The sequence below is a fragment of the Glycine max genome, chromosome 13 (genome assembly GCF_000004515.6).
Source record: "Glycine max cultivar Williams 82 chromosome 13, Glycine_max_v4.0, whole genome shotgun sequence".
In the NCBI taxonomy this organism is placed as follows: domain Eukaryota; kingdom Viridiplantae; phylum Streptophyta; class Magnoliopsida; order Fabales; family Fabaceae; genus Glycine; species Glycine max.
The window spans coordinates 32159754-32230703 of NC_038249.2; the positions used below are offsets into that span (position 1 = coordinate 32159754).

Here is a 70950-nt window from a genome sequence, read left to right on the forward strand (position 1 = left end):
CTCCTTTCCGCAGGCGTTTCACTTCTTTGCAGCGCATTACTGACTCTTTAATTAGGGGCAGATCCACATCAGGTGTTCAAGAAAAATTTTGTTGCCTGGCTATAACAATTGCAGTCTATTGCATCTGGTTGTCTAGGAACAAGCTGATTTTTTAAGATTATCAATTTTCTGTAATAGAAGTTATTAACAAGATTAAATTTCTTATTTAAAGACAAGCGCACTTGTTACATTTGTTTTAGCATCTTGATCTAGGTCTTCTTGTATTAGAGAGGCTTTTGTTTTTCTCTAACTGTGGGGTATGCCCCCGTTTATTGTTGTATCATTTTTGGTTTAATATAATTTACATTTTTCCAAAAAAAAGAAAGACATGAATGATTTTCTGAAGAAATGTTTTTTATTTTATGTTTTTTGTGGTTAAATCTCCAACTAAACTTCATAAATACACATTTCCATATGAACACGTCAAATTAGTCCATTGTCGGTAAAAGTACAATCGCACAAGCCGCAAGGCATCAATTTATACTAACTGGGAGCAAAGTATAAATGCGAGTAGATCTTTTATGTATTTACCTCCTTTACCAATTTCACACTAGAAAAAGTAAAAACAACGTATCTTTGATAAAATACAATGTTAAAAATGGCAAAAAAAAAAAAGGAACAAATTTAAAAATATAGGTAAATTGGGATCCAAGTCTCCTCCATCGACATGAAAATGCTTATCGTACATTGAAAGAAAAGACAATTTTTGGGAGAAATAAAAAAAAGAAGACGAGAATATATAGTATGCATGCTAATATTGGACGACTTATATATATATATATATATATATATATATATATATATATATATATATATATATATATATATATGTCTCCTGTGACATTTCAATTTAACGGTTACATAAAACTTATCTGCTTCATTACATTACTCTTAGAAAGCTTACTTGTAACATAACATATTGTTTATTGTAAATGGCTGAGATTGACGTTGAAAGTTTGTTTAACTATGCGGTGAAGGGGCAGTGGAGAGAGGCATTAGATGCCTACAACAAAAACCCGGAAACATTGGAAGCTAAGATCACAAAAGTGGAAGACACAGTGCTACACGTTGCTGTGCATGTAGGCCAAACTTGCTTTGTGAAGAGTGTGTTAGATAACATCGACAAAGAGGTGTCTCTCAACATCTTATGCATGCAAAACTCAAAGGGTAACACTCCCTTGCACCTTTCAGCACAGCTTGGGAACGTGGAATTGTGCCACAACATGGCCAAAAGGGACCCCAAACTCGTTTGTTTTCGCAACGTTGAAGGTGAGACCCCTCTTTTCTTGGCAGCTGTTCATGGCAAGAGAGAGGCTTTCTTTTGTCTCCATGAAAACCAACAAAGAAGACGTGATGATGAGGAGGATGGCTCGTTGTTGGTTAGGAAAAGCAACGGGGATACCATTCTTCATTCTACCGTCGTTAGTGAATACTTTGGTTAGTACTGTCATTGACTACTCTAAAATACACTTATGGTGTTTAGTTTTGGTTTGATTCTTCTAAGATTAAAATTTCATTTTGATTTAAGTGTTACACTAAATAGTTCTTTCTAATAATTTCCTGCATTAACATATAATGTTAATTTTGGCTTATATGACAAATAGACATGCGTGTAATATGTCATATCATGATTTGTCACGTGTTACTCATTGGCAAGTTATTGATATAATTAAATTTAAGAAATTCCTACCGTCTAAATCACTATTTGTCTATATATGTATCTATGGTCTCCATTAACCTTTACTCTTCCAGTTTCAAAATTACTAATGTTTAAATATTAAAAAAAAATCATATTACTGATGTGATAGTTTTCAATGTGATATTAAAAAATTTATTCTAATTTTGCGCCTAATAAACTACATCAATCCAATGATTGAGTATTGTGTCTATCAATTATTCAACTATATATCTCCATTAATCATCCAATAGTTATAAGCAATGCATTTATGAAATGTAAGAATAATTTAGTAAAATTATTTCAACAAGTAACTTATTTATGGTAAATATTTATAATGGAGATGTATATAACGAATTTTGATAGGTTTGGCGCTTCAAATAATAGAGTTGTACCCAAACCTTGTGAATTCTGTAAACCAGGACGGGTTATCACCTCTGCAGATTCTTGCAGCGAAGCCTAATTGTTTCAAAAGCAGCACGCGGATGGAGTTACTTCAGAGTATTATTTACAAGTGTAAGAATATTTAACTTTCTTTCCAACAAATTGTTTTTCTTCATGTTTTATAATTATTCGCTTATTAAAGTCACATGACAAAATATAATCTAATGGTCTAAATATATACTACATCAATACTTATTATTTCTCACATTAACAACTATATGTAGTGCTCACTTGATACACGGTTTATATATATATATATATATATATATATATATATATATATATATATATATATATATATATTATAGTACTGATAATCGGTGTTTCAATTTGTCAGGTTCGATTGTTGATGAGATTGAGGAAACATATGATATACGTTGTAATGAAGCAGACACAACTCATCACTACCCTATGAACTATGAAACATGCGCCACCTTCTTATCATTGTTGAAGAGTACTTGTGCGTGGTTAATCTTGTTTCATTTACTCCTTAATTTTCATTTTCTATACCTATCTACTCTTTGTGATGATGTGTGGATAGTGGATACTTTCATATATCATACACTGTGAACATATATTATTATTTTTATTATATCATATTGCTTATTATACCTATCTTCTTCAACCAATTTTTTTCCAGAAAAGCTTAATGCATCTATATCTTTTACGCTGTGTTACAGCAATTCGAAAAGATGACAACGCTGCAAGCAATGATGAAGAGAATAATGTCTCCCGAAAATCTGGTAATCTTCCCTCTTTTTGTAAATTCCATTTCATCTTTTATATTACTATATATGTTTGGCTAAGGAAACAGAAAAAGAAAAGAAAAGTAAAAATACAGACTTGTGTTTGGTTGAAAAGAAAAACTGTCTTTTAAGAAAGAAAGAAAAAAATCAAAATCTTCTATACTCTGTTTTTTTTCTTCAATTTAAATTTAATTTTTTTTCTGCCCTTTGTTTTCTCTCCATGAAAACAGAGAGAGAATTACTCACCAAATTATACAGAGTTTTATTTCTATATTTTCACCTAAATATATATATATATATATATATATATATATATATATATATTGTGGCATGCATGATATATTAACATTAGCTGCTGGTGGAAGTACTTACTCATGGTCAACTTTAAGAAGGTATTAGTTAATGCCCTAATTAATGTGTATATTATTAATGTAGAGGAAGAACAAGCAAAGAAATTGGAAAAGAAACGCTACCTGTTCCCTCCCAATTGGGGAGCAACGATCCAATTCCTAACCCATATGATGAAGATCTTGCTAATCATTTGCGGTTTTGGTAAGCACATGGCCATCTATAATTGTCTTCTCATTCTTAGTAAGAAAATGTCTGTGCAACATCAATTTTTACTTATGAAAGCTACGTACGCGCACCGCGTTTATAAGTGGATTATCACTTTCTTTCATTTTTACATTTTTTAAAAAAAACTTAAAAAAATATACACCGACAATATAAAATTTTTTTAACCTATTATTGCATAATATTAAGCTCGTAAAAAGAATTTTTTTCTTGCAAAATATCATTGTTTAATGTAAAATTAATTGAGAGAAAGAAACTCTTGACAAAGTAGAAAATGGTGAATATTGATTACTTTTTCTTTTAGCTTAGTGGCTTTGATCTCGGATGCAGGAGCATCTTGGATAGGGAAAATCCAACGAAAGAAGGTGAAACACATTCTAGCCAAGCAAGTGATGAATGAACTAATTCAGCGAACTTGTTCTTCTTCCCTGTACAAGCATGACCACACTGGAACAAGTAACATAAATAGTAGTCCTAGTAGTAATAATCAAAGTAAGGAGAAAGGATGTTATCAGAAAATAAGAAGAACAGATTCACCTATTTTGATTGCAGCAAAGATGGGAGTGGCAGAGATGGTTGAGAAGATTCTTGAGACAGACCCAGTGGCAATCCATGACGTGGACGCTGATAACAAGAATGTTGTTCTTCTGGCCATAGAGAACAGGCAACCTCATGTTTACAGCCTGTTGAATGAGAGGAGCATGATTAAAGAGACTGCATTTCGTCAAGTGGATAACCAAGGGAACAGTGCTTTGCATCTTGCTGCCACCTATAGGAGTTATAAGCCATGGCGTATCCCTGGTGCTGCAATGCAAATGCAGTGGGAATACAAGTGGTATAAGGTCAACATTCTCTCCTCCCAACAATTTTATAAAAGAGTGGTGATACATGAACACCTTTCCATTTTAAACACTCCACCAACATCTCTTTTTTTTTTTATCTCTCTTCATATCACGTCATAAATTCTATAATAATTATATTTTTCAGCTAGTTAAGAACTCCATGCCACCAAATTTCTATGAACGTTACAACGAGAACGGGCAAACAGCGAAGCAGGTATTCATAAGTACACACGAGAGACTCGCAAAAGAAGGTGGTAAATGGCTGTCCAAAACCTCAGAATCATGCTCGTTGGTAGCAGCACTTGTTGCAACCGTTGCATTCACAACCTCAACAGCTGTACCAGGCGGTCCGAATCAAAACACAGGTTATCCATTGTTTCAAGGAAGACTGGCTTTCAACATCTTCGCCGTAGCATCACTTGTTGCACTTTGTTCCTCTGTCACTGCCCTTGTTTTGTTCCTCTCAATACTCACATCTCGGTTCCAAGAAAAGGATTTCGCTATGGACTTGCCGAGAAAGCTTCTTCTGGGATTGACCACACTCTTCACATCTATAGCATCTGTCTTGGTCTCATTCTGTGCAGGACATTTCTTCATAGTTGAAGACGAGCTGAAGTTTGCAGTTTATCCCATATATGCTGCTACGTGTTTGCCTGTGTCACTTTTTGCATTTGTTCAACTTCCTCTCTACTTTGATCTCTCCTTGGCTATGATAAGGAAGGTTCCTCAGCGCAGCTATAAAGTGCTCTCTCACGAATCACATCATCATTAGCTCAAGTTGTTGTCCAATAAAATTACACTTTTGCCCTACTCATTTCCTTGTTTAAGAACTTTTTTGTTGAGCTCATTTCCTTGTTAATAAGCAATTATCATAGGCACCTTTGTAGGGAACTATACAATTTGTACATTTCATTTCACACCATTTATCTGTCTATTTATTTATAATATATTAACTTAAAATGTGAGTTGTTAATCACTTTTCTGCCAGTTCCCAAGTTTTTATGGTACAGCTGTTCTAGGGTAGTCTGAGAGAGGTCTTTGTTTTTTCGGTATCACTTGGGTGATAGGTGGAACTTAATAAAACATTCTTGTAAAACCGAGTTGGCAATTGCTATTTGCCAATGATGTGGTCACTGGTCAGTAAATGGGGTGGCCTGATGGATGGGAACAATCCGGAAGAAATTGTATTACTATTATTGAGTTATATAACATTTTTCACAATAGAAATTTATCACATATTTCACAATATTTTTTTTATATATTTTTCAATCACATTACCACTTTATCACATATTTCATTCCTTTCGAAATTTCTCTCCTGTTTTGCAGCATGCTACTACCAGCAGCATACTACTAAGAGAACTTGTGAACACTAAGTCGAATATCGAGCTCTTTGGCATAAAATAAATAAATGCATTAGAACACTATAAAAGATAAAGAACATACACGAGATACCACCAATGCAACATACTACGTTATTTCATCAGACAAACACAAGCCATGTCCACGGCTACCACAGATTTATACCCTCGGGTCTTACGAGCATCACTCACAAATCACAATTGTCACAACATTATCGCAGAAGGGTGCAAACTGAAAGAAAAGAGCAAAAACACCTTTCAAAGATTTCTACATAATAAATATATTACGGAGAGGGGGACTTAGAAAATGTGTTGGAAAATATCTACATGACCTAAACTACAAATGATCAAGAGGAAAAGTAAAAATGGAGCCACTCTAATTACATTTAGTCACAGGAATAAATGTTCTGTCATCTCTTTTCAACCATAAGGTGGAACGAGTTTTCTTCACAATGTCTGCAAAAAGTCGATGCCTGCAACCGAAATGTGCACATCAGGAATGAACTACCATAGATACTAGACACATACATGAAACCCATCATTAGAAGATGCAATTTTCTAGCACTACATTAAACAAAATTTTGGGAGAGCAGAAATTTCAGCTAAGGAATTGGCTATACATGATAATGGCAAACCCTCCCACCCACTACCCTAAGGAACAAGATCTGTGTATAATAAAAGCTTATATTCTTCAAACTCATTAGTAATACGAGCAATGGAACAAAAAATGACCTCTGATACTCCAGCTTCTGAGTAACGATGCCATTCAGCAACAGTTCTGAACTGTACACCATTGCCCCTGCAGATGCAAAACATAGTATTCTTAATTTTGAGCAGATAGCAAGTTTTCAAAGCTGAATGAAACAGTTTCTGACCCTTTTCAAGAAAAGGCACACAAGAGGCATAATCTTCTTCACAAGATAAGATCAGTAGATCATCGGAAATTGTATCTCCCTTGAAAACAGATCTTCCTACTTTCTCCACTACCTAGAAAAATCAGTTACAGGCAAAAAGAATATTGAGATAGATCCAGTGTAATGTTGGAAAGTTGTGCCAAAAGAAAGAGTTGCTCAATTGCATGTAGTGATGTAAATAAGGGTCTGTTTAAATCAATAGTGAACCGTACGATTGATAAATAATAAAATAGAAAAATTACAGTGATTTTTTATCAATAATATTTGCTTATTCTATGTGGATTTGTTCATAGAAAATCATGAAAAGGAGAAACTATCCCAATTCTAAAGATATGCTTTTCTTCAACCATATAGGAGTGCAACTGATGAATTTACATGGAGAAAGATGCATACCTGGCCCTGAACAGCTCTCGTTAAATTTGAAACAATCTCTTTACTGGGTTTAGTATTTGTGGTGACCAATACTCTTCGACCCTGCAGAAAATTATGATCATTTATGAAGAGCAACATGCAGAAAATGCAAGTTTGTATTTAAAATAGGTTTAATTAAACTTCAATCCCTGAGGGCGAGCCCTGGTGCAGCGGTAAAGTTGTGCCTTGATGACTTATTGGTCATGGGTTCGAATCCGGAAACAGCCTCTTTGCATATGCAAGGGTAAGGCTGCGTACAATATCCCTCCCCCATACCTTCGCATAGCGAAGAGCCTCTGGGCAATGGGGTACGAAGTTTTTTAATTAAACTTCAATCCCTCCTAATCTTAAAAAAAAAATGGTTCAGTTAGTTTGGATGTAGAATTCTATCCCCCTTCCCCAGGTAACCTGCACTTTATCACTGAATTTTTATGACACAAACTTCTTGTTAACTGACTAGTGACTATACTTATGGAGATGAAGCAGCCCAATTTCACATCAACAATAAACTAACCAGGGGACTTAATTGCATCTGATTGACAACAATGGGGACAACACTGTTACAATTAAAACCAGATGGAACATGATAAAATTGGTAATCTAAGAGATTAAAAGTATAAGATGTTTATAAAGAACAGTAATTAAGCCTTATCTCACTGGGTAGGGTTGGCAAGCCACATACACAATGGGATGTATTAGGTGAGAACAGTTTATAGATGAGAGACATGTTGAATGGATCTTTTCATAGATGATCAGAATTAGAAATTCCTAAAAAATTGCAAGATGACTTTAGAAAAACAAATGACTTTTTTACAATCGCAACTGGTGAAACACATCCATTATCCAAAGATTATGATTTACTCCTTTCACTATGTATGTTCCATATATATTACCTTTAAAAGAGGATGCTGGATTGCATGTGCTAGTGAAACTGGCATGCTGAAACCTAACTCCTTTTCCTTTTTCACATCCCTCAATATGTAATTTCTCTCATCAATAAAACAGCTAGCTTGACCACAGCTTTCAATCCATAAGTGTGTGACCACCGGTTTACCAAAAGCAATAGCTTCTAACATATTCCTTGTACGCACAAATTGATTAGCTATGAAATGGGTTGCATCTGCAATGGAGGAAGCCACAGAAACTCCAAGCCGTGCTAAAATCTGCAATAAGAACAAGAAACAAGATATGTCTGGAAACCACATGTCTGTACTTACTGATAGAAGTTTACAAAAAAAATCAAATGATACCTTCTTCTGATGCTTAACAATATCTTCATCCAAGTGGTGGCTGTAAAGAATTCGAACATCAGTCATGTCCCTCCTCTTTCTTGAATCTTTAGACGGAGTAAGTAATTCAGATCTGATGTCCCTCAAGCTTTGAAGTTCTCTATGGAGCTCCTTACATGATCTTGAAAGATTTCTATTGCATGATTGTTTGTAATATTCATCACCCATACAAACAGGTGATGCATCATTCGCGGGTGTCTTACACTTTGCCGGAGTTGCAGATGCCAAGTCAGATGACTTATACCTCTCTCTTGGTGATTCATCTAAAGTGGTGACTTCAGAATTATTGATATTGTCCCCTGGGTTTGCTTTATCTGAATTTAGCTCTGATATTTTACCTTGTTTTCGATCAACAGAAGATATCGCTGAACCATCATACAAAGATAAAGATGACCGAGCTTGGCAATTCACATGTGATTTGACAACAGAATCCGTTCTCATTTTTCTCTTCCCAGCAGTATGTTTCCCAATATCTTCAGGTTGTGCAGATGGTTTAGATGAACCAACTAATGTCTCGGATCGTTTGTCATCATTAGACAGCTTCCTAATCCTAAGAGATCTCCTTCCTTTAGGACAATCTAATGTATCCATTTCAGCATCATCACTGACATTAATCAATGGGTTTACTGCTAAGGACCGTCTAGTTCTGCGGGCAATTGGTGTAAAAAGCAAAACATCATCCTGCAAATGCCTTTTGCCGACTGAACTCCCTCTACCTTCTCCATTATTGCCACCAGGATTATTCAACTCATCAAGCTGATGTCTTTTCAAAGCTCCAGCTGACTTTCTTTGTGCAATTAGTGGAGACAAGGATACTCTACCATTTTCATTAGCACTGGAGGTTTGGTTGCCTTCTGCATTTAACTTGCTCCTCTTTGATCTTGTCATCATATTGTCCTTTGTCCACTGCCTGACTTCTTTAGTACTTTTCTTTGATAAACCTGAAGTTTGTAACTTAGATTTAACATCAACTTTCCTTTTCTTGTCATATTGTCCCAAACGTTCCTTTGACGAACCCGACCCCACTTTTCCAGTAGAAGAGTTATTAACTTTATACATTAAACCACTTCTAGTAACATGAGTGGCATCATTAGCAACATGATCAACAATATCCCCGACATTGCATAAAGCTTCCATAGCCTCAGCAGCCATTTGAGTATCTAAACCTACATCCAACATCTCTGGTGCGCATGCATTAGCATTGGGCTCCATCTCTCCTCTAGAGCAATCAGTGTTAAATTGTTCATCCAATTCATTAGCAAGATTCCGTTTTAACATTGTTGCTTCTGGTATAATATTGTCCCTTGCTTTGAGAATATGCATCCCTAGTTTTGAATCAGAGTGAACTGCAGTCTTTCTTCTATTAGGAATACTTAATTGTTTCTTGTCTTCCTTATCATCATTTAGTCTGCATACTTTGCTCTTCTGGAATCCTGGCAACGACCTTGGCCTATGCATTTCACCCTTAAAAAAATCTTCTTTTCTCCTTAGGAATATATCTCCCCCACCTTCATCCTCACGGTTATCATCCCAGTCATAAATCCCAGTTCTTCCAGATTTGCCTCTATCATTTACTGTCTTGGCCAAACTGTGCTGTCTTTTTGTACTGGGAATGGATTTTGACTTTTCCTCAATTTTCTTAACAGAATTAGTTTCTTGATCAAACTCCAATGTATTATCTTTGAGAAACCTATCAACAAAATCGAGAGCATTGTCCTGTGACAAAACTCCAGGTTCTTGAGATTCCACGTAACTTAACCCTGTCAATTCATCATGGTAAATAGGCAACTTGTCCAAGTCATCTCCTTCATTAAAATCATTGCTTCTAAGAGAAGGTTGGTTTGTTTCAACAGGTAAAACATCATTGAAAAGTTTTCTCACTGTCGAGTTAGCAACCTTGCACATACTTTTGCTCTTAAACCCCCCAACTTCCACACTGTATTTCCTGTGCTTGTTTTCCTGATCAACTCCATCATCCTTCTCAGAACATCTAAGAAAGGACCCCCCATTATCCTTTACAGCCTGTGGTACCTGACAAAACTGACTCGTACCCTCAACAGAATTGGTCACATCCTGGGTTTCTTTCAAATCCATGTTGCAGGCTAGAGCAGCTTGCCGCAAGGATTCTGCACGGAGAACAGTAAACCGTGGTGGCATAGAACCTGCGAAAAATATAAACTTCAATAGCAGAATCGAAAGAAATGGAATAATTCACATGACAGGTTTCAAACAAGAAAAGGAATAACAATTCACAAAATAATCAACCTGGCAATGTATTTAGTCCAACAGGAAAAGTTAAGACAGTCAAGTAAGATACAAAATACTGTAGGAAAACAGAGAAGCAAGGATACGACTTCTCACAAAAATAAATGACAAAGATAAAAGAATATGGAGAACTCATCAAAATAGACAAAAGACATCATAAACACTAACGAATTAATAAGCCACTAATAAAATGGACCTTATTAAATAAAACCACATCATTAGCACACTTCTTTTTTTTTTTCTTTTTTTGCTTTCAAAATCACCACTTTTCACTTCACCGTTTCCTTATCATCAATCCAACTAATGGCATCCCTAAATTCACAGACACGAAACAAAAGCCACGACAGCTCAAACAGTGTCATGTACCTACCAGCCTACTAGCAGCTCTCAATCAATGAATGCACCAAAGAAAAAAGAAAGAGTACAAAAAAAAAAAAGTTACTCACTCACTCACCAGAACTGTTTTGTTGTGACGATTCACCCTTCTTGCTATCCACGGCTTCACCATTGACATTGCCGACAGATACCTCATCAACGTCGTCATCATCCACATTCTCCAAAACTTGCGTTCTATCCGAATCCGACTCTTCCTCCAGCAACTGCGTGTCACCGTCATCCAACGCCTGAGTTTCCCCGGCAAGGTTTAGCGCTTCGGTCTCCAAAACGCCGTCGTCGTCGTCGAAAGCATCACCATCATCCAATGCCTGAGTTTCACCGGCAAGGTTCACCGCTTCGGTCTCCAAAACACCGTCGTCGCCGAAAGGCACCGTGTCCTCGAAGAATCCGCAAACATCGTCCTCCTCACCTGACATTTCGCCAAATCGAACAAAAAACTGTTTAATTTGATGCAAAATAGGGGTTTCTGTTGGAAAATAGTGAAATGAGAACCAGAGAAGGAAATTGAATTGAAGATGTGGAGCACTGACCATCGGCGTCGAATGGTTGAGTGTCGACGAAGTCGAAATCTTGGTGGATTTTGCGATCACCGTTACCCGTAGAATCAATCGGACTCATGGCTGACAAACCCTACACGAAATTAGGGCATCCACGGAGAGAAAGTGAGGATTAAAGAATGGCAATATTTTTGGAGGGAAAATGTCGCGGTTTTTTTGGTTTGGTGGCTTAGTTAGTGGGACCGGTTGAAACAACAGTGTACCAGGTCGCTACTCCTCTCGCTACTTGCAAATACTAATACCACTAACGCTAATGGTAAATACTTTTGTTATTTTTACATTTTAGAGTTCTAACTTAGGTTTTTTATTTTCTTCCCTAGTGTGTGTAAGTAAAAGTTTTCATAAACTGATTAAATCTAATTAAAATTTAAAAAAATGATCCAACAAATTAAAGTGAATAAACTGAAAATCAGACAGCAAAAATCAATTTTTTATTGAATTAGATCATATTTTTTATTTGATTTTGAAAACAGATTTAATCCTATCCAAACCCAAATTAAGTGCAAGTATGATTTTATTCATTGTCATCCTTAGTAAAGAATTACATACTTGAATCTATAAGAAAAGGAAGTGTATATTTTCACATGAGAGGAGAATGAAGCATAATACTCTTATCTCTCACAAGAGAATAGTGTAATTTATTCAACTGTAAATATTTTATTTTCATTGGTGATTGTTAAATATTGTTATTTATAAGAGAAAAAGCATGCTTTGAAATAAAGTTAAAATTTAAATTTTTTTAAACATGATTTAATTTTTTTTTTTATAATCTTAAAATTGGTAATAGGATGTACCATACTTAATCTGTTAAAAATATATAATTTTTAAATGAAAATAAATAACATAATTTAACTATTAAAGAAGAAAAAATAAAACCAAATGATAGTATGTGTAATATTCTTTTCAATAACGTAAAATGGGCATTTGGTCTAGTGGCATGATTCTCGCTTAGGGTGCGAGAGGTCCCGAGTTCAATTCTCGGAATGCCCCGATTTTTATTGTTTTCGTAATCTTTTCAATCCGTCGAATCCAATGTGTTTTGTCAAAGTCCAAACGTTATTTTATTAAGGTGGCGGATTCCTTACTTTTATTTATGAGTATGTTTAATGATATAAAATTATTTTCTAATATCAGTAAGATTCAAGGAGTTGGCATCAGTGCTTTTTCCCCAATTTTTTGGCAGATATATCTAAAATCTTTTAACCTTTATTTGTAAAATAAATTACACTTGTATTTTGAGAATTCGTCTAACTTGCCAGAAGTAATATAGGATTATTTTACAAACATCTTTTACGGGTTGTTCAACTTTATTTTTACTTGGTTTCAAAAGTATGTTTGTCTGCAGTAAAAAAATGTAGGTTTGTCAAGTATTTTTAGTTAGTCTTTAACTTTCTTGAGTATATGAAAAATTTGTTTTGCAAAATAAGTTTTTTTAATACTTATGACATTTTTTGAGATATTACTTCGTATTTTAGTTTCTAGTTTCTTATATATTTATTTTAACCCTTAAAAAGAAATACTTTTTTGTGGATGAAAATTTTTTGCAGGAAGCAAGATTGGGGCATTCCGAGAATCGAACTCGGGACCTCTCGCACCCAAAGCGAGAATCATACCACTAGACCAAATGCCCACCCTCGGTAATATCTTATATTTAATAGTTCATAATCCTATCAGTATTCCATATAAACAAACGTTTCTAAAAACTAAGTAACTTAAACTCTTGAAAAAAAACATGATTTAGGTATAGTTGAAAGATACAAAAATTGTGTATAACGATATATTAGATTTTGAATGTGCGTGTTTATTTGTTATATATATATATTAAAATGTGTGAATAGTAATGATTTAGCTTTTTTAATCAAATGATTTGGTTGTTTTAAAACATGCTTTATTAAAAACAATAATTAAAACATTTTTAAATATATATTTAAATTTAAAATTAACTCACTAATTTATATAAAATAAGAATTAAAAATGCAAAGTATCTTTATACATAGGCATATCTTTATCAAGTGAAAAATCATAGTTAGTATTAAAAAAAAAGTAATTTGGATCATATAAGCATATGGGGTCCTAGTCGTATTTTGTCTATGGGTTATAGATATTTCGTTATTTTCATTGATGAATTTTTTCGATGTACTTATTACTTCTGTTTGACTCTTTCTTATCGTAGCCGTCATCCGTCATTGACCACTGTATCAGTTGGATATTAAAAATGCATTCCTAAATGGAGAATTAGAATAGGAGATTTATATGGAGCAACCATCGGGATTTGTTGCTAAGGGAGAGTCTAGCTTGGTTTGCAAACTTCGGAGGTCTCTTTATGGACTCAAACAATCCCCACACGTTTGGTTTGGAAAATTCAACTCAGTTGTTCAGGCTTTTGGGATGAACGAAGTGAAGCAGACCATTCAGTTTTTTATTGTCATACCTCATCGAGTATATGTGTTTACTTGGTGGTCTATGTAGATGATATAGTCGTCACAGGAAATGACCAAGAAAAAATTGCTCAACTGAAGGAACATTTATTTGGTCATTTTCATACTAAGGATTTGGGAAAACTTAAATATTTTTCTTGGAATTGAAGTTGCTCAGTCAAAAGATGGGATTATCATCTCACAAAGGAAGTATGCGTTAGACATACTTAAAGAAACTGGTATGTCAGATTGTAGACCAATTGATAGTCCCAAGGATTCAAGTCAAAAATTGCTACCCAAATAGGAAGAGCCTTATTCTAATCCTGAAAGATATTGGAGATTGGTTGGAAAGCTTATCTACCTCACTATTACAAGGCCAAATATTTCCTTTTCAGTTGGAGTGATGAGTCAATTCATGCAGTCTCCTTATAATGATCATTGGGATGAAGTAATTCGAATTTTGAGATACATTAAAAGGACCCTAGGATAAGGACTACTCTATGAAGACAAAGGAAACACTCAAATAGTTGGATTTTGCGATGCAGATTGGGCAGGATCACCCATTGTTAGGCGTTCCACTTCAAGATATTGAGTGTCTGTTTGAGGAAATCTTGTCTCATGGAAGAGTAAGAAGCAAAATATTGTTGCAAGGTCTAGTGTTAGAGGCTGAATATAGAGCTATGGTTGTAGCCACATGTGAACTCATTCGGATTAAACAACTTCTTCAAGAATTGAAGTTTGGAAATGCTCAACAAATGAAGCTATGTTGTGACAATCAGGCAGCCCTACATATAGCTTCTAATCCAGTATTCCATGAGAGAACTAAATATATTGAGATTAATTGTCATTTTGTTTGGGAGAAAGTCTTTTATAAGGAAGTTATTACTGATTTGTTAGTTATAATGATCAACTAGCAGACATCTTTACAAAATCTCTAAAGGGACCAAGAATTCAAAACAATTGTTCCAAGCTTGGAGCATTTGACTTATATGCTCCAGCTCGAGGGGGAGTGTTGGAATTACACACATTGTATGGGTAGTTGTTTCACACATCGTATGGGTACTTGTTCCAAGTGTTGGAATTACACACGGGTAGTTATTCCACACATTTTATGGATATTTGTTCCAATAAAGAATAGTTATTAATGTACATAGTTAATCACATATTCATGTATCTAGAAATTCACATGCATGTACATAGGTACTAGAACTTCATTAATATTCTTGTAAATTTCACATTATATTTATTCCTTAAGTCTATATAAATATAGATCAGCTGAGTGGGTTAGACACTCAAGCATTTCACAACTTCTAGTCTCTTCAATAGTGGTCACTTGACCACCTAAAAATGTTATGTATATTTAATAAAAAAATTGACTATTCAAATATGATATCATGGTTTATTATTTATAGTTCTTATTTCTCACAATAAAAAAATTATTAGATAAACTATCTGCATGTGTGTAGAGAGAGAGATGACACTTTATCTTTCCTTTTGTGGTAATAAATAGAATATATTGGTTTGTTTTGAGGATGTGGTTTATCTTTATTCTTTTCTTTCCTCTTGTGTCATCGAGTTTCTTCTTCTTTTTTTTTTTTTATAGAAACTGAATTATATCATTTCATTCATATTCAAGTGAACAATACAAGTAGGAACATTTCTAAAAAGTGGAAGACTAGGATAACTTAGAGCTGCCTTAGCTAAAGAATAAGACGATTGGAGTTTGAATTTTAATGTGATGGAAATAGTTATTTACCAACCAGCTATGGAAATGTATATTAGATTTGCGCAAGTCATGCATTGTCCGAGACAAAGGAAACATTATCACTTCTTACTTTCATTTTTTTTTCATTTTCAAACTCTGAAAAACAATTTTTGTGCCTAAACACTGGAAATTGGCAGAGGTAGTTTCCCCTTCGGGCTTGGGAAGTCTGAATAATGCAATTTCATTGCATAGCTCTTGGCTCCGCTTCCATAACAAAACAGATCATGCAAAATATATATATATATATACCTTATGCTTAATTGCTTTACTAAATACTGATTTTGTAGAACCAAGTGATTAGGCAAATGATTAATATGTTGAAATTAAGGTTGAATTGATCGAACACTAATCAAATTCGATCTTTAACAGAAATAATTATTGATTAAACTTTATTTACCTTCTAGTCAAACTTCGAATTAATAAGAGTCTTTTTCCTCTAATCAATCTGAGAGTTAACAAAAAAAAAAAACTGAATTTGTAGCATGACACTTAAGTCAACTCGGATTCTAATGGAAGAGAAACAAAACAAAAAATGCAAATGACAGCCAGCAACACCTCCATGGCAGCTGGAACAATATCTTGGGGATTCTCAGGTGATGTCATATCAGCTGTGATCATGCAGGAGCTATTACTGCACAGACACAGAAAAGTGTATTGTTTCTTATCTAATTTAAACAACAACAAAAAACTGAGTTCAAAAATGCCATTAGAATCGCAAATTTTGCTTCCTGGCAAAAGAGTGATACATATACATTAGACCTATTCATGTTAAGTTCAGGAACCCAAGACTTCTTTTTATTTGCTGTTAAAATAATGAAGGGGTACTGCTCCCGGATCAAGTTCCCAGAAGCCTCTCAGATTGCCATCTTGTTCTTCTGTCAGTTCGAAGGCAGGGATTTGGTGGGAGAACCTGAGCAAATCTTTCCAGTATATTTTCGTGGCCCTAGCTGATCCTGCATTGGACTTGCGCTTGAAAACTGAATTATAACCGCTTACCAACTCCAAAGGTAAAACATCCATCCACAAATCTTGTTCTCCAACAACTTCAACTATGTCATATTCCAGGTTTAACAAGTCAGAACGTTTTATTTTAGTCGTCCAATTCCTATACAATGCCCAGATTTCGCCTTTCCTTGGAAAAATTTCATATTCCTTCTTCTTACCATCGTTAATAACCTGCACCTGATGCGAAACATAATAGGTGTTTGCATATGTGCAGGGATGAGCACCTGCTTTGATTTTAAATCTTCCAATAGAAATAAGCATATCCTTATCTTCCCATTTAACACATTTCTCCGGTAGCCAGCAGTTAGTAAGATAAGTAACTTGCAACTCAAGATCTGGACTAGTCCTAACCTTCTTAATATGACCATAGTATTTTGGCAGTCCATCCTCATCACCATAAAATGCCCAAATCTGACCAACCTGAAACATTTCAAGGGACCTCTTAGCATCAAAATTGCAGAACTCAGGATCCGGAATTTCAAAAGCATCTGCAGCTGAAGCTGAAGGATCACTATCATTACCAATATGATTAACAGGATCCTTGTTCTCCTCTGCTGAATTGTTTCTTTGCAACTTAACCTTTGCAGTAGAAGCATCTCCCTCCGAGTTCATCGTGAATTTCCACATATCTGAAGATCTTGTGCCCACCCCACTAGATGGACAATGACCATCCTTTACTTCCAAATGTTCAGGAACAGCAATCTCTTCAAGATTCATTGGCAAGGATACCGGATCAAGTTCATAAGATCCTACAGGAACACCAGCTCTTTCCTGACCAGTCATTTTAAAAGATGGAACCCTGTGAGAGAATCTGAATAACTCGCTAGATGGAATTTGAAATGTGCGATTACCTCCCTCCATTCGAGAGAAGAGACATACAAAGCCTTTCAATTTAGCCAAGTACGAAACAACTACTCCCACACCTTCAACATAATCTGACAAGATTTCAACAAATTCAAAATCATACTCACGATGAGATTCTGCATCCATATGCCATTTGATATCCCAATTTTTAAAAAGAGCCCAAGTTTCTCCCTTTCTAGGATATACTTTATAAGTACAGCGCCCAATCTTTTCACAAACAATCAGATGAGAGAACATCAGACGATCTTCAGTGGTATCAGTGATGCCAAGTTTATGTTTCCCGCAAGCAATTGGCAATTCCTCTTCTACCCAGTGAACCTGATCTTGCTCATCTGGATCTGGTTCAAACCATGTTATCCGCAACTTGAATCCAGGAGAGAAAACTTTTCTGATTACAGCATAGAATCTAGGCATACCATCTATAGTATCATAAATAGCCCAAATCTGCCCAACAGCAAAAGACCCCTCTTTCTTGTCTTTGTCAAAGTCACTGAACTCTGCGTCTGGGTAAACAAAATCATCTGGTCGATTTGTTGATTTCGAGGGTGAATGCTCTGAAGCTTTGTCTATCTTTGAGCTGCCAACTGCCTCTTTTTCTCTCACCTCCTTAATTTCTTCATCTATATTTTGTAAGCTCTCTTCAGAATAAAAGTTCTGCTTCCGCTTTTCCCCTTGTTTATTGCCTTTCAGATCAGCAGCCAAACCATTCTGATTATTCATTTTAGATGGCTCCCCAGTATTTTCTCCAGCACCAGAAGGAGATCCACCCCCTTCATCATCATCACTCACATTCTCATTGTAGGAAACCTGATGCTTTTGCCGCGTAGATCTACGTGGATTCTCTTCTCTAAGAGTAGAAAAGCCATCCTTATCATAAAGTATATCCTCTTCAGATTCAGAATCAGTGCTGCCAACAGATTCGGCACTTTCACTGGACTCTGCTACTTGCTTTCTCTTCCTCTTTCCATTTGGCTTTACAGAGACATCAGCAGTGGGACCTTTTTTCTTATGTGATTCTGTATTGGACCTGCGAGTATGCAAATTACCTTGAGATCCAGCACCAACGTTGAAAGCACCATGATTCTGACTATGGTTCTGCACACCAAAAGCTTGCTGACTTGAATTAGTTGCTGGTGTTGTGCCTTGCATATTCACATCATATGCAATGAAGGGCCTACTGCAATGTTGACAGCGAAGAGATCTGTTTAAAACCTCCCTATAATACTCATATCTAACAGAACAAAATGAGCACACGGTCCAAAAAGTAGGGCAGCCACCATTAGGCACCTGCTGAGATGCCTGCCTAGACGGTTGTGGCTGCTGAGGATTTAAGTTTGTAAAATTGGGCCTGACACTGGTTTGCATCACAGGATTAAAATTCATCTGAACATTCTGCTGATGATGAGATGGCATAGTAGTTCTGTTCATTGGAACCCTGCGCAAATTCATGTCAAGTCTAGATCGTTTTTCTCTATCCAAAAGAACTCTTTGAGCTTCCCCAATCAGCTTAAATGCAGCTTCTGCACCAGCAAACTTGTTTTTGTCAGGATGAAGTTGGAGGGCAAACTTCCTGTATTGCTTCTTAATTGTTGTATCATTAGCCGTCAGCTCAATTTGAAGAATTTTATACCAGTCCATCTCATTGCTAAACAATTTCTGCTCAGCAGAGCAATGCACATCACAAACAATAAGCATTTGAGTGATATTCTCCAAGTCAGGATATAGCTGCTGAGCCTTAATAGCAAATTTTCGAGCCCCGTTGAAATCTTTATTTTGCATTTTCTTTTCAGCAAGTTCCTTGGCCCTTATGGCTTCTTCTTTATTGCACTCCATAAAAGATCCAGAGTTCAAATCCTTAGGGCAAGTGCTACGACCAAGCAAACTGACAACCAAGCTACATTTAATTTATAACTGCTCTGAGAACAGACTGGCCAAAATTGAAATGCAAATAGTGAATAAATCTTCCAAGACTCCACCAGTCCCCCAAAACATTACAGTCTGCACATTCAGATTGAACCTGCAGGTATTGTATAACTTGCAAGTATTAGATCCCACATTAACCAAAAAAAATAATCTTTAAAAAAGGAAGGAGTTGTTGATATCACAAACAGGTTTCTAAACATAAAATTAATGCGTAGATGGATCATATCTTTCAATTCATTAGGAAAATAGCAGTGCAAACACAATAGAAATCCAAGACACGGTTTCTATATCACCATAAGTTGTATGTGTGAGAACTTATCGCACAAAACAAGCAGAACATCTAAGAAAGAAAGAATCATCAACATAAGGTGCTTTCTTCATATATTTTCATTTAGCTTTATTTTTTGTTTATTTTGGGGCCAAGCAAGAATTATCAATACAAGGTGTTTTCTTTGTACTATCCTCCGCCTCTTCTCATCTAGCTTTCTTTATTGTTTATTTTGCGGCCAAGCAACCCCAAGCACCATAGGCATAAAGTACATAAAACAAATGAAGTGTTAAGAAAAAATGCTCCCACCCATCCAGGGGTTGGTTCAGCTAATTAAAATACTTGGCTTGAAGTTTCATTCTCAATTTCACACTGCCAACAATCCCCCTTCATAGGCAAACAGCAAGTACAGCCAGCAAGGATATAGATAACACAAATACAACGTGGGACGTGGGAACGGATGACAGATTCAGACACGAAGATACAACAAATTTACCAAGTTACGACAACCTTAGTAAGACACGACAAATTTTAATAGTTATAGAATATAATGCAACCACAATTCAGCATATAAAATTGGTATAAACTATAAAATTAATTTAAAAACAAATCTTAAATCTAAAGAAAGAATCAATATTTTAAAAGTTAGCATAAATAAAAAATCATTACAAGACAACAAAAATGCTTTCATTTTTTCAATTATCGTGATATTTCTATATATATTGGTCGAAAAGTTTAAAAAAAAATTGTAAAATGCAATTAGGAGTATTTGAAGTGCCACACACAAATTGGTGTGATAGTATCCAACATGGTTACAAGTCACAACTACAATTTTGAAGTGTCTGTACTTTGTTGCTTAGGGTTGCAGCATACCTGCTTTGTATGGGGTTGGTGTAGCACTCTTTCACCCTAACCTTCCACCGAGAAGGAAAAAAAAATCTTCCCAACAACTACAACGTCAAAAACCAGCCTACAAATGCTGACCATTTACAATCCTGCACCATCACAATCAGAAAATAAATTAAAACCCTGATGTTAAACAGATAATTATCCACTTGCACTTATTTTTTCTCGCAAAATCATCACAGCACCAGAGGCAACATTCAAACAGCAAATAAAAGTAACAGCCAAAACCCTAATCTGTTTCGATATCAACAATCGAAAACACAAAATTGGGAGAAAAAAAAAATCATCCACAAATAAATGGAAAAAAAAAGTCAGTGAAAGGGCTTGAATAAAAAGTTCCACCGGAAGAAAAAAAAATTACCTTTACAATAAAAGGAGGCACCCATTTCTATTGAAGTGGATGCACTCAACAATTCTGAACATGCAATAAGGGGCGAGAATGGTTAAATCCCTGAAACTAAGTAAGCATGAAGTTCAAAAAATAGAGAAAAAGGGTTTAAGAAACACAGAAGGAGTGTGTGTACAGACCTGGTAGAGTAATTGAGGGGTTGAGAAGCATATGCCGCAAAAAATGAAGGGAGCAAAGTGAAAACCTGCTGTAGTGAAACCCAAATCAATATCATCATTTATTATTAGGCTCCCATACTGCCCCTTCATTTTCTGGGTTGCAATGTTGTTTCATTGTAATTTACTCAATGTCTAAGGGTTTATTGTGAATTGATGTTTGACCAAAGAGATGGCAGATCCAACGGTTCACATTTTTTGTTCAGGGGCACTTTGGTCATTCAAAAGATAGAGTTTTACCATTTTATCCTTCCTTGGGTAAAGAGTTTTGATTGATCCAATGATCACAACTTTGGTTTTACCTTGTAATGGAAGTTTGCTTAGAAGTGGAGAAGTGTTATCCAGTATTTTGTAAGACTCTCATTCATTAAAGTTGTCATAAGTATTATATATGTTTCTATTTATAATTAGGTCATTCGTGAATTTCATTTTTAATTTTATTTCATGTGAATTTAATATGAATATTTCAAGAATATGTTGAAGACATCTTAGCATATTTCAAAAAATGTCAAAGGCATCCTAAACATATTTCCTCTTAGATGTTACAAGAAAATGAAAGGTGTTTGTTACTTTAGCACACGCGAAAAGAAATATTCTAAGAATATATCAAAAGTATCTTAGCATATTTCCTGAGAAATCAGAGGGAGAAATACAAAGCTAAAACTCTATACTACTAGGATACTCTTAACTTGTAGGGTAGGGTGTCCTTAATTTGTAGGGTACTCTACAAACCTAAAATGACCAGAATATAAGACCAAAAAAAAGAACAACATATTCTAATATTTATAAAGAAATGTGGGTTCATATTTAGTCCATGAGTCCAAAATCTATCTAAGACTCATGAGAACCCTAGGGTCTTCTCCTAGATCTCTACTCAATCTTTTTGGAGTCTTCTATCTAATACCATTGTGGTAGGATTACATCATCCCCTCCCCTTGAAAAGGATTTGACCTCAAATCTAAAAGTTCTTGAAACTCTGGACTTCCTCCTTTCCTCCCTCGACACCTGTAAAAAGAATAAAAACAAAAAACAAATATATTAGTGTTGTTGGGTATGTTAGAGTAGGATAAGATCTGAAAACCCATATTCTCATTAGGGAACATGATTCCTCATCAACTCAATGAGTGGTGCTACAAAAATATAGGATAAAACTTTTGAAAAAGTTTGTTAAGTCATGGAAGCCCCAAATTCCCCTTATACTTGGTGGAGTGGGTCACTCAGGACCTTTATTCTCTTAGGGTCTGTGGGAATCCCTTGATCACTATTTAAAAAATTAAGGAACATAATGCAATAAAACATACTTCTTTCCATAATTTTATGTACTACTCCTACCAAAAAGTATGACAAACCTAAGGTGTCTCATATGAGCACCTAGGTTTGTAGTGAAACCAAAAATAAGAACAAACATACCTAATTACACGAAGGCCAAGTACCCAACTCTCTGTGTCCAAACCCTCCCCAACTTCTCAAACCTCGCACACGAAGCCCTTAGACCTAGCCCAAGCCGAGATCAAGGTTAGCCTGGTCTACACGTGCACCTTCTCCATTTACTTTAAGATGTTGAATGACACGTTGTCACGTTTCATGAAGAGACAATGAGTTGTGGGGAGTGACTACGTGGAGTAGATATCCGACTCGGTGACTCAGTTGATCAACAAGTTGCAACACCTCCGTGTCAAAACCTTCTAGTGGAAGATGAGCATCACTCAGACGTGGACCAATGCCATCGACTTAGGAAACGACAAGGTGACGGAGGGCAATGGAGGTTAAGCTCATTAGGGAGACGATGGAGCCGTTCTTTAGTCACGCCAAGATTGCTGATTACTACTGTGGGTGGTGGCACAGCTGGACTCAGACCTGCAGGTGATCGTCGAGGCCCGTCACAGAAAGTATAGAGAGAGGAGACAATAAGGTTGGATGAGATAGAAGGAAACTAAAAACAAAAACTAGAAAACCTACTTTTATATTTTTCAAAACATAAAGGAAAGTGTTTCAAAATTTAGGAAAATACCAACTCACAACAATTTCATCCAAACACATTTACGGTTTGAAATAGCATTTCAAAACCATAAATTGGAAACTGAAAATCACCCCGAAGGGAGCCTATAGTCTTTAACTTTTTTTCAACATTATAAAACTTTTAAAAAGTTCAGGTATTTATTTGAGTTTTTAGGCTTATTTTTTCATTTAACCGGCAATAATCAGGCTCAAAGGGTCAGACCACCCAAAAAATACAGGTAAAAAAGTACAACTCATCCTATTTACGGGAAGGTTAGCAAATTGGCAGGCTATCTAGTAAAAAATCGTAAAATATTAAAGGTTAAAGAAAAGACAAATTAAAATATAGTACGGGAAAATAGTTTCTTATCATATAGTTGGTTATAGGAAAACTTTATAAAATAAATTTTAAGATATTTGATAATGTGACAAACTATTAGATTATCAATGACATTACTAGTTCGAGGGAGTGCAAAATAGATGAAATGAATTTAAAAATGATTTGAGCGAATTGAACTAAACTGCGTAATAATTTGGATGGACTGAAGAACACATAGGTTACCTCTTAGTTTCGTTCGAACAATTCAATCTGGGAGCAATTTAATTTTTAAAAACTGAACTATGTAACAATTCATTTCATTTTTTTATTCAAAATTGCTCACTTTTTTTAGCACATTCAATTTAGTGTTTTAACAATCCTAGTTATTACGTTATCAATTCAACATTGTTATTTGACAGTACAGATTAAAAGAAAAAAATATCTTTAAAAATTAAAATCAAAACAAAAAATCTGACTAAAATAAAAAAGCATCATATTTCATAGGGACAAAAACTTGTTTAAAACCTAAAAGAGAACGTTTGTTCACAGACTATTTTGTTATTTCTGGAAATATTAGACCGAAAAAAAATTATCTCGTATTTATTATAAGATCATAAAAAAATAATTGTGTTTTTTATTTTCGGGAAAAAACATAATCCCATATTCCATCAATATTTAATTTCGACATAAGAGGTAGAAAAAAATTATCCCCACAAAACATGAATACTTTTTTATGAGTAAAAATTCATATATACTTTCTTACTAACAACTACTCCATTAGTTTCTTTTTGTTTTTTCACGATACATACTTCAATTTTTTTTAATTTGATAAATTTTGTTATTGTCCAATTAATATTCCTACAATTTAATTTAGTATCAATTTGGTTCCTACATCTTGTAATCATTTTTCTTTTTCCTTGAATGTTCATTTTTTAATAGATAATTCTTGTTCTTCTTTCAATGTAATCATTAAACATATAGAGAGTAGACTACGGATGTAATGAGAATTTTTCTAATAAGAATATTTTAGTAATTATAATATATATTGCTAAGAAAAAATAATTCAACCAAAACATGTTTTAATCATTACCGAAAAATAAAAAATAATCCTAATCAATTTTAATAGTTGACTAAACATATTGTTAATAATACACAAAATAATATTTTCATATCATATTTTTAGAACTAAAAGAATTATACATGAAACAAACGCCCATAAATTTTATAAATAAAATTCCTGAAGTATTGACAACTTTATTGGACAGTTTACGTTACTTAAGTCAAAAAGTATTTTCTCTTTCCAATTTCAAATTTGCGCTCGTCGTATCCTTAGTCCCTGTTTGGATGCTTAAATAGCATAATCCCCTGAATTTTGATTTTGAAATACCCCGCCCGTTGGCACCGTCTCTCTCTCTCTCTCTCTCTCTCTCTCATGTTCATCCTCAACATTTGAAAATCTGCGAAGCAAAACCCTAGAAAGATGAACCAGTACCACATCTACGAAGCCATCGGTCGCGGCAGATACTCTGTAACGCAATAATCTCTCTCCTCCTTCTTCTGTTTCCCGCTTTCCTTTTTAAGCTCTAATTGGCATCGTAACATGCGATCGCTCTTTCTCTGTTTTTATGCATACGCAGACCGTTTACAAAGGCAGGAAGAAGAAGACAATCGAGTATTTCGCCATCAAAAGCGTCGATAAATCACAGAAAACCAAGGTCCTTGAAGAAGTAAGTCATTCAATTTCAGAAAACTTGTGCAGGTTTTGTTACTTTTGTAGTGTAGTTCATTTAATTCATCTAACATGCTATAGCTTTGTTTCTCATTTAATTGATTATTAATTACTATTTTCTGCATTGGTGATGTGTTTTTCGCATTTTTCTAGCAGATCCTGAGCTGTACGTGCGTGTTGAATTAACCGCTTTCTCCTTTTGCAGGTCAGGATTCTTCACACATTGGGCCATGTAAATGTGCTGAAATTTTACGATTGGTAAGGAGTATGGGTATTATTTTACTGAAACGATTAGGGAGAACCTGAAAATTAGGAAATTCTATTAAAAATGTTTGCTCTGAAAGGAAAAAAAGTATTTTCCATTGAATTTTTGAAGACTGTAAAAAGAGGAAATCCTACTAATAAGTTTTAAACTCTGAATTATGAATACTGAAGTGAAGTGATTATTAATTAATTATTAATTATTTAGCATAAATAATGTATTGTGTAAGACTTCCATTTTGGGGAATTGTCTCAAACAAATGCTTCTTACTTATTTGGCTTAGCGGTTTTCTAAAGTGTGGTTCAATAATGCTTTTTAGGTATGAAACTTCTGCTCACCTATGGTTGGTTTTGGAGTACTGTGTTGGAGGGGATCTGCTTTCCATATTACGACAGGTACACAGCGTTGCTTTGCTTGTAGGTTTTGAGCCTGTGTTTACTGTAGCTTCATTCACGAAGTCAGCTCTCTAAAAATCTCAAGTGATTTTCCATGTTCTGGATTTCCCCCAATCTTTTTGTAAACTCTTCATTTCTAAATTTGCTTTTGCAAATTGTAATCTATAGGTGTTGGGAATTTTTGGGCTATGTTATGCAATATTAACTTGGTGTTGATTATGTGGATGAATTGCAGGATAGTCAACTTCCTGAAGACTCGGTTTATGATTTTGCTTATGATATAGTCAAAGCTTTGCAGTAGGTTCACGAGTCTTAATTTTGTCTTTGCTTTTCCTACTGTTTGGTAGTATTATTCTTATATATATACACTAAAACTGATATGATATACAGGTTTTTACATTCAAATGGAATAATCTATTGTGACCTGAAACCATCCAATATCCTACTAGATGAAAATGGATGTGCAAAGGTACCTGATTGGTTGGTTGAGTCGTTTTAGATTTTTTTAATCTAATAATTTGAAATGAAGTGTGTACTTTTTACATGATTGGTGCAGCTATGTGATTTTGGATTGGCTAGGAAGTTGAAAGATATATCAAAAGCTCCTTCTTCCTCGGTATGCTTGACTACCTCTTTTCTGACATCTTTATGCATAAACAGATGAATCATTACTCAAATGTATTTGCCCCTTTTCTCCATGAATTAAATCTGTTAATATCTACTAAGCTTGAATACCTTTTAGTTACCGCGAGCAAAACGTGGAACACCCTCTTACATGGCTCCGGAGCTTTTTGAGGACAGTGGAGTCCATTCTTATGCTTCTGATTTCTGGGCACTAGGCTGTGTACTATATGAATGCTATGCTGGGAGGCCACCCTTTGTGGGAAGAGAATTCACCCAGCTTGTAAAATCCATCATTTCGGATCCGACTCCACCTCTCCCTGGTAATCCAAGTCGGCCTTTTGTCAATTTAATTAATTCCCTGTTGGTAAAAGATCCAGCTGAAAGAATACAGTGGCCTGAGCTTTGTGGACATGCCTTTTGGAGAACCAAATTTACTCTGGTGTCTCTGCCTGCTCAACCTGCATTTGATGATATGATAGGGCTACATGCTAAACCATGCTTATCAGAACGTAATGGAGATAAATCTTCCCATAACAGGACCCCTACCAAATATCGTGAAAAAGATGTCAAAGGGTTTTTGAGAAAGGATGAGAACTCTGTTTTAGGATCTAGAGGCATTGAGACACCAACAAGGGCAACACCAATTGGCCACAGAACTCAGACAAAGGGTTCTGGCAGAATACATGAGGTAAAGCAAAAAGATAATTCCAATATTAGCAAGGGTGTGAATCTTTTGAGACTGTCAAGAATAGCAAAAACAAATCTACAGAGAGAAAATGAGAAGGAAAACTATCGACGCCCCTTGCCTAATAACTCTGAGAATGATTCTGAAGTTAAAATTGAGAACACTGACATGGAACTTGATTTTAATGAGAATGCTGAAGATGATGCGCATGAAGAAACTGATGGTGCCGAACAGACAACTCCTGTGCCTGATGAGAAAATGGTCAATCATTTTCTGAACCAGGGAAAAGCAGAGGAGGTTGAAAATAATACACACCAGTTGGACACCCCATCTGTTCACCCTCCAGTCTCAGATGATCCAAGGTCATTTGATCATGAATCAACTCCTGACCATCCTGACATATCTGCTATTTCTCCCAGTGTGAGCCCTCAGGTGAAGAAACATAGAACTAAAGAAGACTCAGGATCTGGCCTTGACTCTGATTCTTCGAGGTTGTCTAACAACCTTTCCCAGGTTCTTTGGCATGCATCTGATCTCTCAGTCAGACCTGTAATGCCTAGCAGAAAAGTTGATAAAGTCTCAGAAGTCATTCCTTCACTCCCTTTTGAGGCATTGCAAGCATCTGATTTTGTCAAGATGCCTAAAGAGCAATTGGAGGCAGTCCACAACCGAATATTATCCATTTTGAATGGAAATACCAGCATTGGAGAGAAACAGAATGTGATTAGGTACCTTGAGATGTTGAGCAGTAATGCTGATGCAGCTAATATCTTGACCAATGGGCCAATAATGCTCATGCTTGTAAAATTGCAGCGTCAATCCAAGGCATCAGCTTTGCGTGTTCAACTTGCTTCACTGATCGGTTTGTTGATTAGGCACTCCACCTTTGTTGATGACAGTTTGGCTAGTTCTGGAATTTTAGGTGCACTGACTGATGGCCTTAGAGACAGACAGGAAAAAGTAAGGAGGTTCTCCATGGCTGCTTTGGGTGAGTTACTATTTTATATATCCACTCAAAATGCAGACTGCAGGGATAACAATCAACTTGAATCTCCATCAAAGGACAATAGGAATGCGCATGGCTGGCAGGTTAGCTTCCAAGCTTGTTGCATATTATGTTTGTTGTCTATCTGCCTAGGTCATTTGAAGCTTGACATCTCTAATACTGGTATATAATAATTTACAATTTTCTAGATATGTTGCTTGCAGTATTGTAATATATTTTAAGTCAAATTCATGTCTTCCTGTTAGCTGTTTTAACTTCATCTGCCAGCTTTCTAGGTGTACATTTTTCATGTTTAATTATTTCTGCCTGACTGCAGGTTCCAAATTCATTAATATCACTTGTGTCATCAATATTGCGGAAGGGAGAGGATGATATAACTCAATTATATGCATTGAGAACAATTGAGAATATTTGCAGTCAAGGAGGTTCATGGGTGGGGCGTTTGTCCAGTCAAGATGTAATTAGTAATCTCTGCTATATCTATAGGGCCTCAGGGAAACAAGAGAGTATGAGACTCACTGCAGGATCATGCTTGGTGCGCTTAGTTCGTTTTAATCCTCCTAGCATTCAGTCGGTGATAGAGAAACTCTCATTCAAGGACCTATCTTCTGCTCTTGTCAAGGGCAGTCCACGAGAGCAACAAATCAGCTTAAATCTTCTTAACATGGCAATGCTTGGAAGCCACATGTTCACAAATATTGGAAGATACCTTGTTTCACTTGCTGAGGATAAAAATCTGATCCCAAGTCTTTTGGGTCTTGTTGAGCAAGGTAGTGAAGTTTTAAGAGGAAAGGCACTAGTCCTTGTGGCTCTCCTCTGTAAGCATGGCAGGAGGTGGCTTCCACACTTCTTTTGTAGCCAAAAGTTACTCTCTGTAGTGGATAGGCTGGGAAAAGAGAAGGATGCTTATGTGAGGCAGTGTTTGGATGCATTTGTGCATATTGTGGCATCCAGTATTCCAGGTTTACTTGATATAATAACAGGGGATATCCAGCAAATGATGGGAGGAAGGCGCCATGGACACATCTCTGCCCTTACCAGCAGATCTGCCCCAAAACCCAACATTCATTTGTTTCCTGTTGTCCTTCATCTTCTTGGAACTTCAACTTTTAAGCACAAAGTAGTTACACCACAAGTCTTACGGCAGTTGGCGAATCTAATTAAACTCGTGGAGACATCGTTTCAGGTTAGTGACTGAGCCGTTGTATCTTCTTTCCTTTTAAGAGAAATGCTAGCGCACCTTTTCTACACTTTTTCTGACAAGTATTTTTTACTAGAGTGGATTTTACATAACTAAACGAGTCCTACTTCCTATTTCGTGTCTTATTTTTATTTAGTAAATTCTACCTAAATTTGACTCAATTTAAAATGTGTTAATAGAAAAATATGACTTAATTGTATGCTTTCATGAATTTAAAATAGTAGAGCTGCAATATTTCTTTCGATATCAATTGTGCCTATTTAAAATGTGCAAAATTAAAGAAGAAATTTGTGAATAACTACTTGTTATTATTTTTTGTTTACAAATATTACTTATTATTGAATCTTAAAGAGTTCGCATTGAGTACTTACAACTCCTTTTGCACTTCTTTGAAGTTAGGAAGAAAGTTGCGAATGAATATTTATATATTACTTTCATCAAAGTTAGTTTTGTCTTTAAATAAATTATGTGGCTTATTATCAAGTTAATCTTTTTTTTACATCCTTCTTAATGGTCTTGACATCAATTTTCCCTTGATTTAAAGTGTATGCTTGATTTGGCTTAAATTTAGGATTTTATTTTATTTTTCAATAGCTCTCATAAAGTTTTAACTTAATTCAAATGAACAATGATATTTGATTTATTGCCTGCCTAATTTTCACATATTGTTTGGCTACTTAATTTTTCTTGAATTGATGACAATTATTTCCCTGATTTTACCGTTGATTGGATCATACTGTTAGTTGGATGGTGAGTGGCATTTTTAGTAGAACAAGGTTGACCTTTAGGTAACAATTGGTATTTGATATAATGTCTTCATTGATTGTTTTTCAGGGAAGAGATGACTTCCAAATAACCCTTCTTCGAATTTTCGAGTCTCTCACAGAGGAATCTCCTGTGATTATTGGCAATCCTGACATTTTCATACGTGAAATCCTCCCTAGTCTGACAGTTCTGTACAAGGGTAACAAGGACGGTGATGCCAGATTTTTGTGCCTTAAAATTCTTTTTGATGTGATGATCATTCTTTTGAGTGAACCAATTGAAGAAGAGCAAAGATTGACGGATCTGAAATTCGTATCCAATACCCGTTTTCTTCCTCTCTACCCAACCTTGATTGAAGATGAAGATCCTATTCCTATCTATGCGCAGAAGCTTCTTGTCATGCTAATGGAGTTCAGTTTTATTACAATTCCAGACATTCTACATCTGAAGACAATTTCACAATGCTTCGAGTTCTTGCTTGGCGATCTCTCAAATGCAAATGTGAACAATGTTAAGCTGTGTCTTGCTCTGGCTTCTGCTCCTGAGATGGAGTCCAAATTACTCTCTCAGTTAAAGGTGGTTAGGAGGATTGGCAACTTTCTTGAGTTTGTATATGCAAAGGGTATGGAAGATTTGCTGGAACCAACTCTTGGGTTGTGTAAGGCTTTTCTAGCACGTTCAGTTAGCTGCACAAAAGGCTTCAGCTACACAACAGAACTAATTCTCTTAGGTGACTGTCCTCCCGAGTTGAGTGGTGGCGCTGTCGATCCCCAACAATGCATAAAAGATATAGCGGACTTTGGAAGCAATGTCGGTGTCTTGCTAGAGTTGAGTGCCTCTGCAGAAACCAGTATTGCTGATATAGCTTCTGAATGTGTTGTCTTACTGCTCAAGGCAGCTCCTAGAGAAGCCACCACTGGTATACTAACCAATCTCCCCAAGGTGACTGTGATCCTAGAGAGCTGGAGTAGAGGCATTCCTCACTTGATCATCCAGCGAATGCTTCACGCTTTAGGCTATGCTTGCAAGCAATACTTACTGCATGCAATGATATTATCAATATCCAAACCTGAGATTTCAAGAACTGAAGTCATAGTTTCTGAACTCAAAAATTCAGGTGTACCAGCTTTAGCCAAAACAGCTGGGCTGGCAGCCTTGGAATTGCAGCGGTTGCCTCGTTGCATTTGAATAATTGTAGGTATCATGTTCTGTTCTGTTCCTCTCATTAGAATGTGTAACTTTTCTAGTTCACCGTTTATCCTTATATTTCAAGGTATTGTTAAAACTCCAGATAAAGGTTGAGCAATTTGGTGAATTCCACTCAGGCTTCACTGTATTTCTATGTAAAGCATGTGTACTCTGTATCTTCGTGAACATTAAAATATAAAGTCAACGATTTTTTTCCTCCTAGATTTTTCTATAAATTGATTCTTGTCAATGTAATAGTCTGTCTCCTTTCATTAATTTAAACACTAACGTATTGTACAAGTATAAAATTACCCAGGAAAAACCCTTAAATGGAATGAAACTGCATGCATATGAATATGATTGAGATTCCTGTTTGATAGGTACCATGGTACACAATTACACATACTTCCAAAGACAGAAAGATTGTCAGCTATGTAAGAAGGCTTATTTCAATAAATGCTGCTCAAGCAACAAAAAATTCCAGCCTAGCCACCTTTATGCTCATAGGAATGTTCATCACGAGACAACCTCGCATTAAAAAATTGACATTTACTATGCAAAATAGTAACATGAAGACAGATGAGCATTCATCTCCTTTCGTAAGAGTTAGAATACGCAACGAATTTTGAATCATTCTTGTTCTCCGGGTATATTTAAATCACCCTTGAAAGATGAAGCAGTATGATTGTAAATTTTTGTAATGCCAAGACTACAGTAAGTTTTCCCGTTTGCTAACAATTAACAAATTAGCTTTTAGGGATCAACAGAAAATAAAGAGCTGTAGGGCCCAAATATCACGGGCGGATTCTCTCTCACCAAACGCATCACATGGAAACCTTTCCCAATCTTTGTCTCTTCCTCCAGGAAAAAAAAAAACTATGTTCCCTTATCACATCCAATGGAATCTTGCCACGTGGTACCCCATTGGACCCCACCTAGTCTTAGGTAGGATGAGAGAGAGAGAGAGAAAGATGATGGGAACCTGCAGAGTTTCATGCCTTGAAGATTTAAAGCCTTTGCCATCATTATTTTCACTAAAATGCCCACACACTATCTATCTCCCTCCGAAAATCCTTACACATCTATATCCATTTTCAGGCAGTGTAAGTTGGATTTTCTATTTTCTTCACCATCAGAATGGCATCATACAATGCTCATCTAACACTCATGATGATCATCATCATCATTGCTTTCATGCCCTCACCTCTTCTTTCATCATATTCACAACAACCTATTCCCAAAGTTCCCACACTCTCATCTTCACCAGCAACATTAACAGACCCTCCTCCATCTCCACATCTATCTTCACTCTCTCCTTTCCAAGAGTTGTCCCCAGACATTGCTCCACTGTTGCCTTCTCCTGGTGGTGTGTTGCCAACTCCTGCTGCTGGCTCTGACATTCCCACTATTCCTTCCAATCCAAGCCCTCCAAACCCAGATGACATTATTGCTCCAGGACCTCTTTCTGCTTTCTCACCATTTGGATCGCCACTTTCTTCCAATGCCCCTACAACAAGTCTAGTTGCTAGCATAGCCACTGCTTTTTTTGCTGGTTTAGCAGTATGCTGGTGTTTGCACTGTATGAGACTATGAGTGGTTTTTCTTATTTGGGATGTGGCAGATTCCAATTATTATAGGCTAGATTCTCTTTTATTGTATGCTAATTTTTCATTCTTACCTTGTAGTATATGATAATAATATAATAATAAAAATCCATCTTTCTTTCTTGGTTGGTTTGAGAATAATTTTCCCAACAGTATCAATTGATTCAATTATTTGCTGTTAAAAAAAAAATAAAAATTGATTCAATTCTCTTTTTCATGATTCTACTGTTGATTTACCGGTTGTAAATTGAGGTTAGTCCTTTTATTTTATTTGGTTTGTTTGTTTTTACATTATGTTAAATGATCCTTTTTTACCTTTTCCAATCAGAGGCCCATGATTGAACTTTTTAAGAGTCTTTTTGCATTTCAAGCTTTCTCTTTGCGTATATAGCTGGAACCCTCGTTTAGATGAAAATGTAAGATTTCTTTTGCTTCCAACTAATATGTCAGGTTTGCATGTAATCAATTTAGGTGGTGGCACATGGTTTCGATCAAGTGCCATTATTTTCCAAGTTGCAACTGAGGTGCACGTGACAAACACCTAATTAATCAGCAGGAATCAGGCGTTTTGTTATTGTTTTTCCTCCAATTATAGGTCACATGCTACTCAATCAAGTGACAAATTTCAATAGTATGTATAGTATTTAGGTAATCCTGTTTTGTCCGGTTTTGCTGTCTTATTCTTGGATATCATAATATCGTATAATAATGTCATGTGCTGTGGTCTACTCAATGCCGAGATGTTCTCTACAATCTGCATAGTAATGTTTTTTTTTGGGGTAAACAAAAGTGGTAAAATAAGGAAATACTCAAATACTATAAGATAGGATGCCAATTACATATTCTACATAGTAATGTAATGCTATTGTCTAGTCTCTATTTTAGTGAATGTTACACATCATAATATAAATTATTTATAATAAATATAAAATATAATTTTTATATATTAAAAATATTGATTTGTTATGAATTTTAATAATAATATAATTTATATATTTCAATATAATATATTTTAAACTAAACCCATGATTGAACCAATTTTATATATTGAGAACCAATATTTTTAAAATTATTTACATTATATAACTAAAATAAATAAATATCAAATGATTATAAATACGTACTTAATAATTATCAACATAATTGAAATTTAAGAATCTTTATCTGCCTTGACACATTTCAAGGCCTTAGTAAGTTTGTGCTTGTTGAATCTTCAAGGATACACTTTCAATATCAATTTAATGGTTTTTGTAACTGATTATCAAAAATCAATTTCAAATGTATAATTTATTTTCAAAATTTAAATACGTTCCTACATGAATTTGGTATACTAGTGTCTCTTAACCTACTTTGATAAAAACTAATTTTATTTACTGTTAGTTTGTGATTGTTGATTGTCCAAAAAAATTTATACACAAAAAAAATTGAATACAAATTCTTCCATTAAATAGATTATTCATAACAAGACCTTACATTATTTTTTCTCTAGTTAACTTCTTTCGATCTATCATTGTCTTTAATTCTAACTTAAATTTCAATATTTTTTAAGAAAATTATTAATAACAAAAAGTAACAATATAAATTATTTAATATATGTTATAAATATAATTTATAATTTATAAGTTAAAAATATTTATTTTTTACAGATTATTATAATATAATTTATATATTTCGAAATTTTTATTTATTATAAATTGTAGTTATATAAAATAAATATTTATGATATGTAATGGACAAACTAAAATACTAATTCTTTTCATAAAAATGTCATTCAAGTATGAGAATAAGTCAAATCTATTTTCATTTGTAATATGTATACAATTATGCAATCTAAAGTAATAAAATTGTTATGAATCAATACGTCTTATTTTTCATATTCTTAAAGTTTATTTCTTTCCATTTAAAATTTAAACTAATGATAACTCACTAGAGGTCGCTTAGTGATAATCGTTTAAATAGTTTGCATTCAATCGAACATCTACGCTTAAAAAAAAAAATCGACCATCTACAGAAAGAATGGCACATTTTCGAAAATAAACAGATCAGGGTGGAAGAGATTTTAATATTAACTACACGAGTTTGAAGTCTAGATTAACGTGGAATAAGGATCAGGGACAGCCATGAAAATGAAACATATGAATCAACTTCAGTCAAGCGAACAATTTATCTCATACCCAAACAAACTTAAACAACACTGAGTAGGAAAAAAGGTAGCAATAGGGAAAGGGATAATTATAGAGTTATAAAACAATGACTTCGTAACAAATTAACAAACTAAACAATAATCAAATCCAATGTCACAATTATAAGGAAAAAAAAATTAAAATCATACTAATAGAATAGCATTACTTGGATGAAGTGCTCTATCATTTTCAAGTTAACTAAGGAAGTGTTCTGCCATACTCGGATATTGTTATGATTATGTTAAAAACAAGAATATATGGCATGTTAATTAAACAAAGGTTTATCTCCTAAAGTAAAGGTGATTCCGGTTTGTGAAGAGTAGGTGAGAGTGATAGAGTTATAAAGATAAGAAGAAGACATAGCATGTAAACAGAGACTAGGTAGAAGGTAAAAGAAGAGTGATTTGGATAACAGAATAGAATGAGATTAGTTCAACTTCAAAGGAAAACTGTGCTTGTTTACCATTAACAAGTATTTTATCATTTTACTAGTTTGAAAATTCAGTTAAAATACTATAAATTAACGTCACCATTGAGCATCTTCTTGTATCATTGAGTTTTTTTCTTTCCCTTCTTTATTTCTTGTGAACATATTGGCTGTGAAGTCTCTAAGGTCTTACAAGAGGTTTCATATCCTCCAAAGGAGGCAAAGCTTACCTGCTTACCCATAGAGTCTTTTTTACATGTTTCCTCCCGATCTGCATTGGGAGGATTAATTTTTTGTTGCGATTTTATCATTTCCGGTAACTACATTCATAAATTTTGAGTTTCATTCTTTTTCCTAAATAGTTTAGGATTTTTGAGGAAGAGTTGCTTTATTATTATGTAGATGGAGTGACATCTATCCATCTTAGAGTAAATGCTTCCCAAAAGAGTATGAGAAGGAACATGACATCATGACATCAGGCCATCTAACATTGTTTACTTTGTCTAAATAATGTAAAATTTTTATAATATTTTATTATTATTTTTATATGAAATTTACTCTTATCATTTATATTTTCTAAATATTTTTGTAAGTTTTTAATCTTGTTCACAAGAGAATTGGGTCATTGTTTAAAAATATTGTTAATTCACATAATAACTTAAAATTATATAAACATGTTTTTTAGTATAAGTACAATGTATGTGGCATAAATTCCACATCTAACATTGGTCTGATTCAATGTCTTTTAATTTATTATTATTATTATTATTAATAAATAAAAGGAGAGAATATCTTACACAGTTTCATTGGTACACTTTCACTGATAATATTTTTTATAAATTAAATTTTTTATGAAATAAAATACCAAATACATTATTTATAACTAGATTTTATACTTGTACGATACTTTATTGAATTGTAAATTTTTAATATTTATACCTAGTATTATTTGTATTTAGTAATATTTGAAAAAATATATAAATAATTAAATTTATCAGTTTGAAAATATTTAGTTTCATATTAAATATAATTATATTGCAAATGAGTGAAAAAATAATTGTACTTTTAACTGAACAAATATTATTTTAAAAATAGTAATGAAATACTTATACTAAATGTATAAATTCAAAATAAAAATAGTAAATATATATTTATAATTTTTTACATTAAAATTTATTGCAAATGGAATTTTTAAGTGTTACTAGTATTTCCTAAAACTAAACATATTGATTTTTAATTTTCTAATGATATTATTATTATAAAATAAAATGTATCAAATATTATTGTTTATTAACGTAACTTAATAGATATTTCCTAATTATCTATATTTTATACTAATTAAAATTTAAAAAAGAGAAAAATATAAAATAATTAACATAACTCTAAATCATTAAAGGTACGAGTCTAGTTTTATATATAGAATATAATCATACTAATGATTTTGAAAAATATCACAATAATAATGAGTAAAATGACACTTATATAATTTCTCACTCATATAATTTATATGAAGTAATATATGAAGTAAGGCGGAAAAAAATGATCAAACATATTTTTTTTTTCATTTTCAATTCTACTTTTCCTATTTGTAAAGTATAAATTTTAAAAGAATCTACAAATAATAAATATGAATATAAAATACTTTATAATTATTAACTTTGACGGTTTATTTTGTTTATTGTTAATATGTAATAATTTTTAAATTCATTTATTATCAAAAATAACTTTTTTTGAAATTTGTTGAAATATTGAAATTTTATTAAATAGATATAGTTGTTAATTATTTTAAAGATATTGATTTTAATTTTGTGATATTATTAAAAATTTGAATTCACTAATATCCCCACATCATAAATTTGAACTCTCTCATTTAAGATAATTAAAATTATATCATATTATTATAATTATTATTATTGTTATCTTCAGATGAGTGAGCAATCTCTTGTTTTATTAGTTTTCTCTACTTTTGTTTAATAAATATATAAGATAATAATAATAATAATAAATCAAAAGACCTTGAATCGTAATCATCTTTTATATAAAAAATATAAAAGATTGAGTTTTGAAGATTAATAATCATTCATTAATGTTAGATCACATTGAATAATATCAATGACTACTATAAAGTTAAACTATCAATATGATGACTAAAAAAATGTTAAAATGAAACTTATGTAATTGAATTGGATGAACAACAATTATGAAGTTAAAATTTTAATCTTATGGCTTTCAAGATTCAAGTGAATATATTGTTATGTATAGTTAAATAATGAAAGAAAAAATCAATGAAAGAATTGCATTGTTGTCATCATTATCACATAGGCTAACATGCTATGTTAAACATGACCTAAAAATTAAAATATAATAAATAAATTCAACTAACACATCTGTGAAGTCTGAAAACCAAAAAACTAATATATTATAACATAGTTTGAAATTTTTAATGTTTTTAAATAGTCATATGTACATTTGAAAGTTTAAAATTTTTAATGTTTTTAAATAGTCATGTACATTTGAAACTTTGACTAAAGGTAAAATAGTTTGAAACAAATAAAAAATAAAAATAAAATACTTAATGTTAAATATTAGTTATATTATTAATACAAAATACTTCAAAATATACAAATATATATTTACCCTTCTCAGCTTCATACAATACAAACTATTCAGAAATCCATTAAATGTCCAAAGGCCCGAACTTGTTGCAGAACCAATTACAAAAAGTAGAGAAAGATTGGAATAATTATTCACCCAGGTTGAATTGAATTAAGTAATGGTTCTCTCTCATATGTAGAGGTCAATCTCCTTAAAGAGCTGACAATCATCACAACTTCAATACTTTGTTGTAAACGGTGATAAATTTGTTGACAATACACTTGAAGAACATGCATTGGATGCAAATGTTATTCGTCCCCATGATGACTTGAGAATCGTATGCACCCACCCATGGCAACACTGCCAATCATTGCAGTTGAAACATAGATGATCACATCAACTCCTTTCAAGGAAAAAGGAGTGGAGATATTTGCGGAATTATATATCAAAATCCCATAAGCCATATTTTCGATCCTTTAGACCGTAACCCAAAAAAATTCAAATATCATAAAAATAAAAATCTTTATAACAAAGACATGAAAAAAACATAACATAACGTGTATAACCAAAAGGCACGTAGAAATTGTTCACATTTTTTTTGTCATGCTAGTATATTACCCATGTGTCTCCCGGGAAATGAGAGAATGAGAGGCTTAGTTTGAAGTAGAAAAATGTCTAAAAAATTCAAATACTTAATGGACGTGATTTTGACAATCAATTTCATTCAACGGAAACAAAATGACTGAGTTCTTAAAACTATTATTATAGTAATCGCAATACAATCCAGAAAAGAACTAGCAGTTACTTAGACAATCAAGTTGTAATACCAAAGATAAAGATTAAAAACCCCTTCCGTCGACATAGCAAAAAACTCTAAAATGGACATGCTTGTCCTTTTTACTAGTTTAAGCCTTGGTTTCAAGAAGCTTATCGATCATATCAGCAGCGTCTTGAACGGTGGTGATACTCTGGGCACTTTCTTCTTCCACGGTAATACCAAATTCCTCCTCAAGTCCCATCACAATCTCAACCTGCACAAATTGAAAAGCAAATCTTAAATAATCAAGTAAAATATCATCAAACATAAACCACGGATATTGTGTTTTGATCTGTTCAACATAAGAACAAAGTTTAGCACGACATTTAAGGTTAGCTCATGTGGTAGGGTGGAGTGAGGTGAGGGAATAAAGGTCAGAGGTAAGGTTCCCATCTTCACCAGAAAAAAAAAGGCAAACATGCCATTCATATATTATAGACCAAAGGAATAAGGCAACCAAGGAGGAAGAAAACTAAATTGCTTAAACAAACTGAGGCCTTCAAACAAGGACACAACAATAGTAAGGTAAGAACTATTTTGACAACTTCAGGTATTTTATCAGGAACACAATTGTAGTGTGTAGATTAAGAACTAAATATATCATTAACATTGAACTTCAGGTATTTTATCAGGAACACAGTTTTAGTCTGTAGATTTCCAGTTATATATCAACAGTAATGTACCAAGGGTAGCCTAACTCTTTTTCCTTTTAGGCCAGCAAGTACTTACAAGGGAAATGAGTGGCCACTACCCACCAACCCAATAAAAAGATGGTCTCTATAAACATCTGGGGAAATGTATCAAAACATGTTGTGGTAAAATATGAAGGGTCACGTGTCAATCCATTATTACTTTCTTAAGGTAAAGAATTTTAGTCCTCCATGTCATTACAGAGAGAAAGAGAGAACAAAAATAACAATAAAAACACTAAAATGAGAAAATAATACCTCAACAAAACATGCATATAGTTCAAATAACAAACAGATGATAGATACAATCAAGTGTAGCAAATACTAATAATTTATATATTTATACACTTGGATTTAAGTATTATGACTTTACACCCAAAAACAATTCATAGATAAATAGATGAATACAAAAATACCGTGTCAAGAGAATCAGCTCCAAGCGCAGCAAATTTAGACTCTCCAGTAACAGCTGATTCATCTGGCAGTGCCAATTGCTTCTTGACTATGTCACACACCTTCTTCACTGTCTCTGGTTTTGCCTGCTTGAAATAAAACTTTGCTGGTTATATCATCTTCCATATTACAAAAGTTCATGCCACAAAAAAACTGACCAGAGCATTTGCAAATTAAAAAATTACGAGCATAAGGCTACATAGATAATTCAATATAAATGATATTCTGCGATAATTAGCAACATAATAGCAGAAGCTAAGGATTAAAGATGAATTCTCCATAATCCAAAAGTTGTTAATGCATTTAGAAGATCAAATTAAAGACAGAGACACACAGAGTAAATTAAGCTAAATGATCCCATTGCTGAGGCAAAGGTAGAATATGGGTTTTTTGGCTGCAAATCTTACCGCACATCTAAGCTGAAACCGACGCCCTCTGGGCTGCAATGTAACGGATGGGAAACTTCTTCCCTTAATTGAAAGGGAAACTGAACTTGGGTTGGAGATCCTGGTACCGGGTACCTGTTTTTGTATCCAACAAGAATTGAATGAGTCCAGGCAATATAATATAATTAGAAGAAACCACAAAATACTTTAGTTTTCAGCCATAAAGCAAAAAATAATGAAGTCAATCATAAATCCATTATGTCGCTACCATGTACAGCTGAAACTCACAAGCAATGAAATACTTTATCTCTAAGGGAGGACTCGGTTGTTGCAGGACAGTTTGACCAAAAAGTAAGAAGAATGGTCAAAAAGATTTTAAAAACAAATAATTAAAAAATAAAATAAAAAACATAAAAACTCAGCTTCAATTCAACATATACAGCAAATTTAGAATACGAGTTGGTTCTGTAAAATCTAGGGCAATTACGTAAAATAAATCTTCGATGATAGCCAAAACCCAATACCAAGAGCATTTAGCTGCATAAAATAGATAAAAGGTAGGGTGTTGAAGGGAAATTAGAGTCGGAGCACCCCTTCAATAAAAAGTTCAATCGTCTATGAATTGTGAAGGTGAATACATCATATTATGTCTCAGAAAACTAAATGAAGGCATGGAAATGCAATTCAAATAACAATAACATCAAACTATCTCCCTTGCCTAAACAACTCAACAACACAACATTAATTAATTAATCAAACGAGTTTTCCCTTAAAACAGGTTTACAAAAGAAGCAAGTGAAATGAAAAGAGCGAGAAAGGAGATTTTTATATACCAGAGCTCGATTGGAAAGAGAGACGAGGGGCATGGAACATTGCAGAAGGGAAGCCATTTGAGGGAGAAGGAGAGAGATCTGGATCGAAGAAGGAAGGACGGAGAGTACAAAGTGTGTGAGTTTGTGTCTCAAGTGATGGAAGAAAGGGACAATGTGTGTATTTATAGGGGAAGCATAAAGCAGGGTAGAGTAGAGGAGGTTCTGATTCTGTGGTTTCTTCAACTACAGTACGTTTCGTTAATTTCGAGGATGGCACGTGGGAGGAGAGTAGCTGTTTGTTTGCTTTGCTTTTCCTCTCCCAGGTCATGTCCCTCAAATTCTGGATTTCCTTATTCTTTGTTTGGTTCACCTGCCAAACATTAATTATTTATTATGTAAAGGTTTTCTTAACTTACATATATTTATTGTTTGTTATAATTGGTTCATACACAAATAAATAAATGTGTACACGTTAATCAATATTTTTATATAAATAATTATATAATGATTATTTTATGATGATAAGTGTTATTTGTATTAGGATCTCTCTAACAACAGATTTTATTTTAGGATAGTAGTTAAAAAAATTTAAAATGGAATATTTTTATTATATAAATTTGTTATATGAATAATGCAACTCTTTTACTATCCAATTTCCTTTACAGCGCATGTTCGAGTGTAAAGTAAGATCATTGATTTTTTTTAACACTATTCTAATAAAAATAAAATTTAATATTTATGTATTATTTTACATTGTTTTATTTAATTATAAATTACTATTTGAGTTGTTTTAATATAATTATTTTAAAAGTGAATAAATTTATCATAAAAATAAATTATGATGGTATGACTGCGTAAAAAAAATGTATTATTACTATATAACTCTTTTTCTCATAAATATATTGATTTATTATCATTAGATAAAAACATTATTTTTCTTTCAAATTTTAGTTTAACAAGACCTGAATTTGTGTAGAAATGATAATAAAAAATAAAAGAGAGGTAAAATTAAGAATAAAGGTATTAATTATGTTTATTAATAATTTATTTAAAATATATAAGTGAATAATTTTTAAAAAAAGTTGCAGCAGTTTTCTTGTGAGTTTTCCAAATCCAATAAAATTCAACGGATATGAAGATGGTTTTGAAAAAATTAAACCTATTTCTTTTTAATTTGAACTTGAACTTACCTTTTGTGATATAAGAACAAAGAGAATCAAACTTAACTAGTCCTTGTCATGCCTATAGTTTTTCCAATTTATTTCAACATGTCAAATAAATTTTGGGCTTTTAGGATGATAATCAGGCTAAAGTGATTTATATTGTTCAACCACTTGTTTTATTTATGTGTCCATGGTCACCCCGCAGTTCTATATGTATTAATGATACTCTTTTTTTTCATTTCTTTGTTATTATCGGTAAATCATCTATTATACCTATATATTTTTTCTTTAGTATCTCTCTCATGTGTATAGAATAGGTTTTTGGTGTCTTAGAATAATTTTTTATTCAGAATCATATATATGATAAGAATTTATAAAAAATATTTTAAATGATTTACTATATTAATTTGTTTTGAAACTTTTTTGTTTGGTGAAAATATGTATTGAAACTTAAAACTAATTTGTATTAAACAACTTATAATTAATTATTGCTTAAAATAAACAACATTTTTTTTTTATCTTAAAATGATTTTGAGCTTAGGAGCCGACCCAATCCTTTGTAGGATGTAATGAAGGTGATGTTCATATCCAAAGTGTTCATAAAATGAAGGTGGTGTTCATAAAATTTATATAATAATCTAAAGTCTCAATGTTCACATGACAACTATCAATGATTTATTTAGTGAGAGAATTCATGTTTGATTCATATTGTGTTCAAAATTTTCTTAAGTTTGTGATTGTTACAAATGGTGAGCGAGATTAATCTCTAATCCAATGCATGAATTACTCATAGTCTCTGACCTAAAAAAAATTAATCATTATAAATTTGATAAATTTATCATACCATATATCAAACCGCGCTTGAATAATAGGGTACTTTTTTATATTGCTAGTATATATATTATTTTCATGTTACAAACCTTTTCCATTATTTTTATGTTTTTGTTATCAATTACACTTAAAAACCAATTTTACATAGCACTTAGTATGGGTTTTGTTTGTTGTTTGAAAGTTTCTAATGGAGATTCATGCATTTCAATTGGGAGTGGGAATGACTTAGGTTGGATCGGGTCCTACCTAAGTCTGGTTTGACCTTAGGCATGGAAACAGGGCTTGGACCCGCGGGGCGCGCCTCAGACCCGCTTCGATTTTGACGGAAAAAATCCAAGTTGACCGGGGTCGGGGTCGGGTTTTCCCCGATAGCCAAATTCGGGGTCAAAGATGAGATTCTCAATATCTGTCCCAAACTCGTCCCGCTAATAATTAATATATATAACACATTAAAATATGAAACTATTAGATTGAATTTTATGTTAGTGTTGGATTGAATTTTATGTTTTATTTAAAATTATATTTTTTAATAAAATTTTATAAAAATGTCGGGGGAGGGGCGGAGAAAACCCGACCCCGTCAGGGATAGGGATGGGGTGTAAATATACACCCCCATCGATTTTGGGGCGGGGGCGGGGGCGGGGAGGAAAATGGGGAGTTGGAGGGGTGGGGTAAACAAAACCCGACCCTGACCCGCTCCATTGCCATGCCTATTTGACCTGTTTTATATTTTCATACCTCAAGTTTAAATTTGTTACCCACCACGAAACTATTTTAAGGCTCTTATTTGACCTTTTTAAAAGTTCGTTAGACCTGTTAGTCTATTTAAAAGTCTATTTCATATTTAAAATGGAAAATATATTATTCTTTAAGCAAAAACAAAGATTTTCATTAAAAACAATAAGATAATTCTAAATCAAAAAATATAAATAAAATTTGTCTACAAACATTACATGTGACATATTACCAAAGTCTTTTAAATCTCACTAAAAGCAAAGAGTTCATATTCCTTCTACCCATCTATAATTATACGAATTAATATATTTCAAACATTAATTAAAATTATTCAAATCGTTAAACTACTAAAATAATTTTGTAATTTAAATAATAATTATAATATTATATATCAGATTAAAAATAATAGTTTCATCATAAAATATTATTGTTAAATAGATTGACTCATTAGACTTAATAAACTCCTCTTAAGATATGTGGTTAAGCCTATTTAATTAAATAGACTTTTAAAAAAATTTAAACTTGACATTTTTATTAAATAAATTGGGTTAGACCAAACTTTAAACGAATTTAACCATTAGTCCAATAGATGATTCAACCTACTTTTACCCCTAACTGAATGTGGGAAATGGAAAAGTAACTATTACACACAAACAACAAATGTTACCTAGAGACAAATAACATTGGATAGCAAGATCCTTGTACAAATACACCATAAATGAAGATTTTTGGTTCCAAGGCTTTGTAAATGGTGAAAACGCACGTGATAAGAATGACCTTATTTGTATAGTGATAGTAATATTTGTTAAAAGATTTATTGACCTCTTCAAAAAAAAAATTAATTTACTGGCCGTTGTTATAACGATTGAGAGACTTTGTTGAATTTTATATTTGAACCTTTTTTTCATCATATGACTCATCCATGTTCTTAGAAATTACAATGGGGTTCCATGCTGTAAAACCTCTTTCTCTTTTATATTTTTTGGCTGCAAGGGAAACTCTCTCGTGTGTGTGTATAGAGAGGGGGCAAAGGCCACGAATATTTTAACTTGAATGTGAGTTTAGTAGGTTCCAAAACATCGCTATTTTGCTACTGGACGGCAAGACGGTTGGCATTGAGCGGAAATTTTCTACAGTAATATTCTTGATGAGTGATGACTTTACTATCATTCCACCCACCAAATACATTCTTATTTTCTTAAAACTTTTATTTATTCGAGATACGTTAATTTCATAATTTTCAGAATAAAATTTAAATACAGTTTGTTAAATATTTTTAGTATTCTCCAATTAAAATTGGAGTGTCTCTTCTCTAGATACTAAAATTATCTAATAGAGATATAGACACAATGGACTTGCGAGACAAATCCAATAACGGAAGAGAGTCTCAACCTGAAAGTGTTACCTATAGGTGTTTAAAATAAATTTTTAATTTTGATTAGTGAACAATATTAGAATCACCCAATGAACCAAATAAACTGTATCTAATTTTTACGTGAGTGCAAGTGTGCAACAGTTATGGATATAATTAATTTAAAAATAAAATATATTAAATGACATTAAATATAAATTTTATTAAATTTGTTTTAATATTGTTTTCATTTTTTAATTACTTTTTTCTTAGACTAGAAATTTTCATAAACAGGGAGATTAATTAACTCTAGTGTTACATGTTTTCTTCGACCAGAAATTAATCTTCACTGCTAGGTTAGTCAACTTTGTTTATAAACACTGTACTCGCACAAAAGCATACCAAATTCAGTTAACGTTAATTGCACAAGTGCGGAGCAATCTAATTGCATATCATAGTTTTTTGAGAAAAAAATGCTACTAACAGATTAGGGCCACAGACTAACTGTTCAGAAAGGCTTGTGGTGTTATTCTAAATTAATTGGTATGGTGTTATTCTAAAGATATTGAATTTAAATATTGGATATACAATTTTGTTAAATACTTAAAAAGATAATTTTATGATCAATAATTATCATATCTAATTCAAAAATATCTTAATTACAAATACTCGTGGTCTAGAAGAAAAAAAAACTTGAAAAGATAATTTTATGATCAATAATTATGGTATCTAATTCAAAAATGTCTTTAATTACAAATACTCGTGATCTAGAAGAAAAAAAAACTTAAAAAGATGATTTTATGATCAATAATCATCATATCTAATTCAAAAATATCTTTAATTACAAATACTCGTGATCTAGAAGAAAAAAAATTTAATTCTGAATAATCCAGAGAGGAACGTGTTTGGCGTTTTGGAATAGAATGGTGCAATTTTTGTTGGAAACGATAAGGGTTTGTTTCCGACCATTCAGCATTGCTTGTACATGAACAAAGTGAGTTTGAGCATGATGAGATCAAAAGGGGAATGAAGGCCTAGAAGTAACATCAGGCCGAAAAAAGAACAATTCTTTGTTGGGTAAATGGATTTGAGTTTGGCAATCTCCACTCATCATCGTGTTGATTAGTTGCATGAACTCTTACAATTATGTTTCTTTTTCTTATTCTTATCACATCTAGTGCCCTTTTCATGTTAAAATTATCCTGTTCAAAAGTTTTTTCCAGCATTATAATTGAAAATTGTAGTTAAAAGTAATCAGATACGTGTTTAATTAAATTTACTTCAAAGAAAATATCTTTATTTTTTTTATGATTTTTTTAAAAATTATACTTTATTTTTCAAAAAAGTTCACATACATGAATTAGGTTCGCATTTTTTGGTTTCCATGTACCTATTTATTGGCAATTCATATACAAGTTTAGTTTTAGAAGATAAAGTAGATAATTCCAATTATTGATAGGAAAATTAATAATTAATATGTATAACAAATTATGAATGTGTTAAAGTATTAATCGTTAATTTTTTCTTTATCGACTAAGATTATTTACTTTATTCTTATTCACTTTAGAATAATCAAATTTTAGGTTTTCGCCTATGTTTTTATCTTGAACTAATCATAAATTAACTCATAAAAACATAAAAAAATTGAACTAGATAGATTTTAAATTTTTTATTTTAAAAACTATATCAATAAAAACAAACTAAACTTATACAACACATAATTTTATTTACGAAATGCTAGTATCACACATACAATTTATCATTTTCAGAAAAATATTAATTCACTTTTTTTATTTGTCGTTTTTTTTTTGCAATCCTCGTTGTGACACTAACTTATTTAATTAAGTTATAATTTGGAAAGTAAGTTTATCTTACTAACTTGTATTTACTTTTTATACGTTACTCAAATTAATGTCATGAATTTGTGATTTTTCGTTTATTATTTTTGTTTTTATCCTAATATTTATCAACCCTCTTACTTTTTTTTTAATTATCAGTCACCCCTCTTACTTTAATTATAACATCATTTTCGCTGTTTATTTTAATATTTTAATATAACATTTGATCTTTAAAAAAATTATAAGAATTATAATTAATTAAAAAATTAAAACAATAACTACTTAAAACATATTTTTAATCATAAAACATGAAAACGATATAAACATATCATTTATATTTAATAATTAATTTTACTAGCTGTGAAAAAAATAATTTATTTTACTAAATATTTTTAATTCAATAAATTAAATTAATAACTTTCATTTTTAACTGTTAACTTTAATTTTTTATTTTTTAAACTTCCAACTACGTTTTAAAATTTCAATCAAATTAATTATTAAATCCTACTCCCTTTATTCTTTTTTAAAAAAAATATATTGCTTCTATTAATTTATCTATCATTTGAAAAATTCAATATCATATTAATTATTTTACATATGTATTTATTATGAAGTGAAAAAGGAAAATAAGTAAAATAGAAACTCTATAATTTTTAAAAGACAACTAAAAAGATACAGAGAGAATATTATGAAACAAGTCACTTATGATGATAGCTAAAATTGGCGATGGCCTCAAAAACTTTTGTACAACAGTTTGACAACAATTTTAGAATCACCCGTCGTGATTTAATGTTCCAACGGCATAATCAACTCCCAACACTCAACTTCCAGCTATATGCCAATGTCATTGCCAGCCAAAGTAGTTTGGGTGGGTTTTACGAAAATATTTTGACTTTTATAATACACGGATTATTTGTCCTTATTTTCGGAACACTGCACATTTTTAACTACACTTGAACAAGTATAGTAATTTAATAATTTTAATGTATGTCAATTCATTTAACAACACCCCCAAACACCAGCACTTGAATTTCAGTGACTTTGTAATGAATGATAATTTAAAATCACGCATCTATTGTTTAAACTAACGACTCGTGAACTATGGTCCTCACACCGGCCCCGATTCCAAATTTGATTGTTTGTGCAAGGTCAAGTTTAACTTTTGTAACTAGAAAAATAGTGAATGCTTGCACTATCACTATGTAAAGACTTTTATGTTTGTAATTCAATTATAGATTATTACGATAAGTTTGTTGTTTTCTCTAATAAATATCTTAAAAATTATATTAATAATAATTTTTAATTAATTGTCAGTGTTAAAATTTTCACATCAACCATACATAAATATTAGGTTAAATTATTGTTTAAGGTATCTCTTTTTATTTATTTATTCAATTTATTTCCTCTATTTTTTAGAAGGTTCAATTTAATGCTATATTTTTTCCCCTAAAATGTTCAATGTTGTACTTCTGCCCAAATTAACACCAACGATGTTAATGAAATCCGACGAAAGGACATTAAATATTTTTTGAAAATTAAATGATTAAAAATTATATTTTAAAAATAAAAACCAAATTGAATAATAATTGATAAAATAATTTATACTTATGTGTAATTTTTAAATAAGTATTTTATTTATCTTAAAACTGTTTTGGATTAAATTAAAATAATAAAAAAATTAAGCCGAATGATTGAACAAAATGGTTTAATCCAGATTTTAAAAACGATGACTAAAACTGAAAAAAAAAAAAGTCATGAAAACCAACTTAATTACCGCTATCCTAGCTAGTGACATTGTTCATGATCCTATGGAAGGATTAACATCTTTCTTCCCCATTTTTTCCTTTTTTTTTTGTTACGTGTAGGGTTTCGGCTCTACCATTTTCCAATCACGAAAAGAAAAGTGATGACGAGAAAAAATAAAGAAAGAGATAAAAAGTTGATACTTTTAAACGTTAGGCTTGTCACTTTTTTTCAGTACAGAATTTAAATTTATCACCAATAAACAGTCAATTCAAAAGGAATGGAAAGCAAACATGCTAAAAAAAATGCTAATAATTATAAACATTTCTTGTAATACCTTGCTACATTATCATTTTTTAACTAATACTTTTGTATTACTTCTTACGGGAGAAAAAGATAGTAAAATGTCCTTAGGATCGATGACCAAATCCTTTCCTTGTTTTTTCAGTGTTGTCTTTTACCTTTCAGTAGGGTTGACTTAAATTTATCAGTGGTAGGGTTATTCATTTATTTATAAACATTGTAAGCGAGAGTTTTTTTTTTTGTGTGTGTGATTCAAGTAAGCGAGATATTAATTTAGCAAGAAAAAAAAGTAAGTGTTAAAACGAAGATTCTTTTTATGTTTAAGTTAGATCTACCTCATATTAAGTTTAGGTTAGATCAAACTTATTCATTAAATAATTTATACATAACCATACTTATGTATAAGTTTATTTAATTTAAAAGATTAGACTTTAGATCATTTGATAAGTTTTTAAAGTCTAATTAATAGGTTAATTATTTTGAAGTAAATAACAACTACAACAATGTTCCTGTAAAAAAAAAAACAACGTAATATATAGGTCTATGACAATAATACTAACATTGTAGTATTAAATTTTTAAATTTAATCCATTTAACTTATTTAGAGATTTTTTTTTAAATTTTTATAAATTCTTTCTTCAAAATATGTTTTTAAGCAAAATTTCAGATCAGGTAGATTAGGATTCAAAGAATATGCAAGTCTAAATTTGAAACATAATCTGTATCTTCAAGTAAATAAATGAGACTCAAATCTTAAATTTGATACATAAAATAGCTTGAGTAGTATATGAAGCTTAGTCTAACTTATTTTCATTCATAGTGGTTAGTTTAGTTTAAGGGTAATGTTTATCTCATGCTGGTGGCTTAATGAATTGCATATTTTTAGATAATTTTTTTTTTAAATCTCATTAAAAATGATTTACGTATCATAATAGATTATTTAAAGTTAAGCACCAGTTGCTTATGAGTAAAAAATTATTTTCTTAACATTTAAGGATTATTTAAGGGAATAGTTTAAGAGTTGCTTCAAACTATAATTTAAGTAAAATATATAAGTTTCTTATGTATGATGTAATATTGTAGGAATCAAATAATATAAGATAAATAACTCAAAATGGATTATTTAAATTTTATTCATTGGAATTACTCTAATAAAGGTAAAAAGAGAATAATAAAAAAGAAAAATAGGATAAATGTGATAAAACAAGAAATGAAACATTAAAAAACTGAAGAGTCGTAAGAAAAATATAAAACAATAAAAACTTAAGGAAATCAAAACCCTTATTTTAAATGTTTCACTAATGCTGTCTGTGAAAGACACTTGAATTTAAAATAAGGGTGATATAAATAAGCCATGCGTCAAAAATTGCCTTACAAAAATGCTTATTAAATAGAAAAATATTGTTAAAGAAATCAATCTTGTGACCATAAGCACATAACGAGTAAACAATACTACAATAATGCATGTTTTACACAACCTGCCTATTAATTGTTATGGTGTAGTATTTGTTTTGGAGCTAGCCACCTTAGTTTTCATTTAATGCAAGTTTAGTAAAGCAAAATATTCTTGGTTCGGACAAAACGGCATTGCAAAATAAGTACTTCCAATGTGAAAAGGAACTAAATGCTTAGTTTATTCGTATAAGATCGATGATTCTCTGTGGGTTAATTTGGGGAGTTGGAGAACTGAAAGATGTTTTCATGGTGACCATCTAGTTATGGAATTGGAGGAAACTGCGAAACATTGGAAGACCATACTCTCTTAATGTTATGTTTGGATGAAACACCAATCCTCTTAATGAAGCTAAGTTTTCCTGGGAATCACAAATATAATATGGCTAGCTTGGTCAAGTGTGATTATCATATCAGATGGTGGTTAAATTAATAAAGATCCGTGTGGTTAGTTTTTATTAGCGTAAATTAAACATGTTTTATTTTTATTTTACAAACGCAAAAAGTTAAAGGGCATAAGTTGTACTGTAATAAAATTTGAAACCAACGCTTCCAACACCAATGCAATTCACCCTTCTCTCTCTCTCTTCCATTCTTTCACAGTTCCTAAAACTAAAAGACACACACACACGCTGTCTCTACATCCTGATCCTGCATTATTGTTGACAACATGGCCACGGAGCTTCTCCAAATTGATCCTCCTCATCTCACTTTTATCGGTAAGAAGTTAATTTTCATTTCACTCTCCACTTTCTACTCATTTCCATTCCTCACTATCTCTCTCTTTCTCTCAGTGGAATTGAAGAAACAGAGTTCCTGCTTGGTTCATCTCATCAACAACAACGCTTCTCACTATGGCGCCTTCAAGGTTCCTTCCTTCCTTCCTTCCCCTCTCCCACTTCATTCACTCTCCTAACTTCTCAATTCATCAGAATTCACATCTCATGATCCATAATTCAGGTCAAAACCACGTCGCCCAAGAAATATTGCGTCAGACCAACCGTTGGCATCGTCAAGCCACACGGAACATGTGATTTCACCGGTAAGTAAACGTTGTTGTTTGTTTTTTAATTCACATCACCTATTACTGTTAAAGTGTTAGTAGCAACTAACATTGTTGTTTGTTTGTTTGGTTGGAGGTAGTTACTATGCAGGCTCAGCGCACAGCCCCGCCTGATCTGCACTGCAAAGACAAGTTCCTCGTTCAAAGCGCGGTTTGTTCCTTTTGAAACAACCGAGGATGAAATCTCCTCTGACCTGGTCAGTCATGTTTATAATTAATTATTTGTTTATTTTGCGCGTATCTTGTTTTATTTTTTATTTTTATGTGTTAAGTAAAATTAATTCCTACACTTTTCACTTTAACACAGTTTGTCAAAGATTATGGAAGGCTTGTTGATGAAAAGAAGCTAAGGGTGGTCCTCCTGAGCTCACCTTCTTCCCCTGTAAATGGAGATTTCAAGCTGGATCCAACCACCCAAATGCCTCCCTCTCTTACAGTGAGCTTCTTTACCACATTTATACGAGTTTGAATCATGAGATTTATTACATGGTTTAAGATCACATGACACGTAATCAAGTTTTTCAATTTATAAGAAGTTAATAAAACTCGGTTATATGTCGTCATCTTGATATTGTCTTGGACCATGTAATAATTTATCGTGAATCAGGAGCATTGCTCTATGATGCTGTTTCTCCTTTTCTTAGGTTGGAAAAGGACTGGAAGCAGCTCAGGATATGGAAGAGGATGGAGCTGATAATGGAACATTTCCAAGTACAAGGAGTGTTGAGAAGGTGGGGGACATGAAGCATGTAAATGATGTTGTGAAATTGAGTTTAGCTACTAAGGATTCAGAGGAATTGAAGTCAAGGTTGAGTATAATGGATGCAAAACTAAGAGAGGTAAGTTAGTAGTCATTAGTGCTTCTTAATTTAGATTAGCAGTTATCCCATGGTAACTTTGATTTCAGGTTTCGTTAAGGGGAATTGATGGAGGAATTGGATTGGGGAAAATTATGTTCAAGCTATCTATTATGTAATAACTTAGGATTTTACTTAATTTTTTTTCTTCAAAAGGCTGGTATAAGACCTTGTTTTTTTACTTCAAACTTCATAGTGAACCGAAAAGAGGAATTGAATTGTTGATGCCAACTCTAACACCTCTATTATGGAGAAGTTCATATTATTCCTACAAGTGTATACGGATAAGTTTATTTAAATAAGACATATATTCTTAGTTAAAATGATTTTTTTCCCTCCAGCGTATTCGTGATTGCTTGTTGTCAAGTTCTTAAGGTTGTAAAATGTTTACTCGGTAATATTTTGCTTCACACAGATGTTGTTATCTCAGTCCAATTCATTAAATCAGTTCCTTGGAATACAACTTGACCTTTTTAATATTTTTAAACCTTCAAAAAGGGAAGCAATCATCAATTAATTATTATCTTTGCAGGCTGAAGGAACCATCGAGAAGTTGAATGAAGAGAGGCGCAGGAACATCCGAGAAAAAGATTTGCTCAAGCAAGAGTTGGTAGGTACTTTTTCATTGGCATGTCCATCGTAATAAAATATAAAAACTTCACGAATTCCAGAACTCTTTCCAACACAAATTATCGCTTGTAACTGCAATAGAACTATAGGGACTAGCAAATTATCTCTCCCTTTCTATGGATAATAGATTTTAATTTTCCTGTCTTCTTAAAACAATTTAATTATGGTATTGATTGGTAGTGCAAATTAATTAGAAGAGGTTTCTGTGGAATGCTTCATCTCTCTCAGCTAACTTGAGAGAAATGCAACTATGTTTGAAGTTATTGTTAACTGTTAGTTGCTGAATGACCATATTCAATATTTGACACCCGTTTTTTCACTTTCTTTATTAGGAAATATTGAAGAAGAAAATTAAGATGAAAAAAGCTCAGGAGGGAAACACCTCTTCAGGTCTTATACCGTGCAAATGTATTTGAGACCCTTGAATATAACAATAAGATAATTATCAGTGAAGATCTTTAAGAGTGTAACATATAGACAAAGCACTAGATAACAACTTTTTATTTTCTCTCTGAGTTCATAACAGTTGCCAGTTGGATCCGGTTTCTTCACGATGGTGCTTGCAACTTTATTCAGCAGTCCGAACGGTAGCTCATCTCCATTGTAAAGCTAACTCCAAAACCGTCGTTCTTGAAAAAATAAATATTATTAATTCTCTTAAAAAATAATTCGCCCCCACGGATCTTGAGTCTTGTATTTGTCATTGGTTATGGCATCAGTCTAATTGAGTAGTTAATTTATCCAAACCATGGTTAGTTCATGAAGCCTTAGATACTTATTTATTTTGGTCCAACAACATGCATAAAAAGAGAGAAATAATTTGTTTTATCTTAACTAAACTAATTTGACCTCGATCTAAGTTGAAGTATTTTTTTATCTATATCTCAACTAGAGTATCTTGACCTCATATATTTTAATTAGGGATAATTAAATTATAAATCTATTTTTAATAGTATAAATTAAATTAAAACAATGCATATATTATTTTTTATTTTAAATACAATTAACTATTTAAATAGTTAATGTAGCTGTTAAATACTTCGGCCATTAAAAAATTGTTGATGGTTTGGCGGTAAATTAATGGCTAACTAAGGACTACTATATCGTGAGTTGGATTCTTAGTAAAATTGTGTTTTTATTTAATTTTTAAACCAAAATAAATGAAAATAGAAAATCCTTTAGAAGATAAAAAAGCTAGAAGTTGCATAAAGCGCGATCGAACCCACAACTGGCATCTAATCTAATCTACTGTCTCTTAATGGAAAACTCAATTTTAACCTCTTTTCTTTTAATAACACGTATTAATTTATTTATTTTTGGAAATAAGATTAATTATGTCATTTCATTGATAATCATAGCAGTAACTTGGTTGAAAAAACTAGATACTAGTGAAAAAGGGGCTGCCCTAGCTAAAGCACGAACTACACCATTTTTGATAGCAGTATATTAACAGATGTAGCATCAGAAGGGCAAATTGGGGAATCAATCAACAAGGAAGGTGTGCAATTAGCAAAAGCAAAGAGAAAGGTTACCAGGCCCGCATATCTCAAGGATTATGCCTGATATCAGAATGCAAAGGAAGAGGAGTTGAGCTGGCACAATGAAGGATTTGCTAGATTCGAATGTCCCCTGCAAGGATGCATCCATAACCAATTCTGTTATGCAAATATTCCTAGGAGATTTGGATAAATCCATTAGCAGTAGTCATTATATATACGTATGTAATAACTAGCAAAATCAATAAGACAATTGACACTCCTCTCATTCTTACTCTGTTCTTATCCCTCTTTCTCATTAATCTGATTCTTAGGAGGACCCTGGCCCTCGAAGCCCAGGTTAACCGCAACATACACTTATCAATTTGGTGCTCTCGTTGAGCTACCACCATGCCTGATCCTGATGAATCCTCTTCTTCCTATGACAAACTTGAGGACGTTCTCAGCCGTTTAACCAAGCAACAGCTCTATTTGGGGGAATCAGTTAACGCGATGACCCTCAAGATTGAGGAACTTCTTCATCGTGTGTCCCCGATTGTCCCACCTTCTCAGCCCACTCCGACTCCATTACCACATCCTCAACCTGCAACTCCAATTCATCGTTTAAAATTGGAGGTTCCCCGATTTGATGGGTCAGAACCACTGGGATGGATTTATAAAATAAACCAATTATTTGACTACCATAATACCCCAGAGGCAGATAAACTTACCGTGGCGTCTTTTCACATGGAGGGTCGGACCCTTGCATGGTTTCAGTGGATGAACACCACTCACCAGTTCCCTTCGTGGCCTGCGTTCTTGGAGGCTCTGCGTACACGTTTTGCTCCTTCCCAGTTCGAGGACCCCTCGGGGGCTTTGTGCAAACTCACTCAGACGGGCACCGTGGCCCAATACTTGGCTGATTTCGAGGACTTAGCCAATCGGACCATTGGCCTTCCCACTCCGTTCCTCCTGAGTTGCTTTATCTCCGGCCTCACGCCGGAGATTCGCCGGGAAGTGCAAGCGCACCAACCTGCTACCCTCGTGCAAGCCGCTGGTCTCGCACGGTTGCAGGAGGAGAAGTTCGCAGATATGAGAACCCCCTCCCGCCTCCGCCCTGCACCAACCCCTCCCCTATCCCCACGAATCACCCCCACTATCCCTTCGTCGCCCATACGAGCTCCTTCCCCTTCATCCCCACCACAACCTTTTCCCTTACCCTCACCAAATCTTCCCCCTTTACTACCTGCACCTCGCAACCCCCCTCAGGCATGGAAGCGCCTATCCCCCGAGGAAATTGCTTCTCGAAGGGAGAAAGGCCTCTGCTTTAATTGTGAGGAAAAGTTCCATAGAGGGCATAAGTGCGCCTCTAGGTTTTTCCTTCTAATTTCTGAGGAAGACGACCCAGCCAACCCTCTTATAACCGGCTCGGACCTACCCAACACTATAACCCACGACCCGCCTCAGTTACAACCCCCTGACCCACCCGATAGTCCGAATTCTTACCCGGCCCAAATTTCTCTTAATTCCCTGGCAGGCCACGTTGCACCGGAAACTATTTGGCTCATGGGAAGCATTTCCGGTCATCCTTTATTGTTGCTGGTCGATGGGGGTAGCACCCACAATTTCGTCCAGCAACAATTGGTGACTCACTTGGGATTACCTTGTCGGGAAACCGCACCACTACGGGTAATGGTCGGCAACGGTCAATACCTGGAATGTACCTCTATCTGTGACGCCATTAACATTCATATTCAGAATCAAACCTTCATCGTCGACTTGCATATACTGCCCATCTCCGGCGCCAATGTGGTATTGGGTGTGCAATGGCTTAAAACGTTAGGGCCCGTCCTCACCGACTATACATCCTTGACTATGCAATTCTTCTACCAAGGGAATTTGATCAAGTTACAGGGTGACCCCGAGGCAACACTAAGTTCCCTTTCGTCTTCTCAGTTTCGCCGTCTATGCCAGACACAGCCCTCTGGCCTGTGCTTTCATATCACAGTCCTTTCGGAAGAACATTCGACTTCATCTGAACCCGTGGACCCATCCATTCAAGCTTTGCTCACCAAATATAATATCCTTTTCCGACAACCGCAAACCTTACCACCGGAACGCACAACAGACCATCATATTCACCTTTTACCTCAAGCTACTCCGGTGAATGTCCGTCCGTATCGATACCCACATTTCCAAAAGCAGGAAATTGAGTAGCAAGTCGAGACCATGCTTCAGAAAGGGCTGATACAACCTAGTAACAGCCCCTTCTCTTCTCCGGTCCTCTTGGTCAAGAAGCACGACGGAACGTGGCGCTTCTGTGTAGATTATCGTGCGTTGAACTCACTCACCATCAAGGACCGCTTCCCCATTCCGACCATTGATGAGTTGCTTGACGAATTGGGCGGAGCACAGTGTTTTTCAAAGCTTGATCTCCTTCAAGGCTATCATCAAATCCGCATGCACTCAGCAGACATACCCAAAACGGCGTTTCGAACTCATCACGGACATTATGAGTTCAGAGTCATGCCCTTTGGACTCTGCAATGCGCCGTCATCCTTTCAGGCGACAATGAATTTAATTTTCCGGCCATTTCTTCGCCGTTTTGTTATCGTGTTCTTTGATGACATTCTTATTTATAGCGGAACCTTTGAGGATCATCTCTGACACCTGGACATAACCTTCCAGGTATTACTTGACAATCAATTTGTCCTCAAAATGTCTAAATGCTTCTTTGCAAAAACGCAGGTAGAGTATCTTGGGCATCTCGTTTCAGGCAGAGGAGTGGAACCCATGACCGACAAGGTGGCCGCCATTGTTAATTGGCCTAGACCTCAATCCATCCGAGCTGTTCGTAGCTTTCTGGGCCTAGCAGGGTTTTATCGGCGATTCATTCGCGGATACGCTATGATTGCAGAGCCGTTAGTCCGCCTCACCACTATGGAAACTCTTCAGTGGACTCCTCACGCTCAATAAGCTTTCGAGAATCTTAAGTCTGCCTTAGCCACTGCACCAGTTATGGCCTTACCCGATTTTCAGGTTCCATTCACGGTAGAAACGGACGCTTCAGGTAACGGCATGGGAGCAGTCCTATCACAGAAAGGACACCCAATTGCTTACTTTAGCAAACCGTTCACTCAGAAATTATTATCGGCATCAACCTATGTCCGCGAATTGTTCGCCATCACTTCTGTCGTGAAGAAGTGGCGGCAGTATCTTTTGGGCCACCAATTCACGATCATAACGGACCATAGAAGCCTGAAGGAGCTCTTAACTCAGGTGATTCAAACCCCCGAACAACACACGTATCTGGCGCGATTAATGGGATTTGATTACCAAATCCAATATCGATCAGGCGCGCACAATCAAGCGGCAGACGCTTTGTCAAGGTCACCGGAAAATGCTCCACCGGAATATCCTGCTTCCCAATTTTTGATACTCTCAGTTCCCTGTCTAACATTTCTGGAAGAATTGAAACACCAGGTGACTATTAATCAACAATATTGTCAGAAGCGACAAGCTATTCTTGATTCTCCAGACTCGCATTCTGATTTCACCATTCATCAGAATTTCATTCTTCAGAAGGGTCGATTATGGCTTCCGCGAGATCTCCCTATTATTCAGTCCCTACTACAAGAGTATCACTCCACTCCAATGGGGGGCCATGCTGGGGTTACCAAGACTTTAGCACGGCTGTCGGAGAATTTCATTTGGCCAGGACTCAGGGCTGATGTTGTCACCTATGTCACCAATTGTAGGGAATGTCAGGTCACAAAATATGAAACGAAACGCATTGCGGGGTTGCTATGCCCTCTCCCAGTACCATTCAGACCATGGGAGGATCTTTCTATTGACTTTGTTGTTGGTCTACCCCCCTTTCAAGGCAAAACGGTGCTCCTGGTGATCGTTGACCGTTTTTCAAAGGGGATCCATTTGGGCATTCTGCCTCAGGCCCATACCGCTCACATGGTAGCACAGCTCTTCATTAACATTGTTGTCAAGCTTCATGGTATCCCCAGAAGCCTAGTATCTGATCGTGATCCATTGTTCATTAGTGGGTTTTGGCAAGAGCTCTTCAAGCTTAGTGGCACTCATCTTCGAATGAGTTATGCCTACCATCCACAGAGTGATGGACAGACAGAAGTCATGAACAGAGTAATTGAAGGTTATTTACGAGCTTTTGTTCATCGTAGGCCAACATCGTGGGGGAAGTTCTTACCCTGGGTAGAACTATCTCATAATACTTCATGGAATAGCAGCACAGGCTCAACCCCTTATGAGATAACATATGGACGCAAGCCTTTTTCTTTTCCAGATTATATTGCAGGATCCTCTAAAATTGATGCAGTAGATGATCTTCTCTTGTCTCGTGATGAAGTGTTCACTACTATTCGCCGGAAATTACTCAAGGCACAAGCTTCCATGAAGAAAACTGCGGATGCCAAACGGAGAGAGGTTAATTATGAGCCCGACAGTTGGGTATTATTGAAGCTTCGTCCTTATCGACAAAGCTCAGTGAAGAGTGCTCAGGCAGTGACTGGTAAATTGTCCAAGCGCTTCTATGGACCGTTTCAGATCATAGAACGTGTGGGTAAGGTAGCCTATCGTTTGAAGCTTCCTGATGGGGCTCGTATCCATCCGGTATTTCACTGTTCCCTTTTGAAGCCATTCCACGGAGACCCCATTCTTGATTCACCCAATTCACTGCCGACACGCTTTATTAACGGTCAACCGATGCTTACACCGCTTGCCATTCTTGATTATCGGCGACATAAGGAGAGGGACACGTGGGAAGTATTGGTCCAGTGGCATGGACTTTCCCCTGATGAATCCTCTTGGGAGGACTGGGAACAGCTTAAGCAGGATCATCACCTTGAGGACAAGGTGATTCTCCAAGGGCCGAAGGAAGTTGATAGCAGTATATTAACAGATGTAGCATCAGAAGGGCAAATTGGGGAATCAATCAACAAGGAAGGTGTGCAATTAGCAAAAGCAAAGAGAAAGGTTATCAGGCCCGCATATCTCAAGGATTATGTCTGATATCAGAATGCAAAGGAAGAGGAGTTGAGCTGGCACAATGAAGGATTTGCTAGATTCGAATGTCCCCTGCAAGGATGCATCCATAACCAATTCTGTTATGCAAATATTCCTAGGAGATTTGGATAAATCCATTAGCAGTAGTCATTATATATACGTATGTAATAACTAGCAAAATCAATAAGACAATTGACACTCCTCTCATTCTTACTCTGTTCTTATCCCTCTTTCTCATTAATCTGATTCTTAGGAGGACCCTGGCCCTCGAAGCCCAGGTTAACCGCAGCATACACTTATCAATTTTCTTGTCTCCTTGTATAACCTACATGAAAGGTTTTATTGTTTGTTAAAATCTGCTTACACTCATTAATGATAACCCCAACTTCAGACTCGTCTATTATGTGGCTGTTAACTTTGTCGACGAGATACCCAAATTAGCAACATGGGTCAAAGCCGTACGTAGAGCCCATGCTTCTCCCTCCATGACGAGCAGAAGAGGGCATCAACATTGTGTTCAAGCGGTCACAAACGAACCCAAACTATCTCGAATGCACATGCTTATACCTGTACAATCCAGTTCATCAAAAAAAGCTGCAGCAATATTGCATTTGAACGATCCATGAGGGGGTTTACGCCATGATATATATTTGTTGCTGGGATGCATGATGAGCAGGCGTGGAATGCTTGTGGATTTGCACCATAGATTGGCTTGTCCAATTCTTGTTGTCCCACACCCTGTCATTTCTTCTTGGCCATAAATTCCAAATAATCATTGAAGCTCTAACTTGTTGGTATCCACCCAGCACCTTCATAAAGTTAAAGTAGAACTAGGCAAAAGTTTCCGCAGTATCAACTCCATGAAGCACGATTGAATCCAAGTTAATTGCCTTCCAGCACTCTAGGTTCACTGGGCAAGTAAGGACAATGTGAGAAGTGATTTCGCATAGTGGGCAAGTAATCGGGCATTGGACTCCTCTTCCTCGTAAGTTGCTTCTTCTGGGAAGAAGATAATCCCTGCAAAAGATCTACATATCATTAGCTTCACCCTTTGAGGTATTTTCGTGTCCCAAATCATCTTCCAGCCACCATCAACACACATGTCATCATGTTGCAGAAAATTCTTCATGATCATAGTATAAGCACTCTTGACCGAGTATAAACCATCAATGGCTTCAGCCCAAATCAGCTTATCTTCTGCCTTGAATGAAGGAACAAGAGTATGAATAATTTCATTGATATCCTCTAGGGAGAGAATTTGATTTAATATCTCCAAATTCCAAGCATTATTTTGGTGATGAACAATGGAACTTAATTCCAGATTTTCAAGTCCTGGCACTATGGGAGAAGTCACATAACGATGTCCCTGCTTTCGAAGCCATGACTGCTGCCAAACATTAATATTCTCGCCTGTGCCTAGACGCACCTACAACCTTCCTTTAACAAAGCCTTTGAAGAGAACAAGCTTCGCCATTATGTATGATGGGTTGTGACCAATTGAAGAACCCATGAAATCCCCGGTAGGATAGTATTTAGCTTTGAAGATCCTTCCTGGCAAAGCATTTGGTTTATACAAGAGCCTCCAACCTTGTTTTCCTAACATAACCATGTTAAAAGCAAAGAGGTTACGAAATCCCATACCTCCTCTCAATTTCTCCATGCACAATTTGTCCCAATTCAACCATTTAATACCTTTCAAATCTCTTTTACAAGAATCCCACCAATATGAGTTCATAATTTTTTGAATTTTATCACCTAGAGATTGAGGAAATTGACAAATGCTCATACAATATACCGGTATAGCTTGAATAACAGATTTGAGCATAATTTCTCTACCAGTCTTAGATAGGGATTTACCTTTCCTAGAGTTAATTCTTTGCCATACCCGGTTCTTGATGAATGAAAAAATGGCTCTTTTATTTCTTCCAATCAATGAAGGGAAACCAAAATATTTTCCTTTACCCGAGCCTTCAGGTACTCCAAGTTCTGATGTGACTGCTTTACGTAAATCCAGTTTGACATTTTTGGAGAAAGTGTCTTCGGATTTACGTGTTAATTTTTATGGTTTAGGTCTTTTGGGTCTTTTTTTTTTCCTGATGTTTTTTGAGTCTACGTTTTTGTGCTGAGGAAAAAGACTTCACTGCTGAAAAGGAGGTTACATGTTCAGGGACTCCCTCAAAATTCAAAATTTCCTATACACTTCTCATCCCCCTCTTCTCCTTTCATCTCCTGCTCCCTCCATCTTCTTTCCTTTCTGTTCTTTTCTTTTTTCCTTTCCTCAAAGCACAGACCGAAGAACTCAAAAATGGTGCTAGCGATAGAGGAGAAAGCATAAATCGAAGGATTTTTCTTCCTCTCTACAACAACCAAGATCAAGGCTCGACAACATTACCCACTGAGAGTGATTTCGGTTAGACATTCCGACAACTTTCTTTCAGTTTTGATATTTTAATAAAAATAAATGGGTTTTAAGGTCGTTTTTCTGTATTTGATTCAGGGGCCTCTAATCTTAGAATAGGCGGGCAATTTTTTCTCTTTTGTTTGATTCTTTTGTCAATGTTTGGTGTGTTGTATAAAAAATTAAATGTGCAGCTAACTTTTATGAAATTGAATCTGGAATTTTCTTTTAACTTTTAATACTATAAGTGGTGAAATTGGTGAATATTTGATAGTTTTTTTTTTTACTTAATAGACATAATAGTCTACAGAGTTGGACTTTTGGTTTTTATTCTTTGACCATAGTATTTTTTTCACAGTACTAGGCAGCTCATAAAAAGTTTTTTTTTTTTTTACTTCAAAATCGCCATTCTATCTGTTTTTATTTATTGATTTGGTTCCTGATGAGTAATTCACAAACTCAATCACATTACAAGGTGTAGCTCCTATAAAGTTTTTCATTAGCATGATCTTATCGAGTGATATGGGTCTGTGATAAGAGAGATAAAAAGAATAAAAGAACAGTGGGAGGAGAGTGACAAGTGATGCTGTTTTTTCTGAGAATAATGAATTATCTTTTGACAATTGATGTTGTGTGTCCCTGTACATTGATCAAGATTTATGGTGGAAGAAAATAAAATATTTTACTAGAACAAGAGTTAAATTTCAAGAGTTATGATTAAAGAAAATAAATACTTTTTCTAATTTTTCCAAAAAGGTTGATTGATATTGATACAGTATGTGATTGAGTGTGTTTGAATTCCCTCCGCAGAAGAAGCCAGTGTTGTGCATGTTGGTCAGCCGGCTACTGGGGTCTTGCTGTAAAACATGGTAGAAGAAACTGCTACTGCTCTCTATTTTTCTCTAAAAGTGCATCTTCTGCAAAAGGTGGGTTTACTTTAGTTTTTAGTTTGAGAAATCTGTCTTCAGTTCAATTATTTCTTGTGTTGCACATTCAATTGATTGGTTATTTTGTTTCAGGTAGTCGAGCACTATAGAACCTCTAACACCAAGACAGAAATCTCATCATTTTCACTAAGAACTCTATGGATTTGTGTTCTGATTAACCTTAACTCCTTTGGATTTCATTTATATTTCTTGAATATTTATACATTTTTTACTATGGTAGAGCTTTATTTTCAATATACATGACTACAATAGTATAGTACATGCTAAGTTCAAATGAGTAATGGGTTGGTGCTTTTAGGCTGGTATCAAGGGACTAGATGCTTATATAGCTTACCTTGTTGTTCTGTATTTTAGCAAAGAGTTTATTAGTATTTGTCATTATGTGGTTTAATAAACTGAGAATAATTAACTTATTTAAGACACTGAAAATTTCCCAGTTCCCAATTGATTTATTAATTGGTGCTTTAAAGTTTATTAGTTTCTATGAATCTTTTCAAGATACATCACATTAGCTTGGCACTAAACCAACTCCCATATACAGTTGTTTTGACATTTTCATATTTGAGTTTCACCATGCATGGTCCAATTGCTTGATTGATTTGGTGCACAATTGACGCGATGTACTCAGTCAAAGCAAGAATCTTTTAATAATTGGAAGGCACTTATATTGATATACTTTTTCATCTGAAATAAAATGTATTCTTCTAATGCATTCTAATAATTAGGTGTAGGATCAGCGGATCACTCACTACTTTGTGAGTATAAACCATGGTAGTTAATAATTATCCTTATAACTACATGTTTTGTATATATATGCAATTTTGTCGTATCAAAAGGTTATACTCACAACTACTGCTACCTCTGTAATAAGCACTAAGTTGTTTCTTATTCTCCTATGGTCTTAAGATGTTTCATTGAGCTTTGTTCATTTTTTTATATTTGATTTTCTTCTCTTCAGACATTTTCTGATGAGTCTATACAGGACATTGACGTATCTAAAATGTATACTAAAATTATTATGCGGTGATATAGGTATGTCTTTTGAAACATTGCGTAGCTAACTGCTTGGTACTAAGCTTGGGTCATTGGTGAGATTTAGTTCCTGAGTGTTTTCTCTTTGCATGGCTAATCTCTAGAATTTGACTCTTTTTTTTAGGTGTTTGTGTTATTCACTGCAACAAGCATATACCTCTTCTCTGGGGTTGTTGCCCCAAGACCAAGAAGCATTGATAGGAGGGTTAAAGAAATGATAAGTAGCTTTATAAGTTTTTCTGTGGAAGAGGAATTGAATGTCTTGGACCTAATAAATGCTATTGACTTCAATTCTAATATTCGAACACTGTAGAATAGCGTATACGCTTACAGGTTGATAATATGTTTTTGTTTTTTCATCCATATGTGTTGTTATTTTCATGCTTATCCACGAACCAACGATTTTGTACCATTTCCAATCCCGAACAGAACAGAACGGTTTCAGATCACAAAAATTACAGAAAAAATTATTTCTATTTGATTTCAAATTTTAGTAAGAATTAAGTCCTCTAAAATACAATAAGCATACATATTTTTTGACTCTTTGTCTGATGAAGAACAACCTCAAACACGCATAGCTAGAATGATGAAATGGGAAAGGAGATATACGACAAACACGCACAGATCGGAGTACAAACGGGGTCGAGCATTCTGATTGTTACTTGTTAAGAGAGAGAGAGAGAGAGAGAATATCATGTAATTTACAACAGCTATACGTGTTTGTTATCAAGTGTTTTGTCTATCTTACACTCTTCAAGATCTGCACCGTTAATTATCTTATTATTATATCCAAGGGTCTCAAAGGTCTTGTACGCTAGAATCCATCTGTTCATAAATCACGCGAGTATTTCTTAATGTATATTTAATTTAAGTTATTATAAAGGAATAAATAATTTTAATTAATTTCTTATTTTTAAAAAGTAATTATTTCTTAAAAATAATTATTTTTAAAAATAAAACAGTTGATTTTGGTACGATGTTAAAACTTAAATGTAAAGAACTTTCACCGAACATTAATTACATTCGATTTTTTATTTTTTAAAAAATTATTATAAAATCAACAATTTTAATTATATGGTATATTATAATGAAATAATAGTATAAAAATATTTACACTATAATATTTTAATTAATTTTAAAATAGATTTATAAATACATTTAATATTTATAAAATTTAATAATATTAATTATTAAGATTGATTGTGAACATTTAAAGTATTTTCATTTTGTATTTAATTATAAGATTCTTTCAACTAGTTTATGTATTGTCTTTCTAAAGTTTTTTTTCTCATTTTTTATGCATTTAATTATTATTCATTAATGTTTGAGAGAGAACATAATTAAGTAATGATACGTAGGAAAAAAAATAATTAATACATCTAGAAATTAGAAAAATAATCTTATAAAAAAGTGTTAATTCATTGGCGAGTACACCAATTTGTCTCAAGTAGTAAAGTACTTAGAAGTCCGAGTGTTAAATTCACACGGACTTTGTTTGTACTTAGATTGATGCAAACATAATTTACAAGTAAGGGATAAAAAAAAGATAAAGAGAAAGAAAGATAGAAGATAAGATAAAGATTTAAAATAAAAGACAATAAATTTAAAAATAAAAGAATAGAAGATACAATAATTTTAATGTATGTCAATTCATTTAACAACACCCCGAACACCTGCACTTGAATTCAGTGACTTTGTAATGAATGATAATTTAAAATCATGCATCTATTTGTTTAAGATATATGATTTTAGATTTTTCTTTATCAATTTGGTAAATTTTTTTCTTACCTACATCTATTAAAATATTTGTTTTTGATGTCTCACGATGACAAACCTATTTATCTCTCAAATGTCTTTGCAAAAACTCAATAGATAAAATGCATGAAGTTCTAATTCCAGATGTTTGTTTTGATACATGTGCATAATGCAATCACTGTATATCTAATAATGATTTTATTAAGATACTCCTTCCTTTGAGTTTTATTAAAAATTATCATTTTTCAAGCAACTAATTCCTAAAACTGATGCATATAAGACTTCCCTTGTATTTCTACTAAGGGTTACCCTTTTTCAGCGCCTAACCCCTATAGATGATGCAAGGATGAATGATACATGAAATTAAAATAAGAAAGGATAATAGAAAAGAAAACATCTGTTTGCATTGATAGATATGAAGTATATAATACATCTTTTGACTTTTTAGCTCTATCAGACCCTAACTAAGGGGATTTAGCCTCTCATTACTATAAGAGACTTTTACTTTAGGGGGTTGATGGGGATAGAAGAAGATGGATGAATAGAGGAGAAGAAGTAGACATGGCAAGAAAACCCGTACCCGTGGGTACCCGCCCGAATTTGTCCCGACTTTGACGGGTAATACCTGAGTTGACCGGGTATGGGTTCGGGTTCAGGTTTTCCCCGATAACCAAAAGTCGGGTACGGGTACGGGTATGGGATTACTAGACCCGTCCCGACCCCGAACCTGAACCCGTCCCGCCACTTAAAATCTTTAGAATTTTTGCATAATTTAATCAAAAGGCATATAATTTTTATTACTAGTTAATTTTATTTTAAAATTTGTACATAATTTAATATTATTTTCTTAACTATTTATGTAGACACACGCGTTATAATAAATTTATTGATAAATAAGTAGTTAAAAATAAATGTTTAACAATCAATTTATTTTTTTTTAAATCAAAATTTTAATATTTTTTTACAAAAAAAAAAAATTCTAAATGGTGTGTGGAACGTGGTTGGGAATACCCGATACCCGACGGGTACGGGGATGGGACAATAAACTCAAACCCGTCGGGTATTGGGTACGGGTATGGGAATATGTTGAGGAGCCAGGGTAAGGGATTGGGGAGACAATACCCGTACCCGACCTGCCCCATTGCCATGTCTAAGAAGAAGGGGATAATGAACATAAAAAGAGGGTTTTCCTGTAGAGATAATGAGGCTTAGGATATATTCATTAGAGAGCTCTGAGTCTCTAGGGGCGATGTTGTCCCAGTGTATAGGTTGTATTTTTTCCTTATGCTTCCTACTACTTTTATATGACTAAGATAGTTTACTTTTCACACTGACTTCGCGTTAAGCGTGAGCTGACCCACTTAGCAATGGTGCATGTTAAACGAACTGTCTAATTCTTTAAAAAAAAATTCAAGGTTTTTTCTTCCAATTTTTACATCAATTTTCCTCCAAAACACTTGAAATCTTCTTATTTTAAATTTTTTTAATCAAAATTGCAAAGATATTAATTTTTTTTATTATTTTATTAAAAAATAATAAAGTAAAAAAATTATAATTATTCTTTGTCAAAATTAACTATCAAATTAAACTTAAATTTCGTAGTTATAAAAAAGGACAAACAAATTTCTAAAAATAATTTTTTAAGTTAGGATGAAGAAGAATACTCCCTTCATCCCTATAAATATAAGACTCTTCTAACTATTTCACTTATTTTAAGAAAGTTGATTGTCCAAACAACAATTGACATAAATGATAATAACTTGTGTTTTTTAATCAAGGGGTCAAGAATTTGAATCTTGAAAGAGAAATACTCACCTATAGGTGCTTGTGGTCCCTAACGAAAATAACTAAAATTAGTTATTATTTCAATAACAAGATCAACAAAAAAAGAAAAAGTTGTTTAATATAGTTAATAATATTAAATTTATTAAAAATTTATATTATTTTTTTATAATTAACTTTACAATTATTGGGATACGTAATCTTTTTTTTCTATTTTTTTATTTAATTAATTAATTAATGTGTGTTAATTTTTGTATTGAATTTTTATGAAAGAGGCCATGCATTTATATTTCTATTACATAACATCTATCGGAAAGTAATTGAAGATATGAAGATAAAAAAAAAACTAGTGTAAAAAACAACTTAAAAAAAATCTTATAAAAAATACACAAACAAAATTTGAAGAAAAGTCTTATATTTAAAGAATGAGAGAGTAACATTTTTCAATTTCTAGGTAGTGTGTTGATTTAAATGGAGGGAAGGTGAAGACAAGGCATGGCGTGGACAAATGAGTAATAAAAAAAGCAAGTGACGGTATATGGTGCCAGAACAGAAGGCATAGCACAACTGAACAAACAGAACTCGCTTGCTTCTTCAAACCTCTTCTCCTTTTCCATCCACTGGAGAGAAGACAAGAGAGAGAAACACAGATTGTTCCCTTCCCTTCCACAAAAAAACGACAAATCCTCTTCTCCTTCTTCTCTGTCTTCTAGGGTTTCTCTTCCGCCATTGCCGACCTCACCCGTGCCTCCTGCTTACTCTTCTCCACTGGCATTGCTCTCTGATCCTCTCTACTCTCCAATCTCATTCCTATTCCCTAATTTCTTCCCCTCTTTTTTAGGGTTATCGTCGCTCTATTGCCGATTCCGCCATTTCTCACTTCGACTTCGAGGTAAGCCTCTCGACCTTATTCGCTTGCTATCAATCCTGATTCATTTGCTCCGTCGCCTCAATTTTTGTGTGTTGCTCTTAGATTGTTGCAGCAGGTGCATTGTTTTTGCCTCTCAATGGTATGTTCCCCAGGAAGTGGGAGAATGGAAGTCATGGCAAGGCTTCTCGCTGCTGGGACTTTCTCTCACACTGTAGCAGGTAGGTACATGGAGACCCTACCTTTTAGATTTTTCTTACTCATACTGCTTGACATTCTTTGCTGGATTTAGATTATTATATTTTTATGTATAATAATATATATACTTCACAGTAAGTGGTTGTTTTTTATTGCAAGAAAGGCACTCCGTGCCAGTATTAATATTTTTTTGGGGGTAAATGTAAAGATAAACGAGAAGTTAAAAGAAGAAGAAAGAAAATAATACTATTGATAGTAGTTTGCAGAAGTTACATAGTTAAAGGATATATAAGTGGGGGAAGAAAATCAGTTGAAGGGTAAAAATATCTTAAAAATAGCATGATTCCCCCTTTATTAATTGTCATACATAATATATGTGTTGACAATATAAATGTTTTTTATATTGTTATTCAATCACAAACTGTTATGTATGGTCAATTTCAATTATTTTTTACTTTTATAATAGTAACTATCTTACCAAGATTTCTGATTGATTGATTATGCTAACAATGCTTGCCTATTAAATTCTTTAATTTATGAATTTTGTTTTCATTTCCAATTTCTGGTTGAACATCATTTGTTCATGCATGGCTTGGAAGATGACTTTGCCCGTGAGAAGTTGGCTGCTGAGTATATTTGTAGAGAACTACGTGAGGCAGATGAAGCAAATTTGCTTCACGAAGAAGGTTGTCTGATTTTATTTATTGTTGACTTGCTGAATCAACCGTTTTTTAATACAATGCATGGGTATTCCTTACTTACTAGATAGTAGTTAATGAAATTTCATAATTTATTTAGTTTAATGTGTTTTTACTCATTTTCAATTGATAGAAGAATGAAGGTGCTGATTGTCACATGCTGAAAATGAATAAGTCTCTGTTTGGAAAAACTTCTCAATAAGCACTTATAGAAGAAGGAAATAAGAAGGTAAAATGAAGCAAGCTTCTCTTATGAGTCAAAATTAGCTTTTGGAGAAGCTAAATGAAAGACCTCTGACCTTCTACAAATAAGCTTATGTATAAGCTAATTTTAACTTGTGGGAACAATTTATGTTGTTTTACCTTCTCTTTTTTTTTGTCTCTTATAAGTGCTTATTGAGAAGTTTATCCTAACAGGACCTAAATATAAATCTTTTATTTTATTTTACTTTTTTTTGGGGGGGGGGGGGGGTTGGAGTGCTTGGTCCGTTTGGTACTCTGTATAATGATTGAACAAGCATGTTTAGTTTTCAGGATTTTTGTTTGTGGGGTTTACCTTTCTATTATTACCTTATTTGAATTTCATGATTATAATTTCTAATTTGTTTTCCTTTTCCAGTTTTTTGTCTGGGTACAATCTTCATTTTCTTTTGTGGATTTTTAAAATGCTGCTTCACATTTATATCACAGATATGCATGTCTATGGTGAGAGCCCCATGACTGATGCTTTGCAGCTGGTAAGGTTTGCCTCTTGTTTCTACATTTTCTTGTGTGCTAGTAAACTAGTACTTGTGTGTATGTTCTCACTTCTCAAGTGCCTCACTTGAACCTTTCATGTGGTTTCTTTATTGGCATTCAGGGCTCACATGAATTCAATGAATTCTCTATAATGTTATAGCCTGTTGTTATTGCTTCCTATAGTTTAGGATACTTTAAGTTTGGAAACAGTAATTGTTGCTCCCTTCTTTAGTGAATAATTATTTCTTTCTTACTGGCATATTCATCAGAATGGCACGCACCACACAGTAGCTCACCTGACAGTTTTGGAAACAGTTTATGTTTTTTATATCAATTTTCTAAATTGTGGAATTGATTTAGATGTTACAACTTATAAATATCTTTGTCTGCAGGCAGTAGCTTTTCAAAAAATTAATCTAAAGCAAATTCATTTAACTTATTGTTTGGTATCCTTTTTGAGGTATGCTGCAACACTTGCAAGAAACCAATCAAGGACAGTCAATTTGCTGCTCATGCAGGTTTGGGGGCTTCTTTTCTATTTGTAATAAAACTTCCTGGTCTTTTCTGTATGATATTTAATGTTTGACAACCAGTTATCGTGTGGTCTTATATGCTCATTATATTATCCTGTTAATTTTCAAATTATTCAGTTGGTTACACATTGACCTGCATTTGTTGCTGGCTAGTTTACTATCAGC

The 70950-nt window shown here is 33.8% G+C and overlaps 7 protein-coding genes, 2 non-coding genes and 1 pseudogene across 18 annotated transcripts in view; 6 read left to right on the forward strand and 4 right to left on the reverse strand.

Annotated features, from left to right (window-relative positions):
• The first annotated feature begins 906 nt into the window (after window positions 1–906).
• LOC100778153 (uncharacterized) lies at window positions 907–5467 on the forward strand. Its single transcript, XM_006594406.4, has 7 exons — window positions 907–1476; window positions 2081–2230; window positions 2496–2618; window positions 2839–2901; window positions 3340–3456; window positions 3808–4319; window positions 4465–5467. The coding sequence occupies exons 1-7, from the start codon at window positions 972–974 to the stop codon at window positions 5089–5091; spliced, it is 2097 nt and encodes a 698-aa protein (XP_006594469.1). The 5' UTR covers window positions 907–971; the 3' UTR covers window positions 5092–5467.
• Window positions 5468–5770: 303 nt separating this feature from the next.
• LOC100776747 (uncharacterized) lies at window positions 5771–11694 on the reverse strand. Of its 2 annotated transcripts, XM_003542863.5 has the most exons (8): window positions 11485–11692; window positions 11013–11363; window positions 8255–10455; window positions 7898–8167; window positions 6987–7067; window positions 6555–6666; window positions 6412–6478; window positions 5771–6152 (listed from the first exon to the last, which is right to left on the reverse strand). In XM_003542863.5, the coding sequence occupies exons 1-8, from the start codon at window positions 11570–11572 to the stop codon at window positions 6056–6058; spliced, it is 3267 nt and encodes a 1088-aa protein (XP_003542911.2). In that variant the 5' UTR covers window positions 11573–11692; the 3' UTR covers window positions 5771–6055. The 2 variants fall into 2 exon arrangements, with proteins under 2 accessions (XP_003542911.2, XP_006594468.1); XM_006594405.4 differs by having other exon boundaries at window positions 6412–6666; window positions 11485–11694.
• A 735-nt stretch (window positions 11695–12429) lies between these two features.
• On the forward strand, window positions 12430–12501 carry TRNAP-AGG (transfer RNA proline (anticodon AGG)). The gene has a single exon. It is a non-coding gene; the product is annotated as a tRNA-Pro (tRNA).
• A 568-nt stretch (window positions 12502–13069) lies between these two features.
• Window positions 13070–13141, reverse strand: TRNAP-UGG (transfer RNA proline (anticodon UGG)). The gene has a single exon. It is a non-coding gene; the product is annotated as a tRNA-Pro (tRNA).
• Window positions 13142–16167: 3026 nt separating this feature from the next.
• On the reverse strand, window positions 16168–21325 carry LOC100779228 (uncharacterized). 4 transcript variants are annotated; one of them, XM_006594407.4, is made up of 4 exons: window positions 21188–21325; window positions 21021–21116; window positions 20627–20748; window positions 16168–19579 (listed from the first exon to the last, which is right to left on the reverse strand). In XM_006594407.4, exon 4 carries the CDS (start codon window positions 19393–19395, stop codon window positions 16489–16491), a length of 2907 nt encoding a protein of 968 aa, XP_006594470.1. In that variant the 5' UTR covers window positions 19396–19579; window positions 20627–20748; window positions 21021–21116; window positions 21188–21325; the 3' UTR covers window positions 16168–16488. The 4 variants fall into 4 exon arrangements, with proteins under 4 accessions (XP_006594470.1, XP_006594471.1, XP_006594472.1 ...); XM_006594408.4 differs by having other exon boundaries at window positions 21021–21110; window positions 21188–21317; XM_006594409.4 differs by having other exon boundaries at window positions 21021–21074; window positions 21188–21288.
• Window positions 21326–24910: 3585 nt separating this feature from the next.
• LOC100777288 (serine/threonine-protein kinase RUNKEL) lies at window positions 24911–31617 on the forward strand. Its single transcript, XM_003542864.5, has 10 exons — window positions 24911–25068; window positions 25178–25267; window positions 25475–25527; window positions 25851–25926; window positions 26162–26223; window positions 26317–26395; window positions 26483–26542; window positions 26669–28324; window positions 28558–29427; window positions 30277–31617. The coding sequence occupies exons 1-10, from the start codon at window positions 25021–25023 to the stop codon at window positions 31393–31395; spliced, it is 4113 nt and encodes a 1370-aa protein (XP_003542912.1). The 5' UTR covers window positions 24911–25020; the 3' UTR covers window positions 31396–31617.
• A 756-nt stretch (window positions 31618–32373) lies between these two features.
• On the forward strand, window positions 32374–33122 carry LOC100779758 (classical arabinogalactan protein 26). The gene has a single exon (XM_003541609.5). It carries the CDS (start codon window positions 32533–32535, stop codon window positions 32986–32988), a length of 456 nt encoding a protein of 151 aa, XP_003541657.1. The 5' UTR covers window positions 32374–32532; the 3' UTR covers window positions 32989–33122.
• A 5682-nt stretch (window positions 33123–38804) lies between these two features.
• Window positions 38805–41546, reverse strand: LOC100306095 (putative acyl carrier protein). Its single transcript, NM_001250519.3, has 4 exons — window positions 41383–41546; window positions 40571–40684; window positions 40127–40249; window positions 38805–39235 (listed from the first exon to the last, which is right to left on the reverse strand). The coding sequence occupies exons 1-4, from the start codon at window positions 41437–41439 to the stop codon at window positions 39110–39112; spliced, it is 420 nt and encodes a 139-aa protein (NP_001237448.2). The 5' UTR covers window positions 41440–41546; the 3' UTR covers window positions 38805–39109.
• A 9793-nt stretch (window positions 41547–51339) lies between these two features.
• Window positions 51340–53843, forward strand: LOC100780295 (vesicle-associated protein 1-3-like; annotated as a pseudogene).
• A 14368-nt stretch (window positions 53844–68211) lies between these two features.
• Window positions 68212–70950, forward strand: part of LOC100781365 (uncharacterized) — a 7295-nt gene continuing 4556 nt past the window's right edge. Inside the window, exons 1-6 of one of the 6 annotated variants that reach the window (XM_014765747.3) lie at window positions 68216–68642; window positions 68724–68839; window positions 69416–69502; window positions 69648–69743; window positions 70205–70251; window positions 70713–70770. In XM_014765747.3, coding sequence (XP_014621233.1) covers window positions 70207–70251; window positions 70713–70770 — 103 coding nt within the window. In that variant the 5' untranslated portion in view covers window positions 68216–68642; window positions 68724–68839; window positions 69416–69502; window positions 69648–69743; window positions 70205–70206. Of the gene's footprint in view, window positions 68643–68723; window positions 68840–69415; window positions 69503–69647; window positions 69744–70204; window positions 70252–70712; window positions 70771–70950 lie in introns of all 6 variants that reach the window. The other 5 variants (XM_014765746.3, XM_014765745.3, XM_014765744.3 and 2 more) reach the window with 5 other exon arrangements.

Bases quoted from the DNA above. Each gene is read 5' to 3' on its own strand.
- LOC100778153 (XM_006594406.4), top strand. From the start codon at position 972: ATGGCTGAGATTGACGTTGAAAGTTTGTTTAACTATGCGGTGAAGGGG. The intron at 2,231-2,495 runs GTAAGAATATTT...TCAATTTGTCAG, and splicing joins TCAGAGTATTATTTACAAGT to GTTCGATTGTTGATGAGATT. The intron at 4,320-4,464 runs GTCAACATTCTC...TATATTTTTCAG, and splicing joins GGGAATACAAGTGGTATAAG to CTAGTTAAGAACTCCATGCC.
- LOC100776747 (XM_006594405.4), bottom strand. From the start codon at position 11,572: ATGAGTCCGATTGATTCTACGGGTAACGGTGATCGCAAAATCCACCAA. The intron at 10,456-11,012 runs GTGAGTGAGTGA...TATTTTTCGCAG, and splicing joins GTCACAACAAAACAGTTCTG to GTTCTATGCCACCACGGTTT. The intron at 6,667-6,986 runs GTATGCATCTTT...TGATTTTTCTAG, and splicing joins CGAGAGCTGTTCAGGGCCAG to GTAGTGGAGAAAGTAGGAAG.
- LOC100779228 (XM_006594407.4), bottom strand. From the start codon at position 19,395: ATGGAGTGCAATAAAGAAGAAGCCATAAGGGCCAAGGAACTTGCTGAA.
- LOC100777288 (XM_003542864.5), top strand. From the start codon at position 25,021: ATGAACCAGTACCACATCTACGAAGCCATCGGTCGCGGCAGATACTCT. The intron at 25,528-25,850 runs GTAAGGAGTATG...AATGCTTTTTAG, and splicing joins GTGCTGAAATTTTACGATTG to GTATGAAACTTCTGCTCACC. The intron at 26,543-26,668 runs GTATGCTTGACT...AATACCTTTTAG, and splicing joins CAAAAGCTCCTTCTTCCTCG to TTACCGCGAGCAAAACGTGG.
- LOC100779758 (XM_003541609.5), top strand. From the start codon at position 32,533: ATGGCATCATACAATGCTCATCTAACACTCATGATGATCATCATCATC.
- LOC100306095 (NM_001250519.3), bottom strand. From the start codon at position 41,439: ATGGCTTCCCTTCTGCAATGTTCCATGCCCCTCGTCTCTCTTTCCAAT. The intron at 40,685-41,382 runs GTATATAAAAAT...ATACAAAAACAG, and splicing joins CTCTTTCCAATCGAGCTCTG to GTACCCGGTACCAGGATCTC. The intron at 40,250-40,570 runs GTAAGATTTGCA...TATTTCAAGCAG, and splicing joins GGTTTCAGCTTAGATGTGCG to GCAAAACCAGAGACAGTGAA.